This window comes from Ambystoma mexicanum, chromosome 2p (genome assembly GCF_040938575.1).
Source record: "Ambystoma mexicanum isolate Mex_15411 chromosome 2p, UKY_AmexF1_1, whole genome shotgun sequence".
NCBI classification, from domain to species: Eukaryota; Metazoa; Chordata; class Amphibia; order Caudata; family Ambystomatidae; genus Ambystoma; species Ambystoma mexicanum.
The window spans coordinates 1,004,944,018-1,005,016,106 of NC_090923.1; positions in this window are offsets into that span (position 1 = coordinate 1,004,944,018).

Sequence of the window (72,089 nt, forward strand, 5' to 3'; positions counted from 1 at the left end):
AGTGACGACAGCGACGACAGCATATCCCCTGAGAGGAGGGAGAGACGGAAGAAGGGGAACAAAAGAATACACCGAATACACCTCATATCTGCCGTCGAACCACACCGATCACGACAAAGGAAGAGGCCGTCGTGCACAGTCATTTCCAACGGTGAGCCACTGAAAGTAGTCGTCGACACTGGTGCAACGGTGAACGTAATGCCAGCAACAGCCTTCAGCAAACTTCACCCGAAGCCCACACTCCACAAGAAGAAAGTCCGACTGTACGCATACGGATGCAAGAAACCCCTACCCGTGAAAGGATCCTACAAGTCCGATTTCACCCACAAAAACACTAACTGCCGGGCGCGCATCTATGTCGTAGATGCCGGCTGTGAGACGCTACTTAGCTGCAGGACGGCAGAAAAACTAAAGCTGATCCATTTTGCATTCGACCTCCAACACAACGAACTCGATGACCTACTACAACAACACAAGAAACTATTCCAAGGCATAGGGTGTCTAAAAGGCCGAACCATCAAACTGCACATAGACCCCACCATAGAACCAAAGGCCGTACGACACCGACGGATACCATTTCACCTTAGAGAAGCAGTGGAGAAAGAACTGGCCAAACTTGAAGAAGCAGGAATAATAGAAAAAACATCATAACCGACTCCGTGGGTGTCACCCATGGTAGTGGCCCAGAAACCCAAGCAACCTAACGCAGTAAGAATCTGTATACACATGAGACTTCCCAATGCAGCGATCAGAAGAGAACACCACATAACCCCAACGATAGATGAGCTCATTGTTGACCTCACAGGTGCCACCCTATTCAGTAAACTTGACCTCAGATCTGGCTATCACCAGCTCAGATTAGCCAGAGAATCCAGATATATCACCACATTCTCTTCTCACCTCGGCCTAATGAGATACAAACGGCTCAACTTCGGGATATCGTCAGCCGCAGAGGTATTCCAACACGAAATTTGCAGGGTCATCACAGGCCTAGACGGCACCACGAACATCAGCGACGACATTCTTGTGTACGCATCAGACGAAAGAGAACACCACAAACGCTTAGCAGCAGTCTTGGGCAGACTAGAAGAAGCAGGTCTAACGCTAAATGCAGAAAAGTGTGAGTTCGCGAAGGAGGAGCTGTGTTTCTTCGGATACATTTTCAGCGCCAAAGGGGTATCCCCTGACTCAGCCAAAGTCAACGACATAAAGAACACAAAAGCTCCCCAGTCTGCCACTGAGGTGAGAAGTTTTATGGGAATGGCGACATACTGTGCGCGTTTCATTCCAGACCTCGCCAACATCGCAAGCCCACTCCGAGAACTGACCAAAAAAAATGGGAGTGGAGCGCAACCCACCAACAGGCATTCCAACAAATTAAGGACACATTGTCAGCATCAACAACCATGGCATTTTTCAACGTAGAAAGGCACACTGAACTCCTTGTGGATGCCAGCCCGGTCGGCCTGGGGGCAGTGCTGACCCAAACAGACAATGAAGGAAATGTGTTCCCCATCGCATTCGCCAGCCGAGCAATCACCAAACCCGAGCAGAACTATGCACACATAGAGAAAGAAGCCCTAGCTATTCTCTGGGGATGCCGTCATTTCAAAGTATACCTGCTAGGAAAGCAAGCGAAAGTCTTCTCGGATCACAAGCCCCTGATCCCGATATTCCGAGGGTCTGCTCCCCATCCACCAGCACGCATTGAAAAATGGATGCTGCAGCTGCAGCCCTATAACATTGAAGTTGACTATCGCCCAGGGACAGACAACCCAGCTGATTACTTGTCCCGTCACCCGAGGCCTGCCACGGAAGGAGAACAACGCCATGCAAAAGAAACCGATGAACATGTATGTCACGTGATTGCATGCGCCCAACCAAGAGCCCTAACACTACAAGAGGTAGCCTGTGAGACAGAAGCAAACCCCATCCTGCAGCACACCACTGCTGCCATCCAGTCCGGCAACTGGAAGAACTACCTTATGTCCATAGCTCAACGCACCACATCAGCTCAGGCAAACCTCCGTGCACTATTCAGAATCCGACATGAACTATCTGTCGCCCCTGAAGGAGTGCTCCTCAAAGGACACCGCATCGTGCTACCAGTATCGCTTGAGGAGAGAGCCCTCCGGCTAGCCCACAGTGGACACCAGGGCATCGTCAAAACAACGGCATACCTCAAGTCCAGAATGTGGGTGCCCAACATACAACAAAGAGTAGTTGAGCTGGTTGAATCCTGCGCAGCCTGCCAAGCTTCCAGGAGACCAGAAAGCCCAGAGCCCATCAGCAGCGCTCCAAGAAGTTACAAACAGTGGGACGCGGTTAGCATGGATCACTGCACAATTGCTAGCGAAGGATATTTACTCGTGGTGATCGACGAGTTCAGCAGATATCCAGAGGTAGAACACGTGGCGTCCACTAACGCAGAGACCACAATCCTCACACTAGAAAAGATCTTCGCGACACACGGGATCCCGAGAAAAGTGAAAAGCGACAACTGTCCATCCTTCACCAGCCAGGAGCTACGCGAATTCTTTAAAGACATAAATGTAAAACACCAACAAATCACCCCCAGATGGCCCCAAGCGAACGGGGACGCAGAAAGATTTATGGGGTCGCTCAATAAAGTAATCCGCATTGCCAAAGAAAAAGGACATCCGTGGCTGAAAGCCGTGCATCGGTTCTTAAGGACACACAGACAAACCCCACACTCATCTACAGGCATCAGCCCTGCGGCCCTCATGCTCGGAGTACCCATACAGGCAGAACTCCCAATACACCCTCAGTGGGTAGCTCCCGAGCCAGACATCCCGGCTATAAACGCCATGAGACTAAAACGGAATGAACAAGAAAGCATCGCCAGGAGAGCCTGCTACAGAAAGCTGACACCAGGCGACACTGTCATCGTCAAAAATCGAGCGACACCCAAGAAAATGTCCCTCAATTTTGAGCTCCAACCCTGGACGGTCAGTACAACGAACCACAGCATGGTCACCGCCACCCGAAGAAGTGAGGCAGTGACAAGAAACGTGTCACACTTCAGGAGAGTACCATCTGAACTATGGGAAGAACGTCCAGAGTCCCCGAGAAGAGAAGCGACAACGACACACACGCTTCGCGACCAAACACCACCCAGAACTCAGACCCCACCGAGAGTGTCCGAAACACCACACCAGCGAGAAGACCAGGAGGAAGTCGTAGCTCCGAGAGCAGGCACACCCGAGAGAAGAGGAAGCAGATACCACTTGAGAGAAAAACCCAGACCTTCATCCTGTCTCCAAGGATACGTAGTAGACGGAGTATACATACAGAGAACCCTGCCAAAGTAGACTCTAAATATGTAAAGAATACTTTACCCAGTTGTGACAGTTGATGTTTTAACAGTTGTGTAAACACCTCCAAGTTGGGGAGGAATGTGGTGTCACGTGCCCCGGTAGTTCCGGGTGACGTGACACGGGAAAAATAAAGGTACCACCGGAACTGGCGTCAGAACGCCAGTCCGGGTTTATGCAACCCAACGGAGTGGTCGTGTCTTATTTTGGCTTGCGCGCTGCGCACCATCGCGGGCCCATCAGGGCCCATCTCTGGATGTCGGGTCTGCATGCTGACCAGCAGACCGACATCACAAGGACCAGTAAAGGCACCACCTTGTTCGTGTCTTCACTTGTGTAGCAAAGCGCGGGGCAGCCTACCCGCGCACAGGCCCCTGCTGCGTGTGATAACAGTCACACACAACTGTTTAGATGCAGTTTGTGTACCCAGGAGGTTACCCAGAATAATGGGCCATTTGTTGGCTGACCAAGTGTGGCGCCTATGAACAATTTGCATTTTTTGCACAGTCCACCATTTCCACTTTCATTCAGAGCTGTTAAAATTCTAGTGTGACGGAAGTCTCATTGACTATGACTAGCACGAGCACTTATGCCGTTTTTTGCACTGATATTGTGGCATATTTGCACTTAGATGAGGCAGTTCTTAGCACATGCCAGGTGTGGCGCTGCCCGATGACTGGGCGTGACGTCCGATGCAAACCTAAATAAACGGGGCGTTCCCATGTTTGTTTTTATATGTTCATGGTTTGATATGGCTACGGTGCTGTTATACGTTATGCACTGTCTGAATTAGCTATCTGTTTTTTTTCGTTTGCATAACATTATGTGTTATGTACGTTAGCTTGTTAAAATGTTCGCGCTTCCGTCTTATGTAATTGGCGTTTGGCAGATGTTATACTGCATGGTAGCTTTCCACCGCACTCTATGAATTTCGTTTAAAAAACAATAAAAATGAAAATATATTGTTAGTTGAGAATCAGGGCATTTATTGAAACTCGTGTTCCCATAAGGAACATTCTTTTGTATTTTGTATGAACATTAGCTGCTTCTTGGCATCTGACACCGCATTCTCACATCCCTCGCCTGTCAGAGCGGCACCGCCGCATTCCGGAGCAAGACCCGGTACATAGTGCGCCTTAGGTGAGGGCCAGGCCAAGAGCGGAATAAAACATAGAAACTAAGTTATAATGTATCCCCCCGCCCTTCTGAGTCACTGGTGAAGCGCTATCCCGGAATAGTGTTATTTACTCAGTCAGCTTAAAGCAGCTTTCCAGTAAGGGGGACGCGCCAGCTTGGTTCTGGGCACGAGTAATCTCTTCTTTTCTTTCCGCGTCGCCACCCTCCCAGCACACGCCCTGTGCGGATACCTGAGCGAGTGAGTAAGTCAGGGTGCTCATAAAGTGGCAACGTGCCACCAAGGTGGTTTCAGTTCGTGTTTATTAGTATCTCGGCCGAGAACAGAGCAGGGTAAGGTGGAGCTGAGTACGTTTGCTGGTAATGAACTTCATTTGTACATTTTGGCAGCAATTAAAAGAATTCAACACTTAACAGAATCCTTTGTTTTCAGGGACAACTGTCCCTGAAAACAAGGGTCCCCGGAAACAGGGACCCTTGTTTGACAAGTGGGGTGAAATAGACCTTTCCTTCCCTAATTCTCAGAAGAAACTTGGGGGACAGTGAACCGGATTTATATGGGCTGATGCTTAGGTTCGAGTACACGGTTAGGTTTGGTGTAAGGATGTATGCTGCCCCAGGCGAAAGGCCATTTACCCTGCACTCCTTAAAATGGGGTCATATTTGATGTTTTTAGGGGCCTGTATGGTGCTTTCTGCATACACATCTTATAAAGGTGCTGACCAATATGGTCATGTACTGCCAGCATATGATAAATTAAGCTATTTGGGGTCATGTTCAAATGTGAAGCATATTCGGAAACAGTGGCAGTAAAAGTATTTGCTGCCTCTTTTACTGATCCGCCTCATGCTCCTCCATTTCTCAGGGGGCAGTGGGGAGCATGGTGTAAATACCATGCCCTCCTGCAACACCTGCTCCATCAGACAAATAATATTGCCTTACTGCCAGCATTGATTTTCAATCATGTTCAAATAAACTGCAGAGGGATTACAAATCAAATTGCTAACCGTCTCGTCACAGTCGCTCAAGATTAACTCTACACACAAATTCTTTTTATTGATTTTAAAACACAATACAGGTGAATAAGATTTGTGCATACAGTTTGCTTGCTTAGTAGTGCCTTGATGCTACCAGTGTCATTGCATGCCAAAGTCTTAATTCAACAGTCCCAACATTCCTTGCCCCCTACCCAACCCTTGATTTTTCTACCCCGGCCCCCTTAACTACATGTGCTCCTCTAATGAAAGTATCTCTGTGAGATCATGAAGGGTGTGCTTGAGTGTCTCTGCTTGCCTCCTCGGGTGGTTGTGCAATGTTCTCAAAGGGTAGTATACCCACCCCCTATCTCCCACTTTGACCTAAATATATGGGTCAACTATTTCCCAGAATCTGGTCCCTCTGGTCGGATTGAGATTCGACTGCCTCTTGATTGCCGCTCTTTCTGATCGGCATGTTTTTGAGAGAAGTGTGGCCCGCTCGGCAGCTCAGGGTGGTGGTTTGGCCTTCAATGGATGACCAGGAGTTTGCGTGCTGTGAACAGAATGAGACTAATGAGTTTGCGGACTAGTGTGTCTGCGTGCCATTCATCTGTGTCTTCCCCTAGTAGCCTAACCAACGGTGGGAAGGCGACATCCGCCCCATCAATATTTGTGATTTGCTTGTGCACTCTGCGCCAGTAGGGGGTGATGGCAGGGCAGTTCCACATTATGTGACCCATTAGACCCAGGGTGTTGCAGCCTCTCCAGCATCCTGCTGTGGGGGCTTTCCCCATCTTATGTAGCTTGGCCGGGGTGCAGTATAGTCACTGCAGGAGTTTATATAGAATTTCTCTGTTCTTGAGGTTCAAGGAGACTAACGGCATAGCAGCGAAATATTCAAGGATGTCTGGTATGCCAATTTTGACAGCTAGGTCCTCGGTCCATGTCATCACTAGTGTGTGAGTTCTGTTTAGGTTGTTGGGGATTGCCATCAGGTAGAAGGTGCAGAGGTGCGGGAAGGTATTTAAATGCTGTTCCATCTCTTTCTTGAATGTGACTGGGGTAAGGGGACGAGAGTCCTGCGTCATGTGAGTGTGTATCGTGGCCTGCATTGTACGGTATAGGAGCCAGTCCCCCTGGTCTAGTCCCATGATTGACCGTGCCGCTTGGAATTGCAGTAGTGTTCCCTCATCGCTAATGTCCATCAGCCATATATTCACCCAGTCCTTATTATGTTTGAGATATGCTTTCTGCGGTAGCCCGTACGATACTATCACCCGTAGGCTACACCATATTGGTGCTTTCTGGATTGGCACCCCATGTGTAGCCCTGAGTTGGTGCCATTGGTTGATCCTTGGCCCTATAAACGGGTGTTGCTTGATGTTTGCCGGGAGTTTATTTGGGAGTATGGCTATAGCTTCGATTGGGGAGAGTGGGTTCACCAGGGTCACCTCCATAGCCCTCCAGCTGGAGTCATCTGATGTGTCTAGCCAGCGTTTCATCCACCAGATCTGGGCCACTTGATGGTAGGCTCTAAGTGATGGTATGTCTAGCCCGCCATTTGCCTTGCCTGCCTGTAACACTGGGAGGCGGATATGCGCCTTCTTCCCCTTCCATGTAATTTAGCTATAGCTTTGTCCAGATCCTTCATCATTTTAGGTGTCGGGCTGACGAGTACCATCATGACTATATATATTAGTTTGGGGAATGAGTTCATTTTCACTGCGTTTATCCTCCCTGTCAGGTATAGGGCTAGTGCATCCCATCTGCCTAGATCTAGGCCGATGTTCTTTATGGTCTGTGGGTAATTTAGGTCTCGGAGATCGTGCATTGAGGCGCTTATGTTTATACTTAAGTATTTGATATGATGTGTTTGGAGTGTGAATGGGGCTACCCTCCTGGGATCCCAGGGGATGTTGCGTCATAAGGGCATGACCTCGGACTTGCTCCAATTAATTACTTAGCCTGCCATCGGACCAACCTCCTGTAATATTGTTTGAATATGCGGAAGAGATGAGGGGCCGTCGCTTATGTAGAGCAGCATATCGTCTGTGTAGAGGGAGACGTGGTGCTCCTCCCGCCTTGGTGTATTCCCGCCCAGCCTTCGTCTGCACGGAGTTTAATCGCTATTGGCTCTATGGAGAGGGCGTAGAGCAGGGGGAGAGTGGGCACCCCTGGCGTGTGCCCGACTGTAGAGCAAATGCAGGGGAGGATATACCGTTGGTGACTACTGAGGCGGTCGGGCCTGTGTACAGCAGTTTGATCAGTAAGACAAGGTGTGGGGGGAAGCCAAATTGGGAAAGGACCAGAAAGATAAATTCCCACTGTACCTTGTTGAACACCTTTTCTAAGTCCACTGCCAGTATAATATCCTCTGGCTCTATTCCTGGCGATCAAATGCAATAACCTTCGAATATTGTCCCTCGAGTGTCTGTTCCGAATGAAGCCTGTTTGGTCTTTATGTATTATGAATGGGAGACTATTTTCAATACACTGTGCGAAACACTTCGCCAGTATTTTGGCATCTGCGTTTATCAAAGAGATCGTCTTGTAGGAGCCGCATAGTTCGAGGTCCCTCCCGCCCTTGTGTAAAACTATTATATTTGCTGTGAGCATTGATTGCGGGAGTTGAACCCTAGATACTGCTTTGTTGAATACCTCCTTGAGTCTGGATGCTAGCTCATCTCCCATACTTTTATAGAGATCTATGTGAAGCATATTCGGAAACAGTGGCAGTAAAAGTATTTGCTGCCTCTTTTACTGATCCGCCTCATGCTCCTCCATTTCTCAGGGGGCAGTGGGGAGCATGGTGTAAATACCATGCCCTCCTGCAACACCTGCTCCATCAGACAAATAATATTGCCTTACTGCCAGCATTGATTTTCAATCATGTTCAAATAAACTGCAGAGGGATTACAAATCAAATTGCTAACCGTCTCGTCACAGTCGCTCAAGATTAACTCTACACACAAATTCTTTTTATTGATTTTAAAACACAATACAGGTGAATAAGATTTGTGCATACAGTTTGCTTGCTTAGTAGTGCCTTGATGCTACCAGTGTCATTGCATGCCAAAGTCTTAATTCAACAGTCCCAACATTCCTTGCCCCCTACCCAACCCTTGATTTTTCTACCCCGGCCCCCTTAACTACATGTGCTCCTCTAATGAAAGTATCTCTGTGAGATCATGAAGGGTGTGCTTGAGTGTCTCTGCTTGCCTCCTCGGGTGGTTGTGCAATGTTCTCAAAGGGTAGTATACCCACCCCCTATCTCCCACTTTGACCTAAATATATGGGTCAACTATTTCCCAGAATCTGGTCCCTCTGGTCGGATTGAGATTCGACTGCCTCTTGATTGCCGCTCTTTCTGATCGGCATGTTTTTGAGAGAAGTGTGGCCCGCTCGGCAGCTCAGGGTGGTGGTTTGGCCTTCAATGGATGACCAGGAGTTTGCGTGCTGTGAACAGAATGAGACTAATGAGTTTGTGGACTAGTGTGTCTGCGTGCCATTCATCTGTGTCTGCCCCTAGTAGCCTAACCAACGGTGGGAAGGCGACATCCGCCCCATCAATATTTGTGATTTGCTTGTGCACTCTGCGCCAGTAGGGGGTGATGGCAGGGCAGTTCCACATTATGTGACCCATTAGACACAGGGTGTTGCATCCTCTCCAGCATCCTGCTGTGGGGGCTTTCCCCATCTTATGTAGCTTGGCCGGGGTGCAGTATAGTCACTGCAGGAGTTTATATAGAATTTCTCTGTTCTTGAGGTTCAAGGAGACTAACGGCATAGCAGCGAAATATTCAAGGATGTCTGGTATGCCAATTTTGACAGCTAGGTCCTCGGTCCATGTCATCACTAGTGTGTGAGTTCTGTTTAGGTTGTTGGGGATTGCCATCAGGTAGAAGGTGCAGAGGTGCGGGAAGGTATTTAAATGCTGTTCCATCTCTTTCTTGAATGTGACTGGGGTAAGGGGACGAGAGTCCTGCGTCATGTGGGTGTGTATCGTTGCCTGCATTGTACGGTATAGGAGCCAGTCCCCCTGGTCTAGTCCCATGATTGACCGTGCCGCTTGGAATTGCAGTAGTGTTCCCTCATCGCTAATGTCCATCAGCCATATATTCACCCAGTCCTTATTATGTTTGAGATATGCTTTCTGCGGTAGCCCGTACGATAATATCACCCGTAGGCTACACCATATTGGTGCTTTCTGGATTGGCACCACCTGTGTAGCCCTGAGTTGGTGCCACTGGTTGATCCTTGGCCCTATAAACGGGTGTTGCTTGATGTTTGCCGGGAGTTTATTTGGGGGTATGGCTATAGCTTCGATTGGGGAGAGTGGGTTCACCAGGGTCACCTCCATAGCCCTCCAGCTGGAGTCATCTGATGTGTCTAGCCAGCGTTTCATCCACTAGATCTGGGCCACTTGATGGTAGGCTCTAAGTGATGGTATGTCTAGCCCGCCATTTGCCTTGCCTGCCTTTAACACTGGGAGGCGGATATGCGCCTTCTTCCCCTTCCATGTAATTTAGCTATAGCTTTGTCCAGATCCTTCATCATTTTAGGTGTCAGGCTGACGAGTACCATCATGACTATATATATTAGTTTGGGGAATGAGTTCATTTTCACTGCGTTTATCCTCCCTGTCAGGTATAGGGCTAGTGCATCCCATCTGCCTAGATCTAGGCCGATGTTCTTTATGGTCTGTGGGTAATTTAGGTCTCGGAGATCGTGCATTGAGGCGCTTATGTTTATACCTAAGTATTTGATATGATGTGTTTGGAGTGTGAATGGGGCTACCCTCCTGGGATCCCAGGGGATGTTGCGTCATAAGGGCATGACCTCGGACTTGCTCCAATTAATTACTTAGCCTGCCATTGGACCAACCTCCTGTAATATTGTTTGAATATGCGGAAGAGATGAGGGGCCGTCGCTTATGTAGAGCGGCATATCGTCTGTGTAGAGGGAGACGTGGTGCTCCTCCCGCCTTGGTGTATTCCCGCCCAGCCTTCGTCTGCACGGAGTTTAATCGCTCTTGGCTCTATGGAGAGGGCGTAGAGCAGGGGGAGAGTGGGCACCCCTGGCGTGTGCCCGACTGTAGAGCAAATGCAGGGGAGGATATACCGTTGGTGACTACTGAGGCGGCCGGGCCTGTGTACAGCAGTTTGATCAGTTAGACAAGGTGTGGGGGGAAGCCAAATTGGTAAAGGACCAGAAAGATAAATTCCCACTGTACCTTGTTGAACACCTTTTCTACGTCCACTGCCAGTATAAAATCCTCTGGCTCTATTCCTGGCGATCAAATGCAATAATTTATTCTGGGAGGAAGCCTGGTATACTAATAGCTAAGGACAGTTAGCTATGTATACTTTGTCTATGTCCAGGTGGACAATAACCTGTATATATAAAGAGAGACAAAGCTAAAGTGTAGATGCTAGAGGTACATGAAAACGATTTATCACATCAGGGACCAATCACAATTAAGATCAAATTTTAATGATAAATCATAAAAGTTAAAACAACCAATTAAATGAGGTGGTCCACAGTACAAAACATACAGTATTCAATATAAAACCAAACTAAACTATAACAGAAGTTACGTGAACAAACTAGTTCGGCTAGTGACAAAACCAGTGTGTTAAAAGAGCACAAGAGGGTACCTATTAAACAAATTGTATAGAACCCTACTTCAGTTTGGAATAAATGTGTAATACGTTTAAGTCTCTGGTTACAATACAGAGATGTATCTCGACATGTTTCTGTTCCTAAAACAAGTGTGGAACATTCATCAGGAGGAAGATATTAACGTAACCCAGTAACAGTTGAAATAACACATAACAGTGAACACTCTCTAGCATCTGTGGGGATAAAACAAACAAACATATAGTCAGCTCATGAGTAGCAAGATACTATGAAAAGTTCAAAATCAATGAACAGAGGCATACAAAAAGAGGAAACAAATACCTCAAATGCCGCCGGTGGGTGCTCGCTACTCTGAATAGTAGGAGGTAGAAGATCATATGGTCAATCCTACAAGAGATAATAAATACCTTGTAATCGTAATTAATCGCTTACCGAAAAGCAGAAATTGTGTATAACACACAGCAGAATGGGAGACCAAAATACAAATTCCAAGTACTGTAAGGAAGACGTCACAAGGGTACATCAGAAATACGAGGGTACATAAGGGTAGATCACTAAGTAAACAAATGGTGAAATCATTTCGTAACTGATAGAGTAATGTAAGTTAGAAAGATGCTACGTTCACAGTGTAAGATACAGACGCCCAACATAGCTCGAGATTATTATGAGGGCCATGCAACTTTCCAAAAGGTAAAGAAGAATGTGGAAGTCAATTAAGTCCCGAGCCCAAAGATGACACCCAGGGACGTGCTAGTGTGAGGTATAAAGCAACACAGATATACCTTCGGAGAGCCCAAGGAGGCAACAGTTCCGCAGGAATCCTTCATTCGGCACTAGAAGAGGATAAAGAGAAACGAGCGGTGCTAGCATAAATATTCGCTCGTAGCCCTTCTCACTTAAACTCGTAAATGAGCGCTATTAAAATAATTAAATATCGCTTACCCTTTACAAAATAACCGCTAGAGGGTAAGTGCTCTGTACTCAACGGGAACAAATCCCAGAGTGACTCAGGAGGCTCGCCGCCGCCAATGCTAACAGGTAGTCATAGTAACTTGGTAGTCCTACCTCTATGTTCAGTGGAATCTTGCCAGAACCTGGGAAAACAAAGAGCACGGCGGCGGCCATTTTAAGAAGTAGAGTGAGTGCCTGTGAACCAGTGGCCTAAAGTGTGAACAGAAGGTCTATACGGAGGTGTACTCGACATATATAGGTCTAGATGGAGAAGCGTGCCAACCTTACTGTGATAGAGAAAGACTAAAACGTAAAAGTGGCTAAATATTCTGCCAATCAATAGATTCATTAAGACCAATCACATCACTATGCAACGTCTATATCATTTTTTGCTCCATCCTCAACAGTTTCTTTTCACGAGCTGAGAAATTAGTTCCTTTAAGGGCTATGAGTACAGTCCATTTAAAGTCTTCATGACTGTGCTTTAGCAAGTTGAAGTGTTTCACCATAGGAGCACTTTCAGTTCTGTTCTTCAGACAGCTTCGATGTTCCATGATTCTGGTTTTAACTTTATGAGTGGTCTTGCCCACATAGTGTAATCCACATGTACAGGTGATCATATACACCACAAACTCAGTGTTACAATTTGTTAAATTCTTTTGGGTCCAGAATTTTGAAAGGCCAACATCTATCATTTGAGTTTTAGAAGTCAATTTACAGACACCACATGAGCCACAGGGGTAAGTCTAGGTACAGGAATATTGGGACATTTAAGTTTGCTGTTGCTAACTCTGTTGCCGATAGTGGTGCTTCTTTTATATGCAAAGATAGGCAATGGCATAGCTAGAGGAGTGGTTTCAAAGATTTTCCAATTTTTCTTGATGATGTTGGTAATTTCAAAACTCTGATCTGTAAAAGTGTTAATACAAACAATACGATCATCTTTGGGTTTAGCAGGTTTTGGTTCAAGTAATGCTTCACGATTGTTATTAAAAGCCCTTTTTGCTGATTTTTTCACCAATTTTTTGAGGTAGCCTCTTTGTCTAAGTTTTTTACTGAGACTCACAGCCTCGGTCTCATATGTTTCTTTATCCGAGCTATTCCTTTTGAGGCGTAAAAATTGGCCAAATGGGAGGTTATCACGTAAATGTTTTATGTGATGGCTCGAATAGTCTAACAAGGAATTCTTATCAGTTGGTTTGTGGTAAGGTTTGATTTTAAGAACCCCGTTAGATGAAAAAATGGTGAGGTCTAGAAAATTAGTAGATATATTGCTCAAAGTCATGGTGAACTGAAGATGTGTATTAAGACTGTTAAGCCACGTGAAGAAATGGTTGGCCTCATCCACAGTGCCTTTCCAGAGTACCAAAATGTCATCAATATAACGACTCCATTTTACAATGTTGGTATTGAATGGATTTAGATCATTGTAAATGTGGGATTTCTCAAAGGTCTCAACATAAAGATTGGCCACACTCGGAGCCATGGTCGCCCCCATAGCTGTTCCCTCGGTTTGTTGGTAGAATTTACCGTTAAACTCGAAGTAGTTTCGTTTGAGTGCAAGTTCCACACACCACAGAATAAACGATGTAGGCACAGGATCGTCATCTGTGCGGGATAGAAGTGTTTGTTCAATCGCATCCAGAGAGGCTTGTTGTGGGATATTAGTGTAGAGAGAAACAATATCAAGGCCCAATAGCAACTGTGTAATAGGGTTGAAATCAAGGTTTTCATAGCTATTGATGACATCTCTAGAATCTTTCAAATAGGATTGCATAGCTTGAACATATCCTTTCACGTAATGGTCAGAAAAAGTGGAGAGGGGTTCAAGGACAGAGTTAATCCCTGCCACAATAGGCCTGCCAGGGGGGTTGATAAGGGTTTTGTGAACCTAAGGTAGGGTGTAAAACGTCGGGACACAAGGTTTTTTGTTGATGAGAAAATCTGCTTCCTGTTTCGAAATCCATTCTCGATCTTTAGCCTTAGAAACTTTGTCAGAGATAAGTATTAATAATTCCGGGGTAGGGTCCTGTGTGAGAACGCGATAATAATGAGTATTGCCAAGTTGTCTTTCGCATTCTTTAATATAATCGTTACGATTAAGGATCACAATACCCCCACCTTTATCAGCCTTCTTGATGATAATAAGAGGAATTTTAGATAGAGAGTCCAGGGCTTTAGATTCAGCCTTAGAGAGATGTTGAAAAGGTCTCTGATGTTTATTCTCGAGGGCGGTAACAGCCGCCATCACTTTCTTTTCGAAAACCAAAGATTCCGGTGAAAAACTCTGCGGAGGAGGATAAAATGTGGAGGGGTTGCGCAAACCCGTACAATTGGAAGGTCCTTCATAAATGTTGTCAGTTTCGAGAGAGAAAAATTCTTTGAGATGAATTTTCCTCATCAATTTTTTTAATTCAATTCGGAATTCAAAAGGATCATGTTGTTTAGTCATGACGTATCCAAGTCCCTTGTTGAGGACTTGTTGTTCCATTTCAGTGAGCATGTAGTCAGAAAGGTTGATCAGAAGCGACTCCCGCTTCGGGTTTGTTTCGATCCGTCGTCCCAGGTGTTTCTGTTCTGGGCCTGGTATAAAAAACGGCCCTGATTAATCCTCCTTGCTCCGCTGCTCTGCCGTCTTGTGGAATAGCCTCTGCCCCTTTTGTCAGTTGTCTTATTCCCAAAGGAAGTACCCTCTCCAGCATCATCGGGATCACTGCTGTCATTACTTGTACTATATGAGGTGTTGCGGAACCTAACCCGTCTATTGTATCTGGTAGGACCACTAGTTTGTAGAGTTTTGTTGACATAGTCATCTTTTACATACGGGAAAGCTTTCTCGTGCGAAAAACGTGCTAGATCCTTTTCATACGTTGGATGCGTTCACTAGTGTTAGTGGTTTTAAATTCTTCAGTTCTTTGTCAATCTCTTTTAGTCTTTTTTTAAATTTATCAAGTGGTAGTAATTTTTTTATATTTTCTTCGATTTTGAGTAATTCGATTTCAATCTTAGTAGATGTTTCTTTTGCGGTATCGATAATCAGAATTAACCAATCGCGACCACAGTGATTCGCTATATAACTCCATTGCACTCGAAACTTTTCATTATCAAGGAATAATCTAGGTTCATTCATGACAGTAAGTCCTTGGGGTAGTGCTTTATTCTTAAGATACTCAAGCATAATAGCTCCGTGAAGTTCAGTCCGTGTGAGCCTTTTTCTTAACTGTATCAGTTCATTCCATTCGTATTTTTCTTGTATGTTATCATTGAGAGCGTTCTGATCAAGAATAGAAATAGCTTTCATAAGGGCTGCTGCGTAGTCCTCACTATAAGCTAAGGTTCTGTCTTCTGCCATTATTGAGATAATGGTCGAGGGATGGAGGTCTCAGAGGCTGCTGTGTGTGGGCACAAAATACCACCCACTTGAAAAAGGTTTCCTGTGACCGATAGCCACTGTGAACAATTTATTCTGGGAGGAAGCCTGGTATACTAATAGCTAAGGACAGTTAGCTATGTATACTTTGTCTATGTCCAGGTGGACAATAACCTGTATATATAAAGAGAGACAAAGCTAAAGTGTAGATGCTAGAGGTACATGAAAACGATTTATCACATCAGGGACCAATTACAATTAAGATCAAATTTTAATGATAAATCATAAAAGTTAAAACAACCAATTAAATGAGGTGGTCCACAGTACAAAACATACAGTATTCAATATAAAACCAAACTAAACTAGAACAGAAGTTACGTGAACAAACTAGTTCGGCTAGTGACAAAACCAGTGTGTTAAAAGAGCACAAGGGGGTACCTATTAAACAAATTGTATAGAACCCTTCTTCAGTTTAGAATAAATGTGTAATACGTTTAAGTCTCTGGTTACAATACAGAGATGTATCTCGACATGTTTCTGTTCCTAAAACAAGTGTGGAACATTCATCAGGAGGAAGATATTAACGTAACCCAGTAACAGTTGAAATAGCACATAACAGTGAACACTCTCTAGCATCTGTGGGGATAAAACAAACAAACATATCGTCAGCTCATGAGTAGCAAGATACTATGAAAAGTTCAAAATCAATGAACAGAGGCATACAAAAAGAGGAAACAAATACCTCAAATGCCGCCGGTGGGTGCTCGCTACTCTGAATAGTAGGAGGTAGAAGATCATATGGTCAATCCTACAAGAGATAATAAATACCTTGTAAGCGCCTCAAAAGGAATAGCTCGGATAAAGAAACATATGAGACCGAGGCTGTGAGTCTCAGTAAAAAACTTAGTCAAAGAGGCTACCCCAAAAAACTGGTGAAAAAATCAGCAAAAAGGGCTTTTAATAACAATCGTGAAGCATTACTTGAACCAAAACCTGCTAAACCCAAAGATGATCGTATTGTTTGTATTAACACTTTTACAGATCAGCTAGGCTATGCCATTGCCTATCTTTGCATATAAAAGAAGCACCACTATCGGCAACAGAGTTAGTTAGAGTTGTATGCCTCTGTTCATTGATTTTGAACTTTTCATAGTATCTTGCTACTCATGAGCTGACTATATGTTTGTTTGTTTTATCCCCACAGATGCTAGAGAGTGTTCACTGTTATGTGCTATTTCAACTGTTACTGGGTTACATTAATATCTTCCTCCTGATGAATGTTCCACACTTGTTTTAGGAACAGAAACATGTCGAGATACATCTCTGTATTGTAACCAGAGACTTAAACGTATTACACATTTATTCCAAACTGAAGTAGGGTTCTATACAATTTGTTTAATAGGTACCCCCTTGTGCTCTTTTAACACACTGGTTTTGTCACTAGCCGAACTAGTTTGTTCACATAACTTCTGTTCTAGTTTAGTTTGGTTTTATATTGAATACTGTATGTTTTGTACTGTGGACCACCTCATTTAATTGGTTGTTTTAACTTTTATGATTTATCATTAAAATTTGATCTTAATTGTGATTGGTCCCTGATGTGATAAATCGTTTTCATGTACCTCTAGCATCTACACTTTAGCTTTGTCTCTCTTTATATATACAGATCAAATGCAATAACCTTCGAATATTGTCCCTCGAGTGTCTGTTCCGAATGAAGCCTGTTTGGTCTTTATGTATTATGAATGGGAGACTGTTTTCAATACACTGTGTGAAACACTTTGCCAGTATTTTGGCATCTGCGTTTATCAAAGAGATCGTCTTGTAGGAGCCGCATAGTTCGAGGTCCCTCCCGCCCTTGTGGAAAACTATTATATTTGCTGTGAGCATTGATTGCGGGAGTTGAACCCTAGATACTGCTTCGTTGAATACCTCCTTGAGTCTGGATGCTAGCTCATCTCCCTTACTTTTATAGAGATCTATGGGGATCCCATCTGGGCCGGATGCTTTTCCGGCGGAGAGTGCCGCTATTGCGCTTGTGATCCCTGCCGCCGTGATACGGGCGTCTAGTGCTGCCCTTTGATCGACTGGGATGGCTGGTATCACTGTGGAGTTCAGAAATTATTCAATATCCTGAGCTGTGTATGCGTCTGATGCTGTATATAAGTCTTGATAGAATTCAGTGAATCGGGCATTGATACGCTCATCTCCAACCTCTAGATTGCCTGCGGTATCCCTGATAGAGGCTATCGTTTGCACGGCTTGTCTCTGCTTTAGGGCTAGTGCCATCATACGCAACAGCCTCTCGCTCTCTAAGTAATATGCTTATGACCAGCTGGTATACGACTTCTGGGCCTTATCTTCGGTTATTTGTCTGATCTTTTACCTCAGTTTGTTTAGCTTGGGCCCTAGTTGTTTGTTTCTGGATTCTTTATGGCACCTTTTTATGGTTTTAAGTTCTTCTATCTGCCATGCTTTGGCCTCCCCCAAAGCTTTTCACTTGTACGCCCAGCACCAGATGCATTGTCCCCACATGAAGGCTTTAAATGCATCCCAACATTCATATGCTGTATAATTCTGCAACAGGTTAAGTTCCCAGAACCCGTCAATGTCTTCCGCGAGCTGCTCTATGAGATCGGGGTATTGGAGGATGCGCAGATTTAGACGCCATGTGAGAGGCCTGCGTATTGTGTCCAGGAGGCTGATGCGCAGTATGACCGGGGCATGTTCCGAGAGGATGGTCGGCAGGATCGTGCATTCTGTGATTAGGTGGAGTGTGTTGGCTGGGGCTAACCAGTAGCCCAGCCGGGAGTAGCTATCATGCTGGTGCAAGTAGAACCTGTAGTCTTTGCTCTGCCCGTGGGTGTTTCTCCAGATGTCCATCAGGTGGCGGTCTGTCATCAATATTTGGAGGGCTGCCCATTTCTTTAAAGTAGTGGGGTTCCCCGTGGTTGGGCCCTGCTGGTCAAGGTTTGGGTGGAGGGCTATTTTGAGGTCTCCCCCTATTATTGTGATATTCCCCATATATTGGGTGCATGCTGCAAATGTACATGTCAAGAAAGATGGGGGTGTCAGTAGTGGGGGCGTACACGTTTAGCAGTGTTATAGGATGTTGGTGGATTTGGCCCTTGGTGAGTATGTGTCTGCCTTCCTTATCTGTGCAGGTGTGTTTAATCTGGAATCGGATCCGCCTGTTAATGAGGATGGATACATCCTGCTTCCCTTGATGTGGTGAGTGTATTGCTGTACCTACCCACCCCAGCTTCAGTTTTTCTGACTCTATTTTCCCAGGTGGGTTTCCTGGAGGAATACTATATCCCCCAGAAGATCTCGTATGTTGTTTATCATTCTCCTTCGTTTGATAGGGTGGTCCAGCCCTTGGATCCTGAGTGTCACTAAGGTGATTTGGGTCATTATGTTGTTATTTTGGCTGGTCTGGTGCAGTGTCTGATCTGGTCACGCTGCAGTGATATGGTGGATGGGCCAGTAGAGGCTAAGCACAACCTTTGTCTAATCCCCGGAGCATTTTTCAAACACAGGCTCGAATAAGAGCCAAACCTAAACCTAAACCTTGAACCAAAACCATAACTTAAAAATTGGGTTGGCCTACCAAATGGCCTATGACCAATACTTGGCCAAGGTGCCCATACACGGAGGCAGAGGGTACCGGCACATGGGTTGGTACCCTTCCCCACATATTGGGGCACTTATCACAGCCATATCCTCCCGTCGAGGCACCGGGCTGCCTCAGATGGCTTGGAGTTTGCTGCTATTTAGTCCGGTCTTCTCTCGAGCATTGGTTGTATTGAGATATGTTCCTTATGGTAAGTGCTTGGTTCAAGGGATTCTCGCAGTTATATGCACAGAGGAAAATCCTTGCAAATTGGTGGTGCTGTGCGGCCCTGTGGGTTTAGTTTAACATTTCCTGCGGTTCGGTTCCCATCCTCTTGGCCTTCTGTTACTTTGTGCCACTTTCCATTCGTTTGTTGCCTCTCTTGGCTGTTTGAGGGGTGATAATCTGGTCGCCAGGCCTCCGTTGGTATCTTTACAAAGCCAGAGGGGACATGTTGCGTTGCTGGAGGAAGCGTCATGCCATTTCGAGGTCGCCAAATTTGTGCCATTCTTTATCCAACTGGATACACAATGTTGCTGGGAATTTTAGGTAGTATCTATGGTCTGAGGATTTAAGTGCTTCGAAAATCGGTTTGAAGCTCTTGCGTCGCCTGGAGACTCCCATTGAGTAGTCATTGAAAATCCTTATTTCAGCCTCTTCGACTCGGATGGGGCCCGCTGCTCTGTAGGCTATTGTGATCATCTTGTGCCGGAAATTGAGGAGGCGCATGGCGCTCGTTCAGTGATGGTTTCGGTATTGGTGCCCAGTGTACCATCTCGATGGTGAGGTCTTGCGTGTTGTATATATGCAGAGTTTCTCGGAGGATGACGTACACATTTACTTCTAGGTTCGTTCCCTCAGCGTTCGCAGGACGGCCGACGACCCTCAGATTGTTTCGCCAGGAACGATTTTCCTGATCATCTATTTTCCCCCCAATTTTTGCACCTCATGGATGGCCTCATCCAAGCCTGTCGCCATGGTTATCTGGTTGTCTTCGGTTGTGCTGATTCGCTGTTCATTATCCGTTACTCTCTCCGGCTGGGCAGCCCGGCGGGTCTGAAACTCTTGTAGGTCCTGTTTAATGTCCAGCACTGTTGAATTCGTCTCCTGGGTCTGCTGACCTATTGTCCTCATTTCTGCCAGTATGGTCTGGAGGTGTGATTTGACGTCCATCTCTATTTTATTCCGGTTGGATCTTCTTGGCAGGCTGTGTTGCTTGGCTCCGGGGGGGGTGGAGGGGGATCCTCCAGGGCTGTGGCTTGGTCTCTCTGTTGCATTCCCCTCCTGCCGTCCATTCTGTGCAGATCTTAGTGGGCACTTCCCAGTGGGGGGTTTTAGTGCTTGATCTCTATCTTGGTGCGCAGGTATCTTGTTTGTTGTGTTGAGTTGTACCAGATCTCCTGTGAGCCGGTGTGGTCTTTCCCCAGGGGTCACCGTGACTTTGGGGCTCCTGCGGCTGTAGAGGATGGCCCCTCCGTTCCTGGATGGCTGCGTTCTGTGTGCGGGCTGTCCTTGGTTGTGAGGCGTGCTTGTGTCTGAGAGTGCACACAATTACTGTGGGTTATGGGTCTGCTGGTGCCCACTGTCCTTTAGGTCCTGTTCCTGCACATGGCTCGCCCAGTGGTGTTTCCTCGGTTTTCCGGGGGAGCAAAAGGGGGCTCTCTGGGGGTGTAGTGCCTTGTAGGGTGTGAGACGCCGCTGGGTGCTTTTCGGCCTTGTTTTTGTGCCTGGTGTGGTCTTTTTCCAGGGGTGCTGCCTGTATGGGCTCTTGCGGCTAACAGGGTTGGCCCCTCCATTCTGGGGTACTGGGCCTGGGAGTGCATGCTATTTCTGTGGGCTATGGGTTTCACTGAGGCCTATGGTCTTTAGGAGCGTATTCTTACCCATGCCTTATGCTGTCCCGGTGTGTGTAGCTCCTTCATGGGTGTGCCGCTGGGTGCTTTCAGGCATTGCAAGTGTGCGGGGCTCACTGGTATTCCTTGTTAGCCAGCCCCTCTCGTGCTTTTCGGCGTTGTGTCCTTGGCCTCTGGGGGGGGTGGAGTGTGGTCTAGTTTGGGGTTAGCAATGTGCCTATGGGCCGGGGTTCTCCGGCACCCAGCTGGCGTTTGCTTGACATTGCTGCACCCCCCGTGCCGGGTCGCTGGTCACCCCCCCTGCGTTTCGCACTTACTTGGTTTAGTGCGCTTCTGGTGCACCGGCCGATCTCGTCAGGGCATCTCTTGATTCTGACTTCTCCGGAGTGAGGGATGTGTCTCACCCATGGTGACTGGGCTTCCCAGTCAAGCCATGTGCATAGGCGCTCTCCTCACACGCTCTGCCTGGCTCCTGGTCCTGTGGCGCTGTGTCTCCCCATGTCGTGCGTTGCCTGGCTGGCGCGGGCAGCTGCCTGCGTGCTGGACACTTGCTGCCAGCCAGAGTTCCATCCTCTGGGCTGGTGTCGGTTGGAGTGCTGGTGCTCCTCTCCTCTCTGCTCTTACCCCAACTGGGTATTCTGTCGGTGGGTGCGACGGGATGGCCACTGGTCGTCTCCATCCCGCAGAGTTTCTGGGTTCGGTAGCAGTTCCTCACACCCCGCTATGGGCGAGTGACCCGGTGCTGGTGCCTTTATGCAGTGATCTCACTGCACGCCCCCTGGTGGCTGCAAATTTGGCAGGCTTTGTTCTGTTACCCACAGGGGCTCTGAAAGGGGCCGCCTATTGATTTCTCGGGTTCCTCCGTGCGATTTTCGGCATGTCTTATTTCTCCTTGATCCTGATCGTTGCTGGCTGCTTGTGCCTCCATATATAGGCGGTTATCTCATTTTTGAAGCCTTTAATCTGTTTCTCGCTGGCAGGAGCTCCATCAGCACACAGCCATCTTGTTCGGGCTTTCTAGCGCCCCCCAATCTGCACACTTCTGAAATCCTTTTAGGGTACCAGGAATTACTTGAATTATTGCTTCAGACAAGTTAGCATACAAAGACCTTAACCTTTTCGGTATTCCATCTGAATCCTCCAATTCAATTGATCTCGTAATGAAACAAGGCTTAACTCAAACCGAAGAGCAGTGATTGTTAGGCAGTCTGGCAGACTAAGGGCCCTTTTCCATACTCTGCTCTCTACCTAAGCATAGTCAAGTGAACAAGCTATATCACCACGACCCATGCCATATAACAGTGATAGTTCTGACCATCATTTTATACAAAGTTATCAGTGGGAAAATAGAGAGTCAGCAAAACCGTAAATTGATTTTCCTCATCTGCCGATGATTGGCCGGCCTTAGTTATAATACGAAGCATGGCAGAAGCTGTACTTGGGGAATCATCCATAACAAAGCCCAGGTAGGTCAAACTCATTTAGGGATTCAATACTTGTTCCTTCAGCACCCAGGTGAAATGCATCTTCTTTCTCTGGTTCTTACAGAACTGTGTAATGTTTGTCTTTTTCTCGATAACCAAAAGTTGTTTTTCTTGTGAGTTTTGTTTTACTGAGTTCAGCTGCCCCTACAAGCCTATCTGGCTCTTGTCGAAAGAATTACATCATCCACATAATGTACCTATGGCACAGACAGCACTGAGATTCGAGGTGGACCGAAAGAAGTACTTAGACAGTGCTACTGAAGGCCAGATAGGTAAAGATTGGACAGACAGGGGGAAAGGATGCAACCCTGTCTAAGACCTCTATAGGTCAAAAAGTTGTCTCTCAGTGCTCCCTGTCAGTGCAATCTCATTCTAAGTAAGCTTTGCAGGTGTATAATGAGAGCAGGGCCCAGGGTATTTGCCATTCCTGCAACTTTGACCATAGTAATGACCGATTGAGTCGAAAGCTTGGGAATAGGCAATGGCAGCCATGTAAATTGGAGGGCTCCCCGTCACCCCGCTCCTTCCTGCAAATAAGGGATCATGAAGCCATTAAGAGAGGTAGCTAGAATCTTGCAAAACCCAGTCTGATGTTTTTGTAGACAGCCAAAAGACTCAACCCAAATATCAAACTCCTGAAGGACCAAGGCCGCGAAGATCTTGCTTTCACCATCTAAAAGGAAAATAGGATGATTAATTGATGGACTGTTCCTATCCCCCTTTTTATAGACAGGTATAGTGATACCATGACACAGGAGTTAACTTAGCCTAAACAACATGAGAAAATAAGATGTGCAGTATCTTAGCCCAAAGTTCTGTATCACTCTTCATTATAGTGTTAGCCCATTTGGGCTAGGGGCCCTTGAACTAATGGATTTGCTAATGATGCTGTCGATAAGATCTAATGACAGGGTCAATGCCCAAATGTTGACAGGATGCTGATAGTGAATGTTAAAGTTAGGTTCTCAACAACGCATCCTGTCTCAGTAGGATAGCTCAGGGGCTGCGTGCTCGTCTTGGAAGCATGATGATGCAAAGCAACATAGGTTCGATCTCTGGGTTCACGCTTAATACAGTGCTTAATACCTCTGGGTATTAAGCACGTTATTAATAAATAAATATAATAAAATGTTTTTCCCATACACCATCAGAAATGGGATTATTTTGGACATAGTCCTGAGGTTTTATCATATCGTTTTTCAAACTTCAGAAGTTTCGGGAATTTTTCTAACAGACAATTTGGAGCATCCTTTCACCTTCCTTTTGCAGTTGTATATGCGTATAACATTTGATCCAGTTTTTATGTACTTGTCTTAAACATCTCACACTTTCCTTAAATTCCATTGCCGACAAACGTCTCTTGGCAACATCCCTAATATTGCGCCTTAACCTCTTCTTTCTGCCTTGCACAACAGCATCATACGGATGGCTGACAGGAGTCTTACCGCTCCTCTTTGGTTTTTGGGGCTGTTAACATTTCTCAATAATTGCCTGAAAAAGACGTGGTGTGATAACTTCAAATGTATCATCGAGTGAGGTATCAGATACAAACCTTGGCACCTTCTGATTAAAACCATGGATGTTAACTTGGTAGTCTGTTCCCACCAGGGTCAACCACCATATTGGTAAATGTTGCATTATTATTACTTAATACATCTAACTTAATTTTTGCTGAGACCATATTGTGGTCACTTAGTGTGGTATCGATTACACTAACCTAACTACAGACTTAAAATAGATGTTCGGACAAGATTAGAAAGTCAAGATGAGAAGATTTCTGTCCATTATTCCATGTAGCTTTCACAGGCACATCACCTACCATAGCCCCATTAGCCATTTGTAGATCCCACAAAGTAAAATAATTATTCCATTTATTACCATCAACAATTGTCCGACATTTAAGCTTGTTGTTTGACCTCAGGGGGAGCATTCCGCCACTTTCATCAAAGATACACTCAACCTTAAGGGCGCCCAATATTAGAACATGTTGACCCTCTTGTTCACTAAGGTAAATCTCCATAAGGTCAGACGGTTTAGACAGAAACATCTATAAGTTATTACCCCATATATTCCAGTAAATATTTACTAATAATAATGGTTTAGTCAGGATGCGATTGTTTAAGGCTACCTTCACAACTAGGATTCCACAAATCCTATCTGACACCACCTCAAAATTCTTTAGAACGGAGTTACGAATAGCCATGACTAAAACGCCGGAAGATTGGCCACCCAAACTCTGGGATGCCATCTGTTGAATTACAGTAAAATCGTCAAGCGTTATCTTCTGTGTCAACCAGATCTCCTGCAGCTGTATCAGATCATAGACACACAAAAATTCAGTTCTTTCTGGTATATACATACAACTATTAAAACTAGTTGTACCAAGGGTATTAGCCTATTTGTTCCAAAACTTTTGATGGAATCATACATTTTATTGTATTTCACATGTTTGATTTGACCTTGTGTGCACTTTGCCCACATACTTGGAAAATACCAAACATGTAGAGTGGGGTTGCAGGGGTGTCCCCCCTCTCCCCTCTGCCCATGCTTGGTATTTTTGGCTTTTGAAGGTGAGGGGGTGTCCCCCGCTTCTGTAACATTGCCGGTGGGGGCCCTCAAAACAAAATGTGCATTTAAAATGTGGGCCTGAGCAGATACATTGTGGTCAGTTTGCCGCAAACAATCCATACAAAGTCGTACCCCATTGCCCTAAGCAAACCAACTTCTGGAAGAATCATTTTAACTACGTTGCATGTCTTAAAGTCCAGCTTAACAAGGATCATCCTGTCATCTCGTGGAAAGTAAACTCTCTCGGTGTCCTGGTAGCCAACAAACGCAACTGAGGAATATCATGCAGGAGCTTAATACTATTAGACCTGTTCAATAAAATGTCTTTAGCGCCAGTCTCTATATGCCCTAGTATAGACTTCTCAAAAGTTCCCTAATAGTTTTGCCTATTTGCACCAAAGATGTTATGTGTGCAAGTCGAGGTAGTTCCTTCATTAAGACCTGCTCAATTACTTGTGGCCATTCCAGCTTTCATCGGTCTGGAAACCCCTCGACATGCAGGGAACTAAACTCAGAGCCGGTTGACTAGTAGGTATTGAATCGTAATGTCTTGACACTGGTACTGCTTCTAGGCATTGCATAGCTTTGTTAGTCTGACACCACCTCTTTACTCTGGGAATAGATGCACAAGCCGGGTGTTTACAAAGTGCCAAAAGGTTTTAAGTACAAGCATTAGAGCAAAATCCATTCAGATTCTCCTGCAATGGTCTGCAAGTATGCTCCTGCAGGCTCCATGGTAATCGCCGCAGCTGAGTGTTTACTTTGGCTAACGGCGTTGATGGAAATGTTTGAGTTTCTAAAGCAATGCAGGCCCACTTCTTTGCTCAGAGAACCTTTATTACTGCTGCACAGTTGAGCATATGTACTCTCTATGCCGCTTGAAACTGCTAAAATGGGGATTTTTGCCCTTACTGCCGGCTGTGAATCAGGGGTACCAGTCTCAAGCACTGTGACTTCCTCAGGTCGTAAAGGAATTTGATGGCCAACTCTATTTGCTGGGTTAGTCTTCCAAGGTTCAGTTGTCTGGGGGCGGGGGTCCATTCCTCCTTCCCTTTATTTAAGATGGAATAGATATTTCTCGGTTTTAACTCCTGTTGCAAGCCCAAAGGGCCTGACCCAACCAATGAGGCCTCCGTTTGTGATACTTTTACTTGCTATATTTGGTGATCCTGACAGAACCTTCGGAACAGGGTATTGTGAGACAGGCATGTATCAAGTGAGACACAGACTCAAAGATACATTTTCAAAATCTTTATTTCTTAAAGGTCCTGAGTTGGTGTAATGACTAAGTGGCCCTAACACTAAGGGGATGATTCCATTAACTGCTTTTTAAAGGGCCGTCAAAGTCTACAAGTCCAAAATAAAAGTCTGTCTGTGTCTAAACCTATCCTTGTCCTCGCTCTTCGACAAAAATGTGTTAGGAAGTCTTTCAAAGGCAAAAGGTGGTGTTTCAACCAAAATAGGACACCAGGATTTGTTTCAGGTGGTCGTCGCACCAGAGGTAGGTTGGGCAGCTTAAAAAGGATGAGTTCAATCAAAAGGTACTGTTCATAGGTCTTTTTCCATAGTTCAAACAATGGCAATGTCTTTAATGCTTTGGGGTTCCCTACCCCGATCTGCAGTTCCTTCAGTAGCACAAAATAGTGAAGGTTCCACTTTGATAGGCCTCTCAGGGTTCCCTTCCCCAAGATTAGGCCTCTTTCCAGTTCAAACACAAGTACACTTCTTGGGCCTCTGAGAGTTCCCTTCCCCAAGCTCAGGCCTCTGTCAAGTTCAAACACAAGTACACTTCTTGGGCCTCTGAGGGTTCCCTTCCCCAAGCTTAGGCCTCTTTCAAGTTCAAACACAAGTACACTTCTTGGGCTTCTCAGGGATCCCTTCCCCAAGATTAGGCCCCTCTTGAGCTTAAAAGAAAACACAAGTTCAGTTTGTCAGGATGTGCCTTCTTGCTTTCCCGTGCACACGTGCACTTTGTCGACCTTTCAATGCACAAAGGCACCTTTTCCACTCTGCCGGGTTGCTTGCAACGCTCTCCCTTTTATTCAGGTCGCTTGCGCTCTCTTTAATATAGTCATTTTTCTTCGTGTCTTGTGCGCTCTGCTTTCTGACTTTCTCTAACTTTCTCTCAATCTTGTTACTTTTCTCTCAATCTGATTTCTTTACTAGTTTCCTTATCTTTCCTCTTTTCCCCTCGCTGCCACTTCATACATTTTCTTCTGCCCGCTCTGCTTCAATCAGTCGTATGCTGCCGAGTCTCTCCCAATCTCCCTCTACGAGACTCACCTGGGCAGCAGCGCACTCACAAGCGATAACCTCCTGGTTGTTCCGGGCCTGAGGTCAGGATCTCACCACCTGCCCCTCAGATACCCTTGGGGCAGCATAGGTCACAAGGGAACGAGCAATGTTGTAACCACCAACAGCAGCCTGCAAGACACTTCGCTCCGGCTCTCTAGAGACACAGCTCCCTCGCCATGCTGCAGCCCGCAGAAACACCAGGCCAGCGTCTCTGCATGCTGTTCTCCTCTGAGCCGTCGATCCTGCTGCTCTCTGCTACGTGGCTTCTCTGGGCCAAACAACGCCCCCAGCTCGCTCATTCACATTTGCAGAACCACACCTTTTATAGTTGGAAAAGCAGTCAAGTGGAGTCAGGTGTGTTTGATAATTAGGGAATGCCTGACTCTGCCTGACACTAACAATGGGACAACTTAAGTTCTTTCTACAGCTGTTTTCCCTTACATTCCCCATGTTATTCCTATGGGAACTCTTCACTACTCCCGATTGCCTCTTTCTCTTCACAGTATTTGTTGGAAATGGGGGAGGAGAGTGATGGTATGGATTTGGAAATGCCACATGAAAGCTGAGGGAAAGGGTTTTGAGGTGGAATGGGAAAAGGGGGAATACCATGTCTCGCCCTCAGATGTTCTCCTCCCAATCCCTCGTGACCCTCCACTCAAGTAAGTCTCCCGCACTTGTCCAACCATAAGGTCGGGATCCAAAAACATGGCCCTTTCCTGGCCACCTGACTAGAGGATCCTGGGGGAGTAGGTGGGAGAACATTGTCAGGTTTCTCATCTTTTACAATGCAATTTTACATTATTCTTTAAATTACGGTGATCCTTACGGCTGTGAAGACCTATTCTGGATATTAACAGGGAAAATAGGGGGAGCAAACTCTGGCCGATCAGAAGGTTCAATCGTACCTATGCAACGCGAGTTGCCTTCCTGTAAAAGAATCACAACACCGGAGGCACTAGGTACCTCTGCTGAGGCTATGATGGTGACTGCCTTCTCTGTTAAATGGAGGTTTCTCAAAAATCTCCTGGAGCCAGACTTTCGTTTTTTCTGGGTCTTTCTGTTCCCTTTTTTTTCTTTTGGCTAGCCATTGACCGCTGATGACCCAATCACCTTAGATTGAGCTTTTCCAGGGGGCAAAACGGAACTCATTAGATCCTTTGTCATTGACTGCCCTGCCACTGCAGTCGTCAGATCTTTGACAGATTAATGCATCGCTTCCAGGTTAGTCTATACATCACTAAGCTGAAGAGCGTGTTTAACAAAATCAAGACGGAAGCTCAATGATTTGTGGATAGATTCCAAGTTTATTTTTACTTCGCTGAATTGAAGGATCTGCATGGCAAGCTCAAGCCGAATCGTATCGTAAAGGGTCGAGAACAAACTCATAAGCATATTTAGAGCAGAGATCTCCAGTGCTGTTAACTTGATTTGATTGTCCGGATTACTTAGGGCGTAATGAAGTGTCTGTTGTGAGAGATCTGTACAAGCGGACAGCTCTTCAGCTCGAAGGCTATTAGTACTGTTAGGATGCTCCGTCAAAAAAGAGGAAAAGTTCTCAGGTACAATTGCAGTGCTAAGGTCCACACTCTCAGGCAAAACCAACACACCACCCAACCCCTGGGCCTCCGGCACCTCCAAGTCTAATAAGCTGTGGTCACTGATAAAGTTACAGTCTTCGTTACAGTCTCGTCAATTCAGGACTTGGCAGATGGCCTCATTTCCATGCTTGAGGTGATGCCATGTTTTGCAAAAAAGTCAAGCATCTTTTTTTGGTTTACAGATAGTTTCGATGTGATCAAGGTTTATTTTCTTCATATTATGGATTTTCTTCGTAGATCGCAGCACTATGACCTGAAGATGGGCTGAGGTATAGCTATCAAGCTCAAACTCCCGACCAGGTGGGGCTACTTTAGGTTGCTGATTCAAATGAACCACATCATCTAGTGATACAACCTGAGTGTTAGAAAGAGTTCCTGGAATGGCAGTCATTTCACGCCCCTCCCCAGTACACTCCAAGTCAGATACACATATCGATATGCATGGGCGTAGGACACAGGGGGAACGGGGGCAAATCCTCCCCACAATCTTAAGTGGGGGGAACAATGTCATTTTTCCACCCCAGTTTGTGAGTCTTGACCTGGAGTCTGCTCATGTGCCATCATGTGCACTGCTGCGTGCAAACTTCAGACTCTAAAGTGTGCAAGCAGCAGGCGCAGGCCGTGGATTCTATCCGAATCCGCAGCGACCATGATTCACAACAACAGTGGGGGAGTGGGGAAGAACGACGCAGGACCACGATTAAGAGTTGTTGACAACAACTCTTGCTTGTTCATTCCCCTCCCCCACCCCCGGGAATATGGCACGTGCCACTGCCAGCCCAGCCCTGCCTGGGAGTCTGCAGTACACTGCTGCGCCGCTTGCCAGCCTCCTCTCACCTTCAGAAGCCACTACAGCAGGCATCGACGTGTGCTGCTGGGCTTCCAAAAGTGAGTATGAGCCTGACTCGACGGTGACGGAGACTATCACTCGACGTGTCTGCACCTCCACAGTCCTCAGGGGTTCTTCCTTTCTGTCCCTGCTCACTGAACTGCCTCGTGTTGCAACCACTTTCTTCCCTACTCTCTGGTTTAGACGCCAGTGATCCTGTGTCCTTTTTCTTCCTCTCACCTGCCTTCTCTTTTCCCGCTGCCTTCCTCCTTCATGTCATTGCGTTTTGGTAAATAATTCTGGAAGGTAAGGTTTCTAACAACTCTCCTTCCTCGTGTTGCAACCACTCCCTTCCCTGCTCTCTGGTTTAGGCACCAGTGATCCTGTGTCCTTTCCCTTCCTCTTACCTTCCTTCTCTCTTCCCGCTGCCTTCTTCCTTAATGTCATCGCATTTTGGTAAATAATTCTGGAAGGTTTCTAACAACTCTACTGCGGCTGCCTCGTGTTGCAACCACTCGCTTCCCTGCTCTCTGGTTTAGACACCAGTGATCCTGTGTCCTTTCCCTTCCTCTCACCTGCCTTATCTCTCTTCCCGCTGTCTTCTTCCTTCATGTCATAAAATTTTGGTAAATAATTCTGGAAGGTTTCTAACAACTCTACTGTGGCTGCCTCGTGTTGCAACAACTCGCTTCCCTGCTCTCTGGTTTAGACACAAGTGAACCTGTGTCCTTTCCCTTCCTCTCACCTGCCTTCTCTCTTCCTGCTGCCTTCTTCCTTCATGTCATCGCATTTTGGTAAATAATTCTGGAAGGTTTCTAACAACTCTACTGCGGCTGCCTCGTGTTACAACCACTCGCTTCCCTGCTCTCTGGTTTAGACACCAGTGATCCTGTGTCCTTTCCCTACCTCTCATCTGCCTTCTCTCTTCCCGCTGCCTTCTTCTTTTATGTCATTGTGTTTTGGTAAATATTTCTGGAAGGTTTCTAACAACTCTACTGCCTTGTGTTACAACCACTCACTTCTCTGCTCTCTAGTTTAGATGCCAGTGATGCTGTGTCCTTTCCCTTCCTCTCACCTGCCTTCTCTCTTCCCACTTCCTTCTTCCTTCATGTCATCGCGTTTTGGTAAATAATTCTAGAAGGTTTCTAACAACTCTACAGCCACATTATGCATTTAGTTTCTGTGCTTTTTGGAAATTCGAATGCTAATGTATTTCTAACACTTCCGGTTGTTAGAAACACACAAGACAGGATCAAAATGTATTGAAACGTAAGGTACAAAACACGCCGAAATGCTTGTAATACATTCAAAAGTCGAAATCCAGCCTGTAAACTAGAAGGAAGGATTACCACCTCTTGATAGGCCAAGAGATGAAAAAATTAGCTCCACTAGACGCATAAGTGCTCAGAATGCATTGAAAAAATCCATTCTTCAACATACAGCCTGTAAACTACTAGTGGGGAACAAAACGTATTGAAATGTATCAAAAACCAACAAAAACAGCTTCAATACACCTTTCACTCGCGTTTTGGTAAATGTGAATTCTGGCAGATTCCCATTTTGTATTGGGTTTCCATGCTTTGTTACTTCGAATCCTGATATATCTAACAACTCTATCACCACGCACACAAGGCAGGATCAAAATGTACTGCTGTTTACAGGCCTTTTCACTGATGAAATCTTCAATGCATTTTAAGCTTTTCTGAGGGTTTTGGAGCTTCCATTCAACATGTGTGCATACTCCCTTGTAGTTTTCAGGTTGGATTTTGAATGATGATATTTTCAATGCATTTTGAGTGTCACGTATATGTGTTTTTCAGAGCTAGTTTGTCCCTCTCTCCTCTTATGCATCTAAAGACTAGTTTTTCACGGATGACTCTTTGAATGCATTTTGAGCACTAGGTCTTGCTCTGGAGCTGTTTTTTCCCCCACTGAATCTTTCAATACATTTTGATCCTGCCTTGTGTTTAGAGGCTGGAACTTGAATGATGAAATTCTCAAAGCATTTTGAGCATTTATGTTTGTTTCGGAGCTAGGTTTTCCTCGTTGGACCTCTCAACACGAGCTGGATTGTACTTCCATTGAAACATAATACATTTTGATCCTGCCTTTCAATGAAAGAAACAACCTGGATGGGCTGACAAAACGATGCCACTCCACTAATGAAGGGCCCCAGTATGCATGCACACCCCTAGACTTTCAGAAACACCTTCATGCGCACAGTTTCATGGAACACGTGTGGCATGGTGCGTGCCAGCAGAAGTGTGTGGCTGCTGCATCAGTGCAGCACTGCTAACAGAACTGTGTTCACCTCATGGTCTGTGTGGAGGAATTGCGAGTGCAAGCATAGGTGAGTGAGCACACGTGCAAGTGTGAGTTAGGCTATGTTATTGGATTTATTAGGAGCACTGCTACTATTTGCATGGTCTCTTGATGTTCTGAGATATGGTTGGCTTTCGTTAGTACTCACAGCATGAAACAGCGCAAGATTGCTTTGATGCTGTATTGATGCATGCAGGCTCTAGTATATTTATATGTGTTTTGTGTCAAGGATACTTGATGTAATTGTATCGAGAGTAGCGCTTTATGCTTCACTAGAGCAAGGTTGGTGGACTTATGCCGTGTCTTCTCTTGTTTTATAAAGTGATGATATATGTGATTGAATACGTACTGCTATTTGAATTTTGCGAAAAAAGTCGAGTTCTTTGACTAAAAAACAATAAATAAATAAAAAAAGAAAAGTCCCAAGGTGTCCCCTGTGTCCCCCAGATTTTATTGGTCTCCTACGCCCCTGTCGATACGGGAACAGTTGCTTGAGGCACCCTCCCTACGCACAGCAAATCAGGTACACAGGTGGGCATAGAGTCATCTATTAAATGTTCAGAGTAGCCATGGAGTGCACGGAAGGGTGGTGTGCTCCCCCACCAAGGCTGATGGATGTTGTAATGGGAATAAAACTATTGGTAACTTCATGGGACGTTTGAGCGGTCGCCAGTCAGCTGGCGTTCCGCTGCAAGAGGTGACAACGGAGACCCGTATTAATGGTCTAGAAATTTCAGACACAATGGTTTCTATGGTCTACTTTTCTGAATCGTTAGGCATAGTCTCACGAGTTGTCAAATTAGCAACAGACAGTTCCAGAATTGCCAGATTGGCACCAGGAACTTCCAAGGTACAAATATTAAGCCACCCATAGACTTTAGCCGTTGACATGAAATGAGTTTGCGTTTGGATCTCTGGGACGCCAAAACGGTCTTTTCCTTTTGAGGGATCACTCCTTCAATGTACATTAACAGTATACAAGAGTGCTGCCACAATCTGTAAACGTTGCGTTACACCAACGAGCAGAGCCTAAGGGATGGATAACAAAAATAGCCCAATTTACTCTGTGTGCCACATGTTCACCTGCCTCCAGCCCGACTCTACTTTTGAGTTCTTCCAGGTGGGGTCAGTCGGGTTCCAGGTGCTGATCCGCACAAAAAACCTAAAGGAGCAGGCAGCTTTACTTCTCGGCTCCTTTAGTTGCAGGCTGTGCGGGCTGTTTAAAATATGCAAAAAACAGTGTGAGCTCTGGGAGGCATCGGCACACTGACACTTAGCAAGCACTTTGCATGCGCTTTGTGCAGGGGAAGTGATTTTGAGTTCTTCCTGGTCCGGTTGTTCGGGTTCCAGACGCTGATCCGCTCCAAAAACGTAAAGGAGCAGTAGGCAACTTTACTTCTCGGCTCCTTTATCTGAAGGCTGAGCGGGCTGTACAAAATATGCAAAAATAGTTGAGCTCTGTGAGGCACAGGCACACTGACACTTAGAAAGCAACTCGCCTTTTCACTTAAGTGCAAATGGAGATAGTGCTGGGATAAATCCTTTGGAGTCACCACTGAACCCCAGCCTAAAATCTCCTCCCATGTGGACAGGGGAAGTCAGCTGCTACGCGATCCTAACCCTGGGGGTGGTATTATGAGGGTGAATCACACGTGAGGAGATGGCTGTCAAGGGGAAGTGGTGACTTCTTTTGGTGGGGTGTAATATTCATACTCTTATGAAGATGAGGACCCTACAATTCCCAAATACCTACTGGCATGCTATCACTGCACAAATCCCTCCCATGAAGCAACCCAAAGAACATGCTATCAAAAGCCATCCAGACAGTAAAGTTTTGTACCTTCGGAGTTCATGAATTAAATGGGACATCCTTTAATTATCAGGATTCTGTCTTAGGTAGAAGTCCTAACCCAATGTTAAATCACAAACCATATATATAGCATCTTCTAACTCTGATAACTCTCAGTTGACAAAGCAATCAGAACTAAATGAAAGTAAAAAAACTAAAACCACTTTGGACTTCAGGATCCATAATGCCTGTGGTACTGAGATGAGGAAGAGGGACCAATAGTCAGTAAGGATCTGAGGTGCTATTGAAAAGAATGTGCAGTCTAGTTGTTCTAAAGCAAAGCACCTAAGCGGGACATTTAAATGCAAGAATCAGCCACAGCTGGGGGAAGGAGTAGTAGAGACAGAGGAAGTCAGGAGAGAGGCGATGAAGTCGGGAACATTGCTGACGGCCCGAAAAGTGGTTGCTGCAGAAGCAGAAGGAAGCTTGCCAGCAGAAGCCGGCGCATGAAGAGAAGATGTGCGGTTTTGCAGAGTAAGCGCAGCAGGAAGCAGAGTCGTTGACGGCGGGGGGAGAGAAGCCCAGTCATATGGGAGACGTGCTCCCAATCAGACATGAGTTGCTCAGGTGTGTGGGAGGACCCAGAGACCCAATAGAGCCTTTGGAGCTCTGGAGAAGAGCCGTGCAGACAGCTGAAGCTATGTGGGAGCTGTCAACAGTATCGGAAGACCGCCGCAGCAACAAGGAACCCAGAGATGCCGAAGGAGACTGGTCAGTTGGCCTGAAGGAAAAGGTGACCCCAGGCGCTCCGAGCAGAACATTTTGCAGTAACAGATCATTTTGAATACTGAACAAATAGAGTAATTCTAGTCTTATGAGATATCAGCTTGTGGAAACCTGTAAACCCACATTGCAAACAGTCAAGAGGCTATAAAGAAGCAGAACGAGGCAACAAAGGTGCAATTCTCCTTTCTTGAGATGCCAGTTTCGGGAAACCTGTAACCCACATTGTCAAGAGTCAAGACACTATAAAGAGAGGCAGCCATTGTTCATCTCTCCTCACATGGGATACTGATGTGGAGAACCTTGGAACAAATATTGCCACTAACAGAAAAGAGCCATTGGAGTTGAAGGAGTTTTTCTTCCTGGCAGGCGAGTAAACCAGGAATGGGATGTTGCAGTTAGTCCTGGCAGGCGAGTATACCAGGAAAGAAACTGTTGTTTTGAAGAAGTGTAGTTGTGGCAAAAAGGTGCTGTTACACATTTCCGACATTGGTCATTGTGGCAGCGCAAGCGATTATGTGCGTCTATCAGGAGTAGTACTCCCAAGATGGCCGGCGTTCTATGTTCTCGTGCTGAGAACAGCGGTCTTGTTGTTTCACGTTCGCAAGGAACGTTGTCGGCAGATCACGTGACTTCATATACGGAAGGAAGTGCAGCAAGCAAATGTGTTGCTACTGCTCATTCCGACGCTTCGTAAGTTCGCTTCTTGGAGTTTAGCCTTTTACCGTTCATGCGTGAGACTTTCCTTTCTCCTAATCTTTCTTGTCCTCATATTAATCGTGGTGCAGATTCCCACCACGGCACTCTCTCCGTGCAGAAAATCTCTCTCCACCTTCGTTCGCTTCGGGTGAACCTCCGTGTTACTCTAATCCATTAAACCCTTGAATAGGGAAAGCGATTTCACTCATCTATTTCCAGAAAGTGAGTCTTCCAACTTCACGCTCTCCGAAACTGCCCTCCTCTGTTACTATTGCTATTGGTTACTGTTCTTACGATCTTTTCTATTTTGTAGAACCACTCTCTATCTAATGCTTCAGGACACAGATCTGTGAGCCCCCGAGTATCAGGTTCTGCGCATGCATTTTAGCTGGCACCCTTTTAGACTGTAGAGTAAGTTTCCGCCTCTTTCTTTCTAATTCTGTCCTCCATACCTTTCTATAGGTATTACTTACCTGTTCTGTCTCCCCTTCTTAGAGAAGTCTTCATCGTCATCGAGTGTCCAAGTGCCAATGAACAGCATCCAACTCTAACATCCGACCAGCCCGGAATCCTGCGGTGTTACAGAGTTTTATTCCCCAGGAGGGTTTCCCTGAGGGTCGTGCTTTCTTTCTCTCTGGTGGTATTTTTCCTCCGAGAGGGAGGGGCAGGATTGTCACGGGAGAACTTTCACTTTCTCATCCGCTGTCTTCCTTGGGATTTGCTGACTGCCCACGTTAGTGTGGTATTTGAAATACAAGTTAACTGGTATATATTATTGTATCTTGACCTGCCAGTATCCCGTTATCTGCCAGCTATTGCTGTCAAAAGTAACAGTTAGCAACACCATTAAAAAGATAGTAGTATTACTAGGGCAGACAGCATTCACAATGGAACAGCAGATGCAACAACTCATGTCTGCCATGCAGTAAATGCAGATCCTTAAACAAGACAACGCTCAGTTAAGGCAGCAAGTAGCTCTTGCATTTTCAGAAACACCTCCGTCTACCTTACACAGTGGCAAATTCGACGGAGATCCTCACAAATTGAAAGAATTTCTTGATAGTTGCACTGAACAATTTACTTTCAAGTCCCGCTTTTTTCTGACAGATAAGGATAAGGTTGGCTTTCTGATATCACATTGATCTGGTCCAGCCCTGGCCTGGGCTACCCCTTTAGTTACTTCAGGTAATGCTATCCTTGATTCCTATCCTGCCTTTACCAATAGTCTGAAATCAATGTTCAGCTGACAGGAAATTTCTGTAGCTACCCAGGAGAAGCTTCTTGATTTAAAACAAGGCACCAAAGACCTCATGTCCTATATTACCCACTTCAAACAATTGTCCTCTGAAACGGGATGGCCTGATGACAGGCTTCTTACTTTATTCCGACGAGGACTTTCAGAGGAACTCAAGGACGAGGTCTCTAAAGTTCCTCGTCCGGCAAATCTGGCAGATATGATTACCCTCACTATGCAGATTGACTATCGGCTTCAGGAACGTTCTCACGATAGGAAGAAGGGGAAGGGAATCCGACCTCATACAGATTGCTTATCTACCACTACAAAGCCGGTACCGGCGGAAGAACCCATGCAAATAGGGTCGGTGAGAGGTCCACTTTCTAGCAGTAAGAGAGAAAGGTGGAAGACTTTAACTTTATGCATGTATTGTGGTTCTTCCTCTCATCTCCTACGGGATTGTCCTGTGGTCCCGCCACGTCGGGCACGTCTTCCGGTGCCAGGAAACGCCAAGTCCCTGCCGTAGGGGGAACCACGGTAGGCGTTTACAGACAGTGTTTCCCAGATAAGATTGGGCTTTCCCTAGACATAAACCCTGTTGGACAAACCATGATTGTACTTTTCCTGACAATTTTCCTCCCTGATGTAGTCTTACGTGGTATTCCTGCGTTGATTGATTGTGGGGCTGTGGGTAATTTTCTGGACGAACAATGGGCGTCAAAAAAGGGGTTTGCCAGTGTGGCCAAATCGCATGTCATTCCAATTCAGGGGGTTGACGGTACCCCTTTGAGCTCGGGACCAATTCGAGAGCAGACCACTCCCGTAATATGCATGATTGCATCTCATAAGGAGACTTTAGTTTTCGATCTTATAAAGACTGGCCATTTTCCTGTCATTTTAGGCCTTCCGTTGTTACAAACTCATAACCCTTTCATCAATTGGACAGCGGGCACTCTTTTCTTGGGCTCTGAATTTTACATAGCTCATTGTCTGTCTCAGACTTCTGTAGGAGTACAGATTCTAACCGAAGCGATCAGCCCTCTGGGGGTTCCGTCTATCAGTCATATCGGTAGAATACCTGATTGCCACCAACAATATCTATCAGTGTTTTCGACTCCTGAGTTCCCTACTCTACCTCCTCATCGGAGGGATGATTGTCATATAGACATACTCCCTGATCAGCCAAACCCATTTGGACATATGTATGTTCTGTCTCAGCGAGAAAAGACTTCCCTTAAAGAATACTTCCATTCCAATATTCAGAACGGACTCATAACCAAATCTAAATCTCCAGCAGGTGCTTCGTTATTTTCATCCCGAAGAAAGACTCGGAAGAACTGAGACCATGTATCGACTACCGACGCCTTAATAACATTACTATTCCTGAGAAATACCCAATGCCTTTGATTCCCGACATTTTAGAAGCGGTTCAGGGGGCATCTTTCTAAACCAAGTTAGATATCCGAGGTGCCTATCACCTTGTCAGAATCGCTCCTGGAGATGAGTGGAAGACCGCCTTTCGAACTCCGTTTGGACACTACGAGTATCACGTTATGCCGTTTGGTCTGGTTAATGCACCAGCTATTTTTCAACGCTTTATGGACCACCTTTTTGCGGACATCCTTCTACATTATGTAATAATCTATTTAGATATTCTGGTCTTTTCCACAAACACTGATGAACACGTCCGACATGTCAACCTCGTTTTCGATCGTCTTCAGGCGAACCAACTGTACTGTAAGGCAGAAAAGTGTGAATTCCACCGAGAACAAGTTACTTATCTGGGTTTTGTATTGTCAGCACAAGGAATATCCATGGATCCCAAGACTGTATCGGCCGTATTGGACTGGCCTTCTCCGACGTCCGTAAAAGAGATACAGCGATTTTTGGGATTCGTGAATTTCTATCGCAAATTCATTCCATGCTTTTCTAAAACCATTCTTCCAATCACTAGATTACTAAAAAAGGGAGTTCCATTTTCCTGGGATGGGCTAGCGCAAGAAGCATTCAAGAAACTGAAACGTCTGTTCACGTCTGCTGAAATCCTGTCAACTCCAGATCAGTCTCGGCCATTTATTGTTGAGACGGACGCCTCTCATTATGCCTTATGCGCTGTTGTCCTCCAAAAGACCGAACAGGGAGAAGAGAAACCAGTGGCTTACCTGTCAAAGACCTTTAACCCATCAGAGGAAAATTATTCAGTCCTCAAAAAGGAGCTATTAGCCATAAAAAGAGCGTTTGAGGAGTGGAGACATCTATTACTGGGTTTAACCTTTCCGGTGGAGGTCCGTACGGATCATCAAAATCTCAAAGTCCTGCAGCAAGCCTTCACTACTAATAGTCGACAGGCACGATGGGCTCATTTCTTTTTGCCGTTTTGAATTGAATTTACCTTCCTTCCTATGAATCAAAATCTACGAGTTGACGCTCTCTTTCGCAAAGACTCTCCTACTCACAGATTTACCCCGGAACGATTATTCCCGAGAGCTAAATTCGTGGCAATGGTTACCGACTTCCTTCACGCACTTAAGCAAGAAACTTCCCAGAATAGGCAGTTATGTGAGGACCTCGCAGTCTCCCATCAACTTACCATGAATCAAGGATATTATTTTTGCAAGGAACAAGTCCTAGTCCCGACCCCTTCTCTTCAAAAAGAAGTTCTTCAAATGTGCCATGATTCCAGAGCTGTGGGTCATCAAGATTATCAAAACACTCTCAATTTAATTACACGTCATTTTTGGTGGCCAAATTTAAGATCCAACGTACAAGACTATTGGCCTCATTACACGTTGTGGGTTAAGGGATTAATGTTACTGGTAATGGAATACCGGTATCGTTAAATCCCAGCGCCAGTTACGACCCGGGTTACCTCTATTAGCGGCACCACTAAGTACGGTGCCACTAATAGCGGCTAGTTCGCGGGCGTGCGACCCTTCATCCCGTAAATAGCGGCATGTCGCTAATAGCACACCATCACAAGCCATGCGGTCATGCAAATAGCGCATGGTAAAGCCCCAAAAAACCCTTACCGGCATGGCGCTAATACCGGCATCACGAACCACCCGTTAAGAGAACTGAGCAGTGTTCCCACCTGCCACAGGTGGACACAATCAGCACAGGTGGAGGCAATGGAGACTGTGGCAGCACAAAAGGAGCATACCACACCCCTTCACACACCCCTTCCCACACCAAGATGGTTCCAATACTAGCAGCATTACATGGGCTGGAGGACATGATTGCAGTGCAGCAGCAGCAACAACAACAGGCAGCAAAGAGGAGACGGAGGAGGAGGAGGAGGAGGAGGGCAAGACAGATGCAGCAAGCACCACCAGGGCACCTAGTAATACCACAGAGGCAGCTACCAATACCCAGGATCCGAGCTAGTCCATTTAACCTAACCCCTGAGCAGATACACACCCTGTACCGTCTGGACCGGGATATCATCACCAGCATCGTAGACATGATACATGATGACATTGTGAGCCTCATAGACATCAGAACTGCCACCCCCCCTCTACTGAAGGTGGTGACTGTGCTCCACTTCCTGGCCACAGGCACCTACCAGCATACAGTGGGGCAGATGCATGGCATCTCACAACCAGTATTCTCACGCACGCTGAACGAGGTACCCGATGCCCTCCTGAAGCATGCACGTGAACACATACTCCTGCCCCGGACTGCCCAGGAGATCGCAAACACCAAAGTTGGCTTCTATTCACTCAGATCAACCCATGATTCAATGGTCCTGCGGAACTCAACCATACCACGCTACATGGAGCGACAAGCCGGACAACGTTCGTGGCTACTTGGTGAGTAGCGGGGCAAGCACATGGCAATGTGATTGGGGGGGGAGATACATACTCCAACTGTGTGTGATTGGGGGGGAGAGATACATACTCCAACTGGGTGTGATTGGGGGGGAGAGATACATACTCCAACTGGGTGTGATTGGGGGGGGAGATACATACTCCAACTGGGTGTAGACAGCCCTCCGTAGGACAAATGGACATACAGATGTACGCCAATGTCCATCAGGGAAGGCCACAATGTACTTGAGAAGAACCCACATGCAAACTTAAGCTGCACGACATTGAGAACAATCCAGGTTTCCAAATATTACACATCCATCCACATCCACATTGCACATCATGCCACACCACATAATACACAAATCAGCAACATGGCGTCAAGATAGTTATACAGAATTAGTGCAGCACAACATCAATACAGCAATGTGCCCTTGAATGCATGCAAAGGGATCACCCCTAGCCATAGCATTGAACCACACACCTATAGCACCACTGAAGTGATGCTTCACAGCATGGCAGCATCGATGTCGGAATGGCAGTACACTAGCAGTGTGGTATCAAATTTGCCTGGGCCCAGGGACACCTAAGACCTGGCCTCACCCAGGACATGTCAATTACTGTCAGAGGCATGAATCGGGCATGTCCACTTGCAGGGTCGAGCTCACCTTTGCACATTGCAGTCACACAGATCGTCTGCATGCATGCTGGTAATCGTGGATTTCAATCACAATGCAAAGTCGATTTGAGTGATATGTACAGGCCACTCTTGAGGTGAACAGTAACAGGTCCCTATTCTTCCCCCCATACAGGTGATGCCGGCTATCCCCTGAAGAGGTGGCTCCTTACCCCTGTACGGAACCCACAGAACAGGCACGAAGAGGACTACAATCGTGCACATACCCGTACCCGCGTCGTGATTGAGCAGACATTTGGCCTTTTGAAGACACGGTTCAGGTACATAAGCAGGTCGGGTGGGGCTCTCCTGTACGGCCATGAGAAGGTGGCCAAGATCACCATGGTATGTGTCATGCTGCACAATACGTGTATCAAGCAGAATGTGTGACTGCCCTCTTACGTTGAAATGCAACCACCTGATGAGGATGATGATGGTGATGAGGACGGAGGTGACGGGGATGCTGGTCATGCAAGAGGCGATGCCCAGGAGGGACGCGATGTGCAACATCATCTGATCAACCAAATATTCTGAGACACAATGTTTAACTCTGTAGGATGGATATGGGTATTAGTGCACTGGTGTCTGTGGTGAAGGGCAAAATGGACCCTGTCATCAATAAAGTACACATACACAATGACGAAGTCCAAGCCTGTGTTTTGACTAGTCACCAGTGTATTAATGTATAATGAGATGATAAAGTGCATGTCCCCAACTATCCCACCACCCTTTCCCACACCCCTCCCCCCACACCACTCCCGAAACACCCTTTCCCCCCTCCCCGCACAACACTCCCGAAACACCCTTTCCTCCCTCCCCCCACAACACTCCCGAAACACCCTTTCCCCCCTCCCCCCACAACACTCCCGAAACACCCTTTCCCCCCTCCCCCCACAACAACCCCATGTGTGCCTTGCACAATGTTGGTGTCCTGCTGCACACGTGCCAGCTAGACCCTGCTGTCCCTAATTGCCATTGCCACCACCACCACCATTTGGAGGTTGGGATGATGTGTGCCCAGTGGTGCGCATGGAGCAGCGGAGGGGGCTTGTCTGCCTTGGACTCGCAGATGATGAGGAGGCTGTCTGTCCCTGTGGTGGTGGTGGGAATTGGCGGTCCATCGCGTCCGCAATATGCGTGAGGACCTGCCTCAGTTGGCCAATCTCAACGCACAGCCTGTTGGTACAGGCTTCCATCACCTCCCTCGACTGCCTAGCAGTCTCTGTGATGTCTCCCCTGAGACGGGCAGCCTCTTCCACATGCTGTCCAACCAGCACTGTAATGTCCTCCTGGCGCTGCCTGATGGTGGCCAGGTCATAGCCACTGTGGGCAGCTCGTGGTGTGGCTGCGGCGCCTACGTCTACGTCCCGGTCATCAGGAGAGGCCACCGGTGGGCTCCAGCACCCTCCCGTGTTTTCCTCGCCAGACTGGCCATGGACACAGGATCCTGGTGTTGGCCGCGGAGTTGCTTCTGGGCTTCCTTGGGGGCAGGGGGGGTGCATTTGCATGCTGAACTCCATAGGGTCCTCCACATCTGACAGCGGCACTGTGGCAGCTGCCTCACCAGTAGAACTTGTGGCATCGGAGTGTGGCCCCTCCGTGAGTGTGACCTGTGGTGGGGGGTTCACGTCAATGGGTGTGGCAATTGTTGCTGGTGTAGACTTCGGTATTGGCGCTGTGGCGATCTTGAGATGTTTGCCCCTGCAACTCCTCCCTGTGCCACTTGCTGTGTTGGGGGTGTCTCCTGTCTCCTGTGCCCTGGGTTTTTTCTTTTCAGGGGGAGCCTGAGTCGCAGTGGCAGGTTCTTCGCTGTCTGTATGTGAGCCTGTGGGGGACAAAGAGGGGGATGGCATTGGTGATGGTTCAACATGCTTCATGCAGAATCAGTTCATCATGCTGTTCTGTGCATTGGGACTTCATTGGTGGGAATTCAGGTGATGGGGCTGTTGAGTGGGTCTTCCATGCATGGGTCTGTGTGGCACTTGTCTGTGGTGATGCGTGCATGTGTGTGCGTTGGGGTGTGACACTCACATGGGCAGGGTTGTGTGCATGTATGATTGTGGCCGCATCCATGAGGTGAATGTGGCCTCACATTTGGGGGGGTGCCTCAACATTCACAGTGCATTGTTTCATGTGTGCACTTAGCTCCATCTTATGTAGTGGCCACACCATGCTCCATGCTCCCGACTCCCTCGATTGATTCGACGCCAATCGTGCTGGCGCAGGTCTCCTCCCACTCCTTCAATTTAATTGGTGAATCCACACCACCTCCTGTGGCCATGGCCAGCTTGCGGTTCGCAGACAGTATGCTGCGGACCCGGAGGCGGAGATCGTGCCACCGCTTGCTGCACTCCCTGACGGTGCAGGTGGTGGTGCCCACCGCACTCACTTTCAGGGCGACCTCTGCCCAGATGGCCTTTTTCCGGATCAGGGTCTCCCGCCACATGTCATTGGCAAATACCACTTCAGAGTTTTCTGCTAGTGTCTCTGTCAGCATAATGAGTTCCTCGTTCGTAAACTGCTCTTTACGCTGGTGGTCGGTGTTTTTTTTTATAGCCTTTGGCATGGTGAGGGGATCCTCGTGGCTTTGGGATGGCACAGTTGTCGAAACAGGTCCAAGGGGCGGAGGATGGCAATGGATTGTGTTTTTAAAGATGGCCGCCATGCTCTTTCCGGTTCCTGTGCGATGACGCTATTTCTGGTTCCGCTATTTAGCGGTGACCGCTAATAGCGGTGTCCGCTATTTGCATGCTTCTGGAGGTCGGAAGGGCTATCAGCGCTTTCGTCGGTGCCGCTAAGGGCTTTTTTGGGGTCTTTAACAGCATGCCGGTAGGGTCATTACCGGCATGGCGCTATGCTCGTGTCCACGTACTCGTAATGCTAAGCAATTAGCGCCCTCTTGACTAGGCGGACACGTTAATAGCCCCATGCCGGTAAATGCCGTTTTTTACCGCGTACCGTGTAATGAGGCCCTATGTGTCTGCATGTGTAGTTTGTCAACAATCCAAGATCCCTCGGGTTCCGCCATATGGTCTCTTATCCTGCATGCCCGTCCCTGACAAACCTTGGCAAGTGATCTCTACAGATTTCATAGTGGATCTCCTTGCCTCCGCACAATATACCACCATTATGGTGACCATAGATTAATTCACCAAATTGGCTCGTTTTACACCACTATTCAAACTTCCAGGGGCCGCTCAGATGTCCAAAATATTCATCTCTGAAGTATTTTCCCGGCACGGCCTTCCAGACACTATTGTGTCTGATAAAGGCCCGCAATACACCTCTCGTTATTGGAAGAACATTTGTCTTGAGTGGGGAATTAAAAGATCACTTAGCTCGGGCTATCATCCTCAAACCAACGGGCAGACAGAATGCCTTAATTAAACATTAGAGGGGTATTTACAGTGTTTTGTATCCGCAGCCCAGGATAATTGGCTAGACTTACTCGCGCTGGCATAATTTGCCTATAACAATGCCAAACATTGAGCTCTAAAAACGACCCCCTTCTATAGTTCTTACAGATATCATCCTTCATTTATGCCTTCAATAACTCCACTTTCCTCCTGCTGCCCGGGAGTGGACAGTCTCATCTTTGACATACAGAAGGGCCATCAGCTTGCTTGTCTATCCCTTCAAGCTGCCCAAGACCGAGCTAAACACTATTCGGATCGTCACCGCTGAGCGATACCTACACTTAACGTGGGAGACTTGGGGCCTCATTACGAGTAGCCCGGTAAAAACGGGTTAATTAGCGGCATGCCGGTAAGAGTGGGTCCGTGCTCGTATGAACCCGCTAATAGCAGGTGATTATGAGTGCGCGAGCACGTGCATCCCCCATGCCGGTAATGGAAATACTGGCATGCCGCTAAAGGCCCTCCAACCCCCCGATAGCTGCATCGCGGGACCCGCCAATACCGGCACCGCCTACGAGCAGCCCCTAAATACCGGCCCGGTAATACCACCATGCTAATACCGGGTTCGCAAAACCGGACCCGGAAATAACGTCATCGCGCAGGAACGGGAAATGGGCCGCAGCCATCTTTAAAAACACAATCCATTGCAATCCTCCCAAACCACCAGTCGATATTTGGAGAGCACTGTGGAAATCCATAGAGAATGTCAAAGGCTACCAGGAAGATCACCCCCCAGCTGCGGAAACAGCGTTACTCAGACGCAGAGCTGACCATGTTAGCGGACACTAGCTGCACATGCTGACATAATCCGATCCCACGACAAGAAGCGGGAGGTGCAGCAACAAAAGAGGCAAATCTGGCAGGAGGTAGCCCGCAAGGTATCAGCCGTAGGTACCACCCCACGCAGTGTGAGGGACTGCAGGAAGCGGTGGGATGACCTCCGGTTGAGGGTACGCAATATCATGGCCAGCAGTCGGAGCCCACCCCCCTGCCAAATTGATGCCCTGGGAGAAGACGACTAGCAGATTCATCAGTCCTGAGTCCATCGAGGGATTATGTGAGATGGAGTCGGGTGCAGCATCAACCGCGGAAGGAGGTGAGTGACCCTGCAGATGCCTGTAGGGGAGACCATGACATAGCACAAGTGAAGTGGTAGAGAGTCTAGGAAAAGCAATGCATGTTCCAACACCCACATGACCATATCCAAGTCCAGATGGCGGGCCAAACGCTGACACAATGAAATGCATGCTGAGTGCCAATCCCATAACCTACACACAGCCAACACACCTGGACCTTGCCCATGTGATACATCACGCAAACCCCAAATCAACGGCATGCCACCTGCCATGCAGTGACTGCTAACATGCCCCACTGAATACCCTGCGTGACACACCTGTAAGACATGAATGCATGATCAAATGAATAATGAACAGCACCATCTTATGCCTCTGCCATGTCACACCATCACTGATGCCCTGCATCTCTTCTACCCCCCCAGGCACCGATGAGGAAGAAGCAACCCAGGAGACCACCGTGAGGGCATCCACCTCACACCCTAAGAAGAGGGCCACCACCACCACCACCTCCGCTGGAGGCAAGCAGGCCACAGCCACTGCCAGTGTGCCTGTACGAGCTGGGACACAGCCAGCAACACAGCCAGCAACTACTGACCCAGGAGGCCACACCCACACCTGTCCAAGGGGAGTCCCTGGAAGCACCCGCCTCCACTGGGGAAGAACTTGATGCCAGTGTGAAGCCTGAGGGAGACACCGAGGTGACATGCCCGCCCACCCCGCGCCCCATGCCCACCCCCTCGCCCCAACACCTGCAGTCACCCACATGCAGTGAAGCTGATCCCTGCCTCCGTGACTGTGACCTACCTACCTCTGAGGAGTACAGTCTCGAAAATGCCGTCCACGTGACTGCACAACCCACCACTCCAGCCCCCTCAAAAACCCTTGAGACACGATTGTCGATAGTGGAGGCCTAACAGGAGGCCATGTTAGACCTACTCCGCCAGTACATAGCGGGCGGGGAGGAAACCAGGCGGGGTATTGCCACACCAATTGCGGGTACCACAGCGGCCATCGAAGCCAACACAGGCGCTGTTAATGCATCGGCTTGGCTAATGAGGGACTGCCTGGCGGCGGTGACACAGGTGCTGACTTCAATGCTGCTCCATATGCAGCGGCCACGGCTTGCAGGAGGTGTGGAACCTGCCAGCGACTCACCTACTACCTCCACACCAGCTTCATCTGTCCCCACCAGCCCAGTGCGCCAGACACGCAGGAGTGCAAGGCACACTGAAATGCCGCCTCCGGACAGGAAGAAGTCCCGGAAGTAGTGTGGGCGGACAATGGGAGTGGGGCACAAGGTTGTGGGTAAAAGGGTGCATCTTGTGGAGTCTATTGAGGGTATTGGTGTTGGTTGGGGGGGTTTTGGAGTTTGTTGGGGGGGTCTAGGAGTTTGTTGGGGGGGTCTAGGAGTTTGTTGGGGGGGTCTGGGAGTTTGTTGCGGGGATTATGAAGGGGGGAGTGGGCACATTATTGCTGTTGTAAATAATACACACGTTGTGATAAGAAAATTCCATGGCTGGACATTGTTATTTTCGTGTGCATCCATTTAATGTGTTTCCTTGTTCAATGCCCAACTCCCAACATTCCCTGTGTGCATGTCCACATTGGCCCAGTGTCTGACTGACACATGTCTTTCATAGTCCCTGTGGGTCAGGAGTATTTGTGAATCTGTGCTTGGCGTACTGCATGGCCATCCCATGCATCATGTACTAGCAGGGGGGCTACTTTACCTCTGTCTCCATCCTCATCATCCTCACCCAGGCCATGCATGTCAATGTCAGGTGTCAGTGGTACATTTCTACGGATGCACATGTTGTGCAGCATGACACAGGCCATGGTGATCTTTGCCACCTTCTCAGTCCTATATAGGAGTGCCCCACCAGACATGCTTAGGCAGCGGAACCGTGCCTTCAACAGGCCAAAGGTCTGCTCAATCACAACACGGGTATGGGTGTGCACACAATTGTACTCCTCTTCATGGCTGTTCTGCGGGTTCCGCACAGGGGTAAGTAGCCACGGCCTTAAGGGATATCCTCAGTCACCTGCAAGCAGATACAAATAGGTGTGTGTCACTCTGAACTGCCACCTTCAGGGAGCACAGTCAAAGCGGAAGCTATTTGGTGTGGGCATGCACATGTCCCTGTACGCATGCAAAAATGTCACCTAGATGCAAACTATACTGTCATGAGGTGTGGTAGTCTGGATGGGGCTCAATAGATGATGCAGTGTGTAATCATGCATGCTGAGGCAGATGTGCTGTGGTAGTGCAACAATGTTTAGCCTCCAATTCATGCTGTTCATTCTTCACTATGCATGGTCACACTGACCAGATTGCCACAGTTGCCATCCTGTTCATTCATGCATTGCTTGCCATCACCATGGTGGCCTGGTTGTGCCTCTTACTTGTTGTCATCGATATGCATTATTTGTAATATGTGGCCCAGTGATGTGTGATGTTCCGTTTGGCCGGTTCAGGTCAGGAGTGTTTAGCTCTGCATGCATTCTCCAATCACCTGCTATTGCCACCCAGGTGCAGTATGCCCCCACTTTCCCACCCAGGTGCAGTATGCCCACCCCCCTTTCCCACCCAGGTGCAGTATGCCCCCCCCTCATGCATCCCTACACATCAGTACCCCAAAGCAATGCAATGGGACAGTTGTGCAGTTGCACCTTGGTGAGTTCACCAAGCAGCCAGGCACGTGGTGCAGCATGTGGCTCCATGTGACGGGGTAGCATGGAGTTACGCAGTACCATGGCATCATGTGTTGATCCGGGAAATCGGGTGCAGCAATGTGTGATGATCTTGCTGGAGTCACATACCATTTGCACATTGATGGAGTGGTATTGCTTGCGATTGCGGTAGACCGCCTCTATGGCATGGGGGACTACCAATTCCACATGGGTGCAGTTGAGGGCACCAACACAATTGGGCATGCCTGCTAGTGGCTTTGAAATGCCATACAGCTGGCCCACTGTGTGTTGGTAGGTGCCTGTGGCCAAGAAGTGTAGCGCAGACACCACCTTTAGTAGCGGGGGAATGGCAGTGCGTATTTCTATGAGGCTGGCAATGTTGTTCTGTATCATGTCTACTATGGTGGTGATGGTGTCACGGTCCAACCGGTACAGGGTGTGGATCTGCTCAGGGGTTAGGTTAAAAGGGCTGGGTCTGGTGTGAGGGATTGGTGGTTGCCTACGAGGCACTGCTGGCTGCACTGGTGGTAATTGCTGGGCCTGTCTCACCCTCCTTCTTCTCCTGCGTCTCCTCTGTGCTGCCTGTTGTTGCTGATGTAATTGTTGTTGTTGCTCTTGTTGCTGTAGTAGTAGCAGAATGGGCATGTCCTGCAGTGCCATGATTGCAACAGCTAGTGGTAGCATTTTGGTGTTGGAAGAGGTGTGGTGTGTGGGTGTGCTCATTTTATACTGGGCAAGCCTCCATTGACTCCAACTGTGGGGATTGTGTGCACCTGTGGCAGTTGCCTTGTATCCTGATTGCTGTTTGTGGGTGGTCCGCGATGCCTGTATGGCCGGCATCGTGCAGCCCGTGATTACCGGCTTCGTGATGCCGGTATTTGCATGACCGCGTGGGTTGGGATGTCCCCCTATTACCAGCATGCCGGTATTAGCTCCCTGAAGGGGCGCGTGTACGTGCCCATGCAGCTATTAGCGGCACCGTTATTTAGGGTGGCGCTAATACTGGGTTGCCGGGTCAGAATACACCGGAGCGGTAAATGATGCCGGTATTACCATATCGGCATCGTTTTTGCCTTACCGCCAACCTTGTAATGAGGCCCTTGGTCTGGTTGTCTTCCCCTTTTCCTTCCTAGACATTTAGTTCCTTCTAAACTATCTCCCTGATACTTTGGTCCCTTCAAGGTGATTTCTCTGGTGGGAGCAGCTGCAGTTCGACTGGCATTACCCTCTTCCTGGTCTCATATACATCCTGTTTTTCATGTTTCACAGATTAAGTTGTCTGTTAAAGATCGTTTTCTACGGACCAACTAAGACTCGTCCACCGCCTGTGGTTACGGAGGTCGGACCTGAATATGAAGTTGCCAGCATTTGTGACTCAAGGTACCGGAGAGGTCGTCTTCAGTTCTTAATAGACTGGAAAGGGTATTCTCCTTCTGAAAGAACATGGGAACCAGCTTCTGGGGTTCATGCTCCCCATCTGGTGAGAAGATTTTTTCGGCCTCACCCGGGAAAACCGGGGTCGCCTCCCTTGAGGAGGGGACATACTGTTACACATTTCCGACATTGCTCATTGTGGCAGCGCAAGCGATTATGTGCGTCTATCAGGAGTAGTACTCCCACGATGGCCGGCGTTCTATGTTCTCGTGCTGAGAACAGCTGTCTTGTTGTTTCACGTTTGCAAGGAACGTTGTCGGCAAATCACGTGACTTCATATACAGAAGGAAGTGCAGCAAGCAAATGCGTCGCTACTGCTCATATCGACGCTTCGTAAATTCCCTTCTAGGAGTTTAGCCTTTTTCCGTTCATGCTTGAGACTTTCCTTTCTCCTAATCTTTCTTGTCCTCCTATTATTCGTGTTGCAGATTCCCACCACGGCACTCTCTCCTTGCAGAAAATCTCTCTCCATCTTCGTTCGCTTCGGGTGAACCGCCGAGTTACTCTAATCCATTCAACCCTCGAATAGGGAAAGCGATTTCACTCATCTATTTCCAGAAAGTAAGTCTTCCCACTTCACGCTCTCCGAAACTGCCCTCCTCTGTTACTATTGCTATTGGTTACTGTTCTTACGATCTTTTCAATTTTTTAGAACCACTCTCTATCTAATGCTTCAGGACACAGATCTGTGAGCCCCTGAGTATCAGGTTCTGCGCAAGCATTTTAGCTGGCACCCTTTTAGACTGTAGAGTAAGTGTTCACCTCTTTCTTTCTAATTCTGTCCTCCATACCTTTCTATAGGTATTACTTACCTGTTCTGTCTCCCCTTCTTAGAGAAGTCTTCATCGCTATCGAGTGTCCAAGTGCCAATGAACAGCATCCAACTCTAACATCCGACCAGCACGGAATCCTGCGGTGATACAGGGTTTTATTCCCCAGGAGGGTTTCCCTGAGGGTCGTGCTTTCTTTCTCTCTGGTGGTATTTTTCTTCCGAGAGGGAGGGGCAGGATTGTCACAGGAGACCTTTCACTTTCTCATCAGCTGTCTTCCTTGGGATTTGCTGACTGCCCAGGTTAGTGTGGTATTTGAAATACAAGTTAACTGGTATATATTATTGTATCTTGACCTGCCAGTATCCCGTTATCTGCCAGCTATTGCTGTCAAAATTAACAGGTGTTGTGGACAGAAACTGTTAACTCTATCATCCTGGCAAACTATTGTATAACAAAAGGCATTTGCTATGCTGGCCTGACAAAGGTATTCCATTAAAAGAAAATACCAAGGCAGGTGCACAGCCTAGTATACTGATTATTTAGAGAAACGTAAAAAATAATGGTATTTAAATTTTAAAGGTGCGGGTGAGGAACTGAGATCCTGGCACAACACCTCTACAAATAACAACAAAAAAGGAAAAGATTCAAACTTTGAACCCTCCCGTCCCATGCACACTGTAGGGTGTGTTGGATAATCCAACTACTATGTCCTCGAGGAAATAAATTCTTTATTAGTAATTAAATGGTATTTAAACACAAGAAGTTTCAAACACAAAAAGTTATTTGAAAAGCACATAAGTGCATATGTTATTATTTTTAAGTACAGGCTTTTAGGTACAAAGACAAAAGCAATCTCAGTACATTTGCAAAAAACAAGCGAAGAATGAAGAATGAAGGAGTGTTGCCAGTAGTCTGTTTCTGGGTGGCGACGTGTTTCGAGGCTGGACGCCTCTTCTTCATAGGCCTCAACAGACTCTAAACAAAATATTTATACATTAGAAGGCAGGCTTTTTGAGTATGCCAACATATATTAACACAAGAATACCTATCAATTCAAGCTGGTTTCATTACCATAAACATTGTTTCTGTGGTTCCTATGGTTAAACTGTCACTGTGTTATAATTTGCATGGTTTTCAATCACTAAGGTGACATGCTAATAGTTAGTTCAAATGTATATCCTGGACACAAATATGCAAATGTATATATAGAGCCCTATGGCCCACATGGAGTGACTAGATTAGTATGAGTTACCTGATAGAATCAAGTAGAGGACAGTGCTGTAAACAAGAAGCGAAAATGCTTCCAGTACTTCGGGATGAAGCAAAAAGGCCGATGCTCAGGCTTCAATGGCAAAGGTGCCGTTAAATGGAGAATGGCTCAAAGTCGAGTTCCATCAGAATTAACAAGAGGGGTTGTTCTGATCTGAGAGCGAAAGAAAATGATATGAAAATAAGGAAAGATAAATACAGGGCACAAATCTTGTGTCACAAACCAATAATATAAAGCTAAAGATTAACAATCTACTCTTGTCGAGACGTACTCGTGTCTGAACGCAAAAAATAGTCAGCAATCTACATAAGGAGCGCGAAATGCACTGTATAGCCCAATTAGAATCTCTAAAAGTAGAATTTATTTAGAATCAAATATAAATCCATGTGAGCTAAACCCGGGCCATCATGGCCCGAAAAACGAGAGTCAGCAATGTATATGGACAAAGGAAATTATCAATTAACCTACCCAATTCTAGAGAACTGGGTGTGCATCCAAGTCAGCAGATTTCCTAAAAGAGGTCCAGGGCGAACATAATGGCGATTCCACCATGCGCTGGCACTGGAACCGATCAAATTGCAGTGCTAAAAAGAAGTAATCATGAGAGTATGTAATAAGAGCAGCGGTCGCGGCTCTCTTGTAAAGAGAAGAGTTCTAATCAAAGCGGTCGTGTACCTTTGATAGCGATCAGTCGACCTTGTAACTGCAGGATAGCCAGTGCTGAACGGGGAAAGCGTGAAGGCATCGGCGACCGTTACCATAGTGACGCGATCCTCCAGAAAAGGGGAAGTGGAATGAGACCACGTGGGCCGTTCCAACCAATGGTAGAGTATCTAGGCTAGAAATAGAAAACGGACTACTAATGTCTTCTAGGAGACTGTGAAGCGGCCATATTAGAGTATGTTCCTTATGAGGAGCCTGGCTGGTGGCATTGCATAGAAACGAAGTGCACTAAATATGACGTACACCAACTAACCAATTTCTGAATGATACATCGTCAAAAAATTGACTAAACTATGAAAAATAAAATAGAATAAAATAAACTAGACAATGAAAGAACACATAAGTGAACAAGGCATGATGGCTAGAATTGTATATTAACGGACAGTAATATTAGCTCATAAGGAGTAATGAAAAACGGACTAAATGAAAGTGGGAGCTAAAGTTAAGTCAGGCAATGTCAGAGCTGATCATCTCAACAAGAGGGCTAAAAAAGACATCTTCTTACTATATCTCATCAATACACATGATGGCCAAGTAGACATATATAGATTAACATGTACAGTGAGGGATTATAATCAACATATCAGACCATTATTGAACAGTTGTAACGGGAAGAATTGTACTAATTTCAATCATGAGTTAACATAGTCTCCATAACAGGGCATCAATGTGTTAAAAACATAATTTTTCTCCATGATTCGATGGTGACTATACAGTATAGTACTATACAGTAGTACAGAATACTCTAAAACCAAAATGTAACATAGAGGATGCTCAAAATTCCATCATAGGATACTCATGAGTACTAAAAACAAGTCAACGGTCAAAGACCGGTAAATATTTACATTTTTACAAGTAGAGAACAACAGTGCAAATATAGTCGTGGTTGTCCAGAAACACCCTCAAGTATTGTTTCAACCCTTGACAGACATAATTATCAAAGGAAACAGTTAAGAGAGTGTTCTTCATTGAGACCTTTGGGTTGAAAGGTGTCCAAAAAATGTATCCAAAACAGTTCTCTCCTTAGGAGCATGGAGTGGTAATCTCCCCCTCTTGACAAAGGTATTCCATTGGAAGAATATTGTGGTATCCCTATGTCTTTTTATTTATTTTTATTTTCCTTAATGTGTAATTTGGCTATTAAACAAACCTTAAACACAATGGAAAAGCAACAACAAATAAATACATAATTATAAATTACATATTGTTTAAAAAGATAAACTACAGACAAATGTCTATGTATAAAATAGTATCTCAACAATATCTCAATAAAATTGTATTAACTCTCATGTTATAATCCTTAATTTATCCAACTAAAAACTCTTTCCAGATATAAAAAGCAGAAATTGAAACACAACGACTGAGTCAGCACTAAACAAAGTGTTCCAAAATTGATCAAAATGTATCAATCTGAACTCAGTGCAAGAGGTGGCATATCCTTTTTTGTAATAATTCTCTAATATAGGATAAGATGTTAAGACATGTCTGCTTACTTTGATAGCCTCACCAGATAATCTACACCAGCAAACTTCACATGGTAGTCCTTGCCAAGCTCCCACTTGGTCCATTGTTTGTAGCAAATTGGGGCCATAGCATTAAAATAAATCGCTTCAAAGGTTTAGAGTACAAATTAGTCAAATGAGAAAATGGTGTATTCGCCACAAAACCTTGTGTAGCATAATCTGCATATCTGTTGGTTTTTGATAACTTTTCAATATTCATAATCCTATTGCAAATTCCAAGTTAAATACCTTCATTAACTGTTGCCACTTCTGCCTTCGAATACACAATGCAGCATGAGTCAGGTGTGCATTTTTCACATGCAAGTCGCTTGCAATCATTATGCCTCCCGTTGGATTTAGATCATACCATTGCATAAGCAGGTACCTAATTTCCCTTAGAATGCTTCCGGTAAAAAGACCTGAGGGTGGATCATAAACATCAAATACAAGGGTTTTCTCTAAAAGAGAAGCAGGGACTTGAAACACTGCCAAAATATCATAGCGGGAACTACTAGGTCCACTATATATCTGTAACAATGAACACACTGAGAGCCTATGGGATAACCCTCCGCTTGCTCTACCTTTAATGAACGGACTCGCAAAACTATGTGATATATCAGAGCCATCCATATGAAAGGGCTTTATTGTCCAGGTTTCTTGCAAATCGAATAGGTGTACACCAATTACATATGCAAAGCCCTCTGGTTTCCAGAAGAAAACACTATAGCCATGTGTATTCCATGACAAACATGTTAGCATATTTTTCTTTGGTGTGTGTCAATTAGGTCCACATTGCACATTCTCCGATATCCAATGAAATGTGTCGTACTCTTTCACCGTTGGCAAATTAGAGGTCATGAGTACCGGCTTGTCTGAATTTGTTTCAACCTTCGTAGGACCCGAGAGATACTCTGCAAACTTCACAATTTGTTTTGCTTTCCGACATGTAGTACGAGAAAGACCCATAGTTTCCATCAACTCTAAATTTGCTTTTACCAGGGCAACCAACATAGGGGAAGAGAATTCTATTAAGTCCCAATTGGTTTCACTGCCTATCCTAGGCAATTCAATCTTAGTAATATCCAATGTAGTAATTATACTTAGTTGGTTTACTTTACCAAAGAGTGTTAATAAATATGTGCGATTCAAAAATGGGCTATAAATTGTTAGATTTTTTTCCTGTAACAATACCCATCTGCCAAATGCGTTTAAATCCTCTATGTGAGAAACCTGGAGGTGTCTCACCTCACAAGTCCCCGGTGATCTGTCATCCAGTTGGCCAGGATACAGCCATCGCTTTTGGATCCAGTTTCTGGGGTGGACAGGTGAGGGAGGATCACCTGGGTAAGGGGTCTTCGGGGAATGGGGTCATCCACCCAATGAGGCCCTCTGTAGGCCAACACACATCTTCAAGAGTGAGTTACTATTGTCGATGGTCAGAAAAACAGCCAAATCTTCATTGCTCAAAGGCGCAGAGGTAGCTGCATAATTATTCTGGGGCGAAGCCTTTGAGGGAGTCAGATTTATTTCAAGGGGGGTTGCCATAATCTGCTGGATGTCATTGTTCGTTATCAGCTTTTTTGTGCTATCCTCTTTCCTTCGTACACAGGCCGCTGTGCTCCACAGACCCGAACGGCGAGGGCCATTGTGCTTCATTATGCACATTAGGTTCTAAGCAATAATACTTACCGATCAGTTAACATGCTGCTCCTATCTCCTCACTCCTCCACTACCATGCTCCAAACACTGGGTTTCTGAGTTTCTTCGACAATGTATTTTTTCCAAGTGGGGCGGGATCAGTTAAACAGATGTATGAGCCGATCACGCCACGTCGGCACAAACTGCTCAGACTGCAGTCAACTCTAACCAACTCCGCTCTGCGGCTAGAAAGGGTTTTTAAACCCTGGCTCCTCCTTCAGCAAGGAAAGAAAGAAAACACTTCCGAATGCACAGACTGCACAGATATTCTTATATCTGCTTTATATCCTGGAAGAACCCTTTTGTGAAGGAAATAGTTGCTTAGATTTTGAACAAGAGTTTTGTGAAAGAGACATTTACTTTGCCAAGTGTAAAGACATATCGAATGGAAAAGCCATTTTGTATTGAACTGAATAGAACTTTGTTGAATCAAAAGCTTTGCAAAGGACTTTCTGAATTGATCCAGGGGATGGGAACCACCCCTGGTCACAAGGAGTACTTTGGGGGAATTAAAAGTTTGAACTTTTGCACTGTTTTGTTGAACTGAAACCAGGTATACTTACCTTGTACACTTTGATTATATATATTAATATGAGGGACTGATACATTTGGACACTAGATCACCTTTTCTTTTGTTTTAGTTTGATAGTTAGCAACATTCTCATTAGGATAAGGACAAATAGGTGTTTATCTCACCCCTCTTTATTTTTAATAAAAATGACAAACGTTGAGAAAACTGCAACTCTGTGTCTGTCTTGCATTTCTGACCCCTCACAGTGCCCTGCATGTAATTTACTCTTAAATTGAAAATCATTCGCATTGTGATCACAAGTCCAGAACAACCACAATACACTGAACATTTTATGGCCAGCCTCAGCCTTATGTGCCCAAGCACTGCCTCCTATGCCAACATCCGTGGACAAACTCGATTTTCTTTCAGTGGACAGCCATTAGAAAAAATAGTGAAGGGAATGTTTTGTTGCTGATGCAAAAAAAAATATGATATGATGGAGCCATGGCTTTTACACACATAAAATTGTCCACAAACATGGCCAGAAAGAAGTATTTCCTTGCATTAAAAAGCCACTTAGCTCTTCAACTCCTTATCCACAGGTGTGCCTGGCTAGTAAGCATTGTTGCAAAAATATTCTCAACCTCAGCATAACACTAATGCACACATGAAGTGAGAAATTGCACACATACGAAAGGAGGGCAAAATCTGTTGTCTGACCGGATTTTACAACCTCAAATGCTCAATTACTTATTCAAATAGGTTAAGGTATTTTATGCCCATCAACGCAACAAAACCTTAGTGCCCATTTGGGTGGGGGAACTCGAGATCCCAATAGACACAGGGGACATTTAAAAATACTTTGCTAACATTAAACACGCTTCAATTTACCTGCACAGCAGGGAAATGCAATAAAAAATAATCCAGAGGGAGCATTCTACCCCGTCCAAACTATTTGCCATGGGGCTGATCCCTACAGCCAATTGCTGGCCACAATGTAGGAGGATGGGCACTATTGGTCATGTTTTCTGGTCCTGCCCAAGAATTAAACCTACCTGCCTATGATCCTTCACACGCTGGCTCATATTCAAGGCATTACATTTACCTCATCCCCCTCATCAATGATGATTGGTGCTGATGTACATGAATGGCATTAGGAGACCCTGCCCCGGCATGAACAGTAATTCTCCTAGATTGAAAGAGTGTGACCCCCTGACCAAAAAGAAATGGCTCGCTCTGTTGGCCAAAGTGTGTACTGCTGAACGTGCCTGCTGCAGACACGTGGCTAGTGTGCCACAAGCAGAGAAATTCTGGGAACTGTTTGGCTGGATACTTTAGGCTTCACCAGTTACCGCACAACACACTGAGCCCCGACAAGGGCCTCTTGGCAGGTATTCACCTGGCTGCACTGTTAGACGCTTTTCTCCACAGCTCTCCTCGGGAACTGTGCTGATGGAATCCCATGTGTTGATGGGAAAGGCCCTACGTGTGTAGATTACTGGGGTTGGGGGGTCAGATGTCATTGCTTATGAAAATGTCATGCCACTATTTACCTTGACAGCACTTTAGCTGACCCAGTGATTATTCCTTGCATATGAGCTATCCTACTAACTGACAGTTTCCTTGTTTGCTTGCTTTATTTTTATGTTCTGTTTTTGGTTCTTCGTTTGTTTTCTTTTTCGCAAAAGTTAGATTTTGATTCAGTGCCCTATATTATATCACATGCACTTCTGCTGCTTTACCCCTCTGTTTTGTGTTTTGTATACTTACTCACTAAAATGACGTAATCAAAAACAATATATGTATATTCTTCGATAGGAATGCAGGAGGAGCCTCCATTTCTTCAATTTTCTTGGAGAAAAAAGTATTCAGACCTGGCAACATACTTTTGGATAAGGTGGAGTATTGGGCTACATACAGTTGAACAAGCCGACATCTGAGGTCCAACATCGGTTTCTTATATTAAAATGTTGGTTACCTATACAAATACATCTCCGCAGGAATGCATTGGTAGTAGGTCTCATTGTCTATTGATAGGGAAAGTTTTTCTGGCCATGCAAAGTACACTATCAGGTAGTGCAGTTTTTATGCTGAAATTCTCATGGAATCATACTTGTTCAAGCTCTGGTTTCTTGCTTTGGATAGTCATTAAAATAAATAGCTAAAGGAAGATTTTATCACTGAGGCGAAAAAACTATCATATGATGGATCTCTGGCTTGTGCACATATAAATATGTCCACCAACATGGCTAGAAAGGATTTAATTGCATTAAAAACTCATTTAGATATTTAAATCCATATTCATAGGAATGCATGGCTAGTAAGCTTTGTTGCTATTTCAACAAAAGAAAATCTGAATCACAGCAAAAAATACTAATAGAAAGATGGAGGGAGAGATTGTGCACACAAAGAGGCCAAAATCTGTTGTCTGGCCTGATTTTATGACCTCAGGTGGTCAGTTACGCATTCAAATATTTTTTCCATAGCAATGCCTGGATAGCCCACATTTCTGCCATTTTCTTGGAGGAAAAGATCAGGACTGGTCAAAATACACCAGGATAAGGCGGAGAACTGTTTTATACACTCATGAACGTGTCGATAACCAAAGCCTGACATGTTTTTCTTACATTACAATGTCAATTACCTTTTCAAATATTTCTTCAAATTAATGCTCTGGGAGTAGGTTTCATTGCCAATTGATTGGGAAATATTCTTATGGCCATGCAAAGAAAACTTAAATAAGGTATTATAGATAGCAGAAATGCACATATCAGTATTTTTGGCCAAACTTTCTTTTCTTGCATTGGACAGCCAAACAAAAAAATAGAAAGCTTATTCGCAGAGCTAAAAAAAACTATTATGTGATAAACCATAGCTTTTACGCATATAGACTGCCCACACGTTTGGCGAGAAAGGATCACCTTGCATTAAAAAGTAATTTAGATATTAAAATCATTATCCAAATTAATGCATGGATAGTAACCGTTGTTGCCATTTCTTTAAAATCTAAATCTGAGTAAAACATACCAATGGACACATGAAGTGAGAGGTTGTACAAACAGAAAGATTTCAAAATGTGTTGTGTGACCTGATTGTATTACCTCAAATTGCCAGTTGCTTATTCAAATGTTTTTCTATAGGAATGCATGAGTGGCCCACATTGCTGCCATTTGCTTGAAGGAAAAAGTTTGGGATTTGGCCAAATTCGCTTGGATAAGGTGGAGTACTGAGGTACACACAAATGAATATTCTGACAACCATGGCCTAACATTAAACATAGAGGTAGAAAGTTTGCAGCCGATGATGCGGTATAGTGAATAATTATAACCAAATTTAGCAAAATAGAAACTTTATTAAATCTGTTAAAAAATGTTTTTAAATTAAATGCATACAGTTTATCAAGAAGACGGCAGCTAATGCACATATGTCAAGGTATTAGTGAAAAAAATACATATAGGAACACATTTAACACACCTGTTATGTCTTAAAGAGTTGATGTTCTAGGGCAGTGACTAAGGCTATGCTAGGTGGAGAGTTTTTTAATTTCTAGAGGGGTGTATAATCATTACAACCTCCTTGGGATACCAATGACTTATCCTGGTGTTGATATTAACACAACGTCACCTATGCTCTTTGGCTTAGGCTTGAACTCAACATGTTTCTGTTCTAGTTCCTATTAGTGGTGAACATTCATCAGGAGTGTAGAAGTGTAAGTCTCTGATAAAACTTAGAATTTCATTTGAATAAATCTTCCATTCTCAAGTTAAGTTTGTCTTGTGAACACACCTCAGTATCACCACATCATGAGTTGCCATTAAAAACAAAAAAAAATAGCTATTAGTGCTATAATTCATATATGGGTTCTGAACAAGACCCTTTACCAACCAAAGGGTGTGTTTACCTATGATGGTGTGTGGGGGTAGCCAGTTCTCACATGGGTGGGCTGTTTAATAGACTTAGGGCCTCATTACACGGACGACGGCAACCATGGTGCGCTATTAGCGCCATGGTTGCCGCCGGTATTTTACCGATTCCGCCTTGGTGAATGGGGGAATTACCGCCCCATTCCAAGGTTGGCGGGGCGGTAATTCCCCATTCACCAAGGCCCTTCCCCATTCCCATTTGAGCCCCCATAGGGCTCAATGGGAATGGGGAAGGAGCAAATAACGGTACCGCTATTAGCGGTACCGTTATTTGCCCTGAAGCCCCTCAGCGGGTCCCTTCCTTAACGTGTGGTCTGGCCACACGTTAAGCACGGGACCCGTTGAGGGACCTCGTAGTATGGCGCTAAGGGATTACCGGCACTGGTGCCCTTACCTGTGCTGGTAATCCCTTAGAGCCATCCGTGTAATGAGGCCCTTAGACTCCATGCATATTCTGAAATATGCATGCAATTGTGCTTAGATCCTACCAATAAATCAATGCTCATTCCGCCTCTGTGTCATACCCTTTCTGTTTTCAAACAGAGGGCTTCAGTGTAAAATATAAGGTTAAAACTAACCTGTTAGATCTCTATTTCTTTTCAAACCACTGCTTTTAGACAAGCTGGTCCGTTTCACTGTGTTGCACAGGTTGTCTCCATAACCATAGAAAAGATAGCTGGGGAGATGGGGCTGTTACATGAGTCTCACACTCTTTGATTAAGTTTAAGTATTAGACATAGTGCATCTCTCTGTTTAGATAGTTTACTCACCCTGCCAAGGTGTAGCGTTTATCACGGTGGGTGATGTATTCCCAGTCTCTTCGTGTACTGTAAGCTCGCTGTGGGCTTTTGCGCACTTTGGGATAGTTTATTGTTTCATAGGGTAAGTGGAAAAACGTTTGAGTGAGTCATTTCTTAGTTGGTCTGCACTCATATGGAGCTGTTGAATCAGATACTGTCTACGCTGGTAGCTAAAGGTGTCCCTTTATCTCTATATCTGACTGCGCTTACAAATTGCCCACGGTACAGACCATAATATCTTGCTTGTTAAATAGGCAATATGGTAGGTATCCTGTGCGAGTTATAATCAATGCAGGTAGGTTTGGATCATACCTTTTGGGAGCTGGTCTAGCACTTTAGTGTTTAGCCGATCCAACTTGATCTGTATGTCCTTGCCAACCGTGGGTCAGGCTGTTATAGATTCTCATAATCACCCTTAATCCCGCCGGTCTTCTTTGAGTGTAGTGATTGTTAAGCCCTAGTATGTAAACTTACACCCTCTGACTCTAAAGGATCAAATAAATATTTATTTATTTATTTATTTATTCACATTTGTTGAGCGCACAGCAGACAGAAGGCATCGTGGCGCTTGTTACAGTGTTGCTTATACTTAGTTACATACAATTCACGTCCGTAGGAGTTACAATGGATGATATTGTTCTTTTGTTAGATACATACATTGAGGGACAGGTAACTAGGGGAGCGAAGTTAGTTGAAAAGGGTAGTTTTCAGTTTTTTGCGGAAGGAGAAGAGAGATGTTTCAGCTCTGAGGTCAGTGGGGAGAGAGTTCCAGAGCTTAGGTGCGAGGAAGGGGAAGCCTATACCTCCTGCTTTTGTCCTGTTGATGCAAGGTATTGTTAGTTGATTGGTGTATTGTAATCTGGTCGGTCTGGTGGATTGTGATATGCTTAGGGTATAAGATAGGTATGATGGTGCTGAGAGGTTGATGCATTTATGAGTGGTTGTGAGAATTTTGAAGGAGATGCGGTCCTTGATTTGGAGCCAGTGGGCTGTCTTCCTGGCTTGAGTGATGTGGTCCTTTTTTGGTATGCTGAAGGCTGCTCTAAGAGTGTTGTTTTGAGTTGTTTGGAGCCTCGATAGTTTTTTTTTGGAGGTGCCGGCTAGGAGTGTGTTACAGTAATCTAGTTTGGATCCTATGGTTGCTCTAGCTATGGAGAGGCAGTTATCCTTAGTTAGGAAAGGTTTTATTGCATTGATGAGTTTAGTACTCAGTGCGGAGGCCGAGACTCTGGCACTGACTTGTTTGTCCATAGATAGGGTAGCATCTATGTGAACCCCTAGTGTTTTCACTGAAGATAATACTGGGATGACACAATTATCTATGTTGAAATTGAGGTACAGCGGGTTGAGGTTGGAGAGAGTGGATTTTTGGCCTAGAATGAGGATTTCGGTCTTGTCCCCGTTCAGGCAGAGGCCATTGGTGGCCATCCACGCTTGTATGGTGTTGTAGATTTACTGTAGGGTCATGGCGTCTTGATGATAATGTCCGTAAGGGGAAGGAGAACTTGAGTGTCATCAGCGTAATTTGTGTATGTGATCCCAAGTGCGTCCAGTTTATCAAAGAGGGGCTTGGTAAAAAAGATTATAGAGTGTGGGGGCAGTACAAGAGCCTTGTGGGACACCGCAGTGGATGATGGAGGGTGCTGCATGAGCTGTGTTAGAGAACACTTTCTTAGCTCTGCCCTCTAGGAAAGAGGTCACCCAGGATGCTGCATCCTTAGAGAAGTGTGCTGCATGCGTCAGATGACTGATAAGTGTGTTGTGGTCTACCAGGTCAAACGCTGCTGAAAGGTCAAGGAGAAGGAGAAGAGTGGGCTTGCCTTTGTCAAGGATGTTAGTGATTTTGTTTTTTAGGTCTAGAAGGGCGGTTTTGGTTCCGTGCCCCTTGGGAAACGCAGATTGTCTTTTTCCTAGGATTGCGTTTGTTTCAAGGTATAGTTGAATCTGTTTGTGGGCGGCCTTGTCTAGTATTTTTAGGAAGAATGGAACAGTTGTTATAGGTCAGTAGTTATTGGGGTTAGCGGGGTCTAACGTTGGCTTTTTTAAAAGAGGGCGCCCCCAGGGCTCTTTAAGGCTGTCTTGGACTGTGCCCGTTTTGAATGAAGCATTGATGAATGCAGTGAGAATAGGGGCAAGTGATTCAGCGCATCCCTTGATGATTTTAGGGGGGCACACATCACCTCTACATTGTGAAGGTTTGAGGTGTCTGAGGATCTCAATGACATCGGCTTCAGAGATTTCAGTGAAAGAGAATTTAGGCATGTTGCTTGTTTTTACATTTGGTTGTGACTGTATATGAGGGCTTTGCTTAGGAAAAGTTTTGTAGTGGTGAGATATCTTGTTTTGGAGGAGGTTTATTTTTGTAAGCATGGCTGATTGTATGCCTGTGCACCATGCTTTGTCTTTGACGATCTCATCAGGGCATGTGGGCGGTACAGTTAATTCTTTGAAGATACTGAAGAGTTCTTTGGAGTGGGAGTTGGCAGCAGAGATACGGTGGTTGTAAGTTTCGGATTTAGCAATGAAGATGGCGTCTTTGTATATTTTGGCTATGGATTTGAAGTTATCTTTTGTGGAGTTACAGGGATTGCTCTGCCAATTTCTGAGCGCCTGGCGTTTGTCTTTGCACAGAGTCTGGAGTTCCTCTGTGAACCAGGCATTGGAGTGGAAGGATTTTTTCTCTTTTTTGTTTTCCAATGGGGCAACGGTGTTGACAGCCATGGTAATGGTGTCTTTGAATATATCTAAGAGGATGTTGGGGTCTGAGGAGAAGGGGGGCGCTAGGCATGGCAGGTTAAGGTATGCACTTACGTAGTCCGCAGTGAGTTTTTTGGCACTTCTGGCTAAGGTCGCCGGTGCTGTGGTAGGCACTTTGGTGCATATTGAGACTGGGATGTCAAATTGAAGAAGGTTGTGGTCTGTCCATGGGAGGCTAGTATTGGAGGTTATGGTTGTGTTACAATTATGGTCTAAGATCCAATCTAGGATGCATCCTTTTGCGTGGGCGGGCGAAGTGATTTTTTGAGAGAAACCTAGGTCAACTCACGTCTCATATAGGCTGTGGTTAATGGACTTGAACATCGTGTCACTCGCAAAAATCTGTCTATAGTTCATCCAGTTATGTCTACCATAGAGCGCACTAACTAACACATTGCTCTGTTAGGTGTATAAAGTATTAGTGTAAACAGAGTGGTGGTATCTTTGACTTAATATTTATTTTCAAGTTAGATGATGATGTAATATCTTTCAATTTGGTGGATCCCTTTAGCCATAGGTAAGGCTACTGTGTGTCCTAGAGGAGGCATGTGTCCCTAGGCACTTCTATCTGCATGTTAGATGGATTATATATGTCTCATCCATTGTGTTATTTATGCATCATTCAAGTGTTTTCTCTATTTATTTAAAGAGAGCATAAATGTTACATCACTCTGTAGCTATATAAAGTATTGGTACAAAGAAGGGTGGTAGTATCTATACTTAATAGATGCTAATGATAGATATATCAATCTGGAGGGTCCCTTTAGCCGTAGGTGAAGACTACTATGTATCCTATCAAGGGCATGTGGCCGTAGACTTTCTATTATGCATATCGTTAGGGCCAATATAAATCTCATCAGTTGTGTATTCTACATCCATTGAGTGTTATTTTGTTATTTCTATAAGGTTATCCCTTCATTTTATGACATTCCACACCCTCATTTAGACCTCTCTTGTCACTTTTAGTCAAGAAAATCGGTTCTTGTTATCATTTGAATAGTTTTTCTTCTCTCATCTGTTGGTTCTGTCCCTTCACCACTTGTAGGACCATGTATTCAAACTCTTCCCAGCCGTGGTTCTGAGTCATATAGTGTTTGACCATTGGGGCTTGCTCAATCTTATTTTTGAGATAGCTCATGTGTTGTATTATTCGTGTTTTGACTTCCCCATCGATCTTTCCAATGTCATTTCGGCCACAGGGGCATTTAATTAAATAGATCAGGTGATCTTTGTTGCAGTTTGAAAAACAATTTTGTTTCCATGATTTGTTTCCATGGCCTGACATGGTGTTGTGGTGGTGTTACTGTAAAATGTCAGTTACCTATTTAAATATTTAGCCATAGGAATTTGTTTGAAAGAATAGCGAATAAACAGAAATGCACCAAATCGCACAAGCTGAGTTTTATTGAGCTATTTTTAGGACAGTTTTGTCCTTGGATGGGTGGAAAATCCTGGTGAATAGGAAGCCATCACCATACAATTACACAAAATAAATTTTCTTGGTCTATTTTTTTGAACTTTGTGATATAAGCAACATGAAACAGAACCATTTCTCGTGATAGTGGGTTGGAAATGGTGGTGAATGAGAAGACAATACCCTAAAGTGGCATACATTTAATTTTCTTGAGGAATTTTGAAAAAGTACGCAATGTGATATAAGCAGCAAGAAGCATGACTCTTTCTCCTCACAATGTGTTAAAACTGCTGGTGAATGGGAAGCCATCACTCTAAAGTCACATGCATTGAATTTTCTCTACCCATATTGAAAAAAACAATAAGTGATATATAAAGCATTAAACAGGACTGTTTTTTCCGACCGTAGGTTAAATCTACTGGTGAGTGAGAAGACAACACCCTAAAGTGGCATTAATTGAATTGTCTTGAGCAATTTTGAAAAAAAATCCTATAAGATAAATGCATCATGAAACAGGTGTCACGCTCACCTTAGCTCTGCAGGAGTATCTGGATCCTCTGTGCTGGGTCTGTTCTTGGGCCGCTCTTGGGATGACTGGATGACTGTGTCTAAATCAAGAATTAAACATAGGGTAGTAAATAATTAGGTCTGTGAGCTAACTCTCCCAGCCCCCCTTCTGCAACCTCCCACTGTGTATGAACTGTGTGTACGCTCCCCTTGGGTGATTAATTGGTGGGCTCTCCATCCTGCTTTTCTCTCTTTCTCAGCAGGGGCGCTTTTTGTCCAGCAGTTACTTCACTGATGGCGCTGAATAATTCTTTAACAAGTCCAATCCTTTGCTTTAATTCCTGATTGGGTGTGACTTGCTTTGACTGTGACTTGCTTTGGCGGGTAGACCTTAATTGTGGCACCTGCCTTGTAGCTGTCTCTGTGGATTCCTTCTGTATGTCCTTTGCAGAAGTTTCCCTCAATGCAGCATGCTCAGTACAATGTCTTTGCACATCTGTGCGTTGTCTTACGCGTGTGTCTTTGTTTGTTTTCAGATTCCAGCAGGCTGGAAGTTGCCGGGCTGTGTACGCTGGGCGTGGAGCTGTAATGTCGCGGGAACAAGAGCTGGCGGTCCGTGAGAGCGCCCGAGCGCCAGAAGAAGCTGGAGAGCGGCCGACGCCGTGGGAGCATGAGCCGGAGCCGGAGGGCCGTGTAGGCGCCGGAGCGCCAGAAGAGGCTGAAGAAGGGCCGCGGTTCATGCACGCACAGAGCGCCTGGAGGAGCTGCAGAAGAGTAGGCATTTGCGAGCGCACTGGAGCACCTGAAGGTGCCGTTGATGACGCCGAGGCTCGAGTCAGGTAAGTAATAGGCTCGACAGGATGCAGAGCTTGAACGTTAGCGTGAAGAGCAGCGGGAGTCCAACTTTGCTAACGCTGCTCCGGAGCTGCGGTAAGACTGCGGTTGCCACTAGGCAAAATAACGCTAAGCATGGAGTTCTTTCTGGGTGTGGTTTATATGGTCAGCCACACTAAGCAACTAGACTGCTCCCTCGGTTCCTGTTTTGGAATACAGTTCCTCCATGTTAGTGATCCAAGTATGCCATGCCCTGGACCAACTGGGCGTTTTCTTAGTTCCCAATTTTGGAATGTGTAGTGAAACTCTATGAGCCCCAAGAGAGATTGCAGGGGTTCTTCTATGTGAGTCATGGGATGGAGAGGTGGGTGCTAAAGAAATCGTGACAGTACTCCCCCCCAAAACCCCCCTAAGGTGGAACCCTCGGATCTAGGTTTAGTTGGATGTGCACGATGGAATCTTTTTATTAGTCAGGGCGCGTGGACGTGTTCACTGGGTTCCCAGGATGCGTCTTACGGGCCATACCCTTTCCATTCATATAGATAATACAGCTTGGACTTCACGAACTTCAAGTCCAGTATGTTTTTGACCTCATATTCTTGTTCTCCATTTATGATTACAGGCAGTGGAGGCACTTGTAGGCGGGTGCCAGGAAGAACTGATTTTAGAAGCGACACATGAAATACCGGATGGATTAGCATTCTTTTCGGCAAGGTTAACTTTACTGCCACCGGATTGATGATTGCCTCAATAGTGTATGGGCCTATGTATCTTGGGCGAAAAGTTCGAGGGCCTTTCATTGGAATGTATTTTGAGGCTAACCATACAGCGTCTCCAACTTGATAGGTCGGGGATTCTTTTCGATGTCTGTCTGCAAATTCTTTATGTTTTTCTTTCGCTTTGGTCAAGTGTTCCGTGGCTTCCTTAAATGCTTGCCTAATGGCCGCGTGCAAGATCATTACTGCTGGCATTTCCAGCTCCTCTGGAGGATCGAAAGCGGAGGTTTATGGGTGTTGTCCATGTAAAATGTAGAATGGACTTTGTCTGGTAGAGGAATGCTGCGAGTTATTGTAAGCGTATTCTGCAATCCAAAGGATGTCCTTCCAGGTTTTTCCGATTGGTGAAGTAGGCATCTGAGGTATTGCTCTAGCGTCTGGTTGGTTCACTCTGTTTGGCCATCGGTCTGCGGATGGTGACTGGTAGATAGGCGTACATCCACTTGTGCTAGTTCACAGCTCTTTTGCCAGAATTTGGAAATAAATTGACTGCCTCTGTCACACACCAAGATTGAAGGGAAGCCATGCAACTTGACTATCTGCTCCAAGAAGATCTTCGCCGAGGTGAATGCCGTTGGTAAACCTTTTAGCGGAATGAAATGGGCCATCTTCGAGAACAGGTCCACTACAACCAATATGGTATTATACCCGTTACAGCAGGGTAGATCTGTTATAAAATCGAGGACAGTGTGTGCCATGACGTTGGCGGACCGTCCAGAGGGCGTAAGAGGCCTTCTGTTTTCTGTTTTCAGGATTTGCTTTGCGCACAGGTGTGCATGAGAGTACAAATTGGGTGACGTCTTTTTGCCAGGTGGGCTACCAGAAATTTCTTTGAACCTTGGCCAAGGTCTTTGCTACTCCAGGATGTCCTTCTACTAGCGTATCGTGATAAGAGGCGATGGCATTTTCCCGTTGGTGTACAGTTGGAAGATATAAGTGGTTCTGGAAGTATGGTAAGCCTTTGATTAAGTTGTGTTGACTGCTTTTAGTGCCCCATGTCTGGAGTTCTTCTTGGCTCATATGATATAGTACGTCCGACTTTAGTTCATCTAATGAAGCTATGGTTACGACACCTGAGAGTTTGCTTTCAGGTATTATGGCAATGAGTTCGGCCTCCTCGTAGACCTTGTCTTCGTTTCCTAGTCACGACAATGTGTCTGCCTTGCCGTTGCATCTTCCCGGGCGATATGTAATGATGCAATCATATTTCGCAAAGAATAGTGCCCATCGAAGCTGACATGATGAGTGTGCCTTGGCTGTCTTTAGGTACTGGAGATTGCGATGGTCTGTGATGATTGTGACTGTGTGTCTGGCCCCTAATAGATAATGTCTCCATTCCTTGAAGGCAGCTTTGATGGCAAGAAGCTCCTTATCGGTAATTGCGTAGTTCTTTTCAGCAGGAGAAAATTTCTTCGACCAGAACGCAACCTGATGTAACTGGCCTGTTTCAGGATCTCTTTGTGAGAGGACTGCTCCCATGGCTGTGCTGGAGGCGTCGGTTTCCCCTATGTAGGGAAGGTCAGGTTTCGTGTGACGTAATATTGGAGCCGAGGTGAATCTGGATTTTAGAGCCTGGAAGGCGATTTCCGCTTCTTTGGGCTAGTTGAATCGTTTGTTCTTTCTTAGCAAGGAAGTGATCGGTGAACTACCTGGGAGAAGCCAGGTATGAAGCGGCGATAGAAATTCGCAAAGCCTAGGAAACTCTGGATTCCTTTGATAGAGGTGGGGGATGGCCAGTTCAAAATTGCGTCCACCTTCCTATTGTCCATTCTGATTCCCTGAGGCGATAGAATGAAACCCAAGAATTCTTCTTCTGACACATGAAGGAGCATTTCTCCAATTTAGCGTAGAGTCGATGATGTCTGAGTCTGTCCAGGACGGCCCGCACATGGCCGATGGGCTCCCGTTCGGTGGCAGAATACACCAAAGTATCGTCGATGTAGACGATGGCACATACGACGAGTAGATCCCTTAACACATCATTTATGAAGTTTTGAAAGGCAGCCGGGGCGTTGCATAACCCGAAAGGGCATCACCTGGTACTCATAAAGGCTGTATTTTGTTCGGAACGCTGTTTTCCAGTCGTCTCCTCTTTTGATTCGCACCAGGTGATATGCCCCCCGCAGATCTAACTTGGTATATATCTGAGCATCTTTCACCTGATCCAGCAGTTCTGGAATGAGTGGCAGAGGGTACCTGTTCTTAATTGTTATCTGGTTCAGTAGCCGGTAATCGATGCAGGCCCTGAGGTCCCCCTCTTTCTTTGGGACGAAGAAGAGAGGAGAGGCTGCTGGGGATTTCGAGGGTCGGATAAACCCGTTTGCCAGATACTGTTCCAGGTACGCCCTTCAGATGGGTGTTCTCTTGTTCGGTTAGCCCATAAATTTAGTTTAGTTTTGTTTAGTTTATTATTTATATAGCGTGCCATACCCTGGGGCATCAGGGCGCAAACAGACAAGGATATGCTCAACTTAGTTACAGGTACATGGTAAGTAGGAAAAATACAGACATCAACAATGTTACAATAGGCAGGTATGTACAAGGTAAGGTCAGGGTCAAAAACATAGTAATAGGGTTATAATATACAGTTATGTACAGTGTGACAAATCGGGTCACCAGTGTCAGGATGATGTGCTGCGCACAGAGCTTCAATCGCATAGTAGGTAAGCTCCAGGAGCCGAGAGTGGGTGTCAAGGGAGGTGCAACTAAAGGGTCATGCAGGTTAGAGTAGTTAACTGTCATTGGCTCTCAGCCACCTGGTTAGGTTCTGTCTGAAATTAGCAAAGGGCTGAGGTTCTCTGATGTCATGAGGGAGGGCGTTCCATAACTGCACAGCTTTGACTGGGAAGCTATGTCCTCCTATAGTGGAGAGCTTGAAGCGCTGAACTTGGAGGCAGTTTGCGTTAGCAGTTCTTGTTGGTCTGGATGAGGTTCTTTTACATATCCTGTCCATGAGGTAGGGTTGTGCTTCATTGTTGAGGCATTAGTGGGTGAGGGAGGCGATCTTACGTTGAATTTTTATCAAAAGTGGAAAGCCATTTGTGTTCTCTTCTTACAGAGGATATATGCTCCTTTCTGTTAATCTTGAGTGCTGCTCTCAAGGCATTGTTCTGGAGGATTTGAATTTTGTGAATGGTCTGTTTATTTGCCCCAATGTAGAGTCCTTTACAATAATCCAATTTGGATAGTATAAGGGCTCTGGCAAGTGTAATGCAGCTGTCTGTGGAGAGGAATTGTTTACTAGCTCTGATAAGTTTGCATGTGTATGCCGTAGCAGAGGCTAGAGAGTTAACTTGTTTGGCAAAGTTCATGGTGGCGTCTAGGTAAAATCCTAAGGTTTTCACTTTGTTGGCTACTTTTATGTTGTTCCCATCAATAATGAAGTTGGCATAATCAGGGCTGAGTTTGGATACATATGTTGGGGTGCCTAGGATGATAAGCTCGGTTTTATCTTCGTTCAGGCATAGGCCGTGGGTGGCCATCCATGCCTGAACGATGCTATAGATTCTGTTCACTAGAGCCAGATCCTTGGCGTAAACTCCTGAGAGCGGGAGGAGGATCTGGGTATCGTCTGCGTAGTTAGTGTAGGTGATACCCAGATGATCCATTTCATCAAAGAGGGGCTTCGTGAAAACATTGTAGAGGGTGGGTGACACACAAGATCCTTGTGGTACACCGCAGGTTATAGGGATCGGATCTGCTGAGGCTGAAGGAGAGAAGACTCTCATAGTCCGGTTACTCAGAAATGACTTGATCCATGTTATAGCCTCTTTTGAGAAATGGGCTGCAGAGTGAAGGTGGCTACATAAGACTGTATGGTCAACTAAGTCGAATGCCGCTGATAGGCCCAGAAGGAGGAGTAGGGCTGCTTGGCCATTGTCTCTGCATTCGTCTATTTAGGCCTTAAGATCTATTAGAGCTGTCTCAGTCCCATGTTGCGGGCGGAATCCTGATTGGCAGGTTCTGAGTAAGTGGTTAGATTCTAGGAGGTTTTGTATTTGCATGTAAGCTACTTTGTCTAGAATTTTTAGAAGAAAGGGCACAGTCGTGATGGGCCTGAAGTTTGTGGGAATGGCAGGGTTAAGGGTTTGTTTCTTTAATATTTTTTTTAAATGCGGCTGCACGGAGCCTGGGTGCCGGGGACAAGGTCTATCTGGCAGTCTTATGCCCGATGTGGTGGCAACATGTTAGCCTGTTCCTTTTGAAACACGTCCTGGAAATCTGCATATACCTGGGGTAGAATGCCTAGTAGGCTGAGCACCAAATCCCTCTTAGGGGTGACTTGAGTCTGTGGTTCCTGAGTGTTGGGTTTCTTATAACAAAAATGGATGCACTCCTCAGGGAAGGTTCATTCTCTCATACGCCAATCAATCCGCGGGTTATGAGCCTCCAACCATGGGATTCCCAGGATCAGCCAAAACTGGGGAGCACTTATCAGGTCGAAGACGATGTCTTCTCTGTGGCCATTCTGGCAAAGGAGCCTTACAGCTTCAGTGCAGTGAGTTACTGGCCCAGAAGATAACTGCGTGCCATCGACCGCCGTAACATTCTCCGACTTTACCTTTGACAGTGAGAGGAGACTGATTTGTCCCGTCAGACCCGGGTCAATGTAATTGCTGATTGCCCCACTGTCTATGTATGCCTCAAGGGCATGCATCCGAGAGTGCTGTTGCTGACTGATCAAGATCACTTGGATGACGAAGTGAGAGGTCTGTGAAACCTTCTCCCTGCTCGACAAACGGACCTCTACGTTTGCCAGGCGTTCGAGTTTTCCGAATCGGGCTTGGGATCTTCTCTATCCAGTGCTCCTAAGCTTTTTTTCAGCGGCTTCACTGGGCAATCACGCAGGAAGTGTCCAGCTTTACCATAATATAGACACAACTACTGTTGTCATCTCTTTTCCCATTCGGCTTTCGTGAGTGGGCTTCGTATGCCACCAATCTGCATGGGCTCTTGTTGGTTTTCTGACTGACGCGACTGTACTTCTCTCATGCGTACAAACATGGCTCTACTCTCAGGGCATGCCCA